The sequence below is a fragment of the Notolepis coatsorum genome (genome assembly GCF_963971535.1).
Source record: "Notolepis coatsorum genome assembly, chromosome: 17".
Classification (NCBI taxonomy): domain Eukaryota; kingdom Metazoa; phylum Chordata; class Actinopteri; order Aulopiformes; family Paralepididae; genus Notolepis; species Notolepis coatsorum.
In genome coordinates, this window is record NC_140181.1 from 66,640,181 (window position 1) to 66,712,269 (window position 72,089).

The window sequence follows — 72,089 nt, forward strand, 5'->3', positions numbered from 1 at the left end:
TTCTTCCTCCTTTATATAAATGACATGCATAAATTGACATGACATGCATAAATTCAACCTGCTCATGTGATCTCCTGCTCTACGCAGATGATTCGGCTCTCATGGTGTCAAATAAAAGCAAAACGGATATTGAAAGCAGACTTAGCATGGAGTTAGGGAATGTCAGTCAGTGGCTGTCAGAAAACCGGCTGGCTCTCCATTTAGGTAAAACAGAATCCATTTTATTTACTACCACTAGGAAACAGAAAACACAGGAAGGTTTCAAAATACAGTTAGGTAGCTCAATGGTCACCAGTACCAAATCAGTGGTGTATCTAGGGTGTACTTTAGAAAACACACTCTCAGGGGAAAGCATGGCAAAACAAGTGGTAATAGCCAAGATCAACACCAGAATAAAATTCCTAGCTAGAAACTCAATATACCTAGTCAGGAAAGCTCTTAGAGCACTTGCAGGGGCACTGGTTCAGTGTAATTTTGACTATGCTTGCTTGTCCTGGTATGACAGTGCCCCCAGCAACTTGAGAACTAGACTTCAAACTGCCCAGAACAAGCTAGTTAGGATAGTACTGCAGCTCCCCACTCGTACTCACCTAGACCAGCCCCACTTCAACAGCCTGGGGTGGCTGAGGGTGAAAAAAATAGTATCAATGATAAAGCTATGCCTAGTATATAGAGTTTGTAAAGGGGAGCTACCTTCAAGATTACTTTCAGTATGTAAGGAACAACCATAGCCATGAAACCAGAGGTAGAGACACAAACATAGTTCCATTTAGATTTAGACTCATTTCCTACGGCCAGCAGACCTTCCTTTACTCAGCAGCAGTACTGTGGAACAGCCTGCCCAGCAGCATTAAACAGGCCCCCGGGTTGCATCATTGCTTTACCCAAACGGTGCATGCTTCCGCGTTCCCGTTTTGCGCTCTGATTGGCCACTGATGTTTCTGGTCGCACCAATCGTGTGACGGCAAGTTCTTTCCCCGGTTAAGCTTAGGCACTCTTTCGAAGTTGGTTAAGGTTAGAGTTTGTCTTAGAGCATGGCGATAGAACGGTTAGGGTTTGCTGCTGGTCGAGGCGGAAATGGGCGCGTCACGCGATTGGGCGCATATGTCACATGACCAGAAATGTCAGATTAGCAAAACGCATGAACCGTTTGTGTAAAGCATAGACGCCCCCGGGTTAACTGGCTTCAAAAAGCATGTACGATCATGGCTATCGGCATAGGAAAGAGAGGGTAGCATTTTTATTTATTATTCTTTTATCTTCAACTGTATATGCATATTGTATCTTAATGTTTTATGTTGATGTTTTTATGATGTTGTTTTATGTTGATGTATGTCCTGTTTTTTAATACCAGGGACCATGATGGAAATAAGTGCTTGCATTTTTCATGTTTTTATCCCTTGGATGATGTCTCTAAACCACAATAAAATCAATCAATCAATCAACAAACTTAGTTTTTTTTAGGGTCATGACTCCGTAATATGACTACAGACATTCAAAGCTTCATTCCAATTTCAATTCAAGTGTATTGTTTTTCACCCTTAGGAAATAAGCCTGGATTCTGAAAGCGACACAGACATAATCAGTGCTGACGGATCACATTCTGGTGAAGCTGATGACCCAGATGTAGGACTGAGAAGGACTGACAGCATATTTGTAAGTTTGCATATTGAAAGTGGGACGAATAATGGGGAGCATAGCATATTTTGTTTTGTTTATACAATTACCAGGGATGCAAACTTTGTCACCTTTCTGCGAAATATGAGTCACTGTGGCACAGACTGGACCGCTGGTGAACAGCTGTTAGAACGGGCCGTTCAGGTGTTCAGAGCAGAGCGTGATGTGCACTAACCCTAACCCCATTAAATTACTGGGAGGATTTAATAAGAATTTCAAATTCCCCTGGTGCACTTTGAGAGCAAAATAAAGAGGCTAGATCTATGATGAACTTTGTGCTCAAAACACAAAATCGACTAGACTGCAGTGCTTTCTCCCTGCAGCCTTTTCCTCAGGTCAGTCTTTTACATTAAGCACCCCCCACAGCCCAAATGAAATGATAAAAAAAATTATAATAATAATAATATATATATATATTTTTTTTTTATAATTTCTTTTTATAGTCTAGTAGTTCATAACAGTGGCGGTCCTGCGACGCTGCTGAATGCATATAGGGGAAACACTGGGATTGATTGTCGGGTTAAATTGTCCAGGTTGACTCAAGGGGACAATGTAAGATTTCATACCTGGTTAATGCTTCTTGCAGATTATTTAGCTTAAATTGTCTTGTTTATTTAATTTCCAGCTCACCAGAGAATACGTCTCAGAAACCTCGATGAGCAGTGGTGAAGAATATATTCCGCCAAAAAGGTCCCGACATGGAAGCAGTTCCGAGGAATCTCTGGAGGGGGAAGAGGAAACACTTCCCCCACATCTTAAAAGCCAGGTTACATTAACGAAAAGTAAAAACCAGAAGAAGAAGTCACAGAGGACTTACGGAAGAAAGACAAGTTCTTCGGATAGTAGAGAAGAAAGTGAAAACGCTGACACAAACCTGGGAAAGGTGTCAGTAATGAAGCTGCAAAAAAAGGATGGTGCCAGAGTTTACAGTAAAAAACATTATTGCCTGTACTGTGCCATGCAATGCCATAAAATGGCAAGGCACTTAATCCGCAAGCACACGAATGAAATATCTGTAGTAAAAGCTATCTCTTTTCCTTTGAACTCAAAGGAACGAAAATTACATTTGGACCTGATAAGAAACAAAGGAAACCGAGCCCATAATAATGAAGTCCTAAAAACGGGTAGTGGAACACTAATCCCAAGTCAGCAAGCTGAGAAACCAGGCAAAGCAAGTGATTACATGCACTGTATCAATTGTGAGGCTTTGCTTAAAAGAAAATCATTATGGAGGCACATGTCAAGGTGCAAACTTTCACAAAAATCCAGCTCAACCCAACCAGGAAGAAGTCGAATACAATCTATCTGTGCCTTTGCACAGCCCGTCCCTGATGGTGTAAGCAGAAAGCTTTGGGCGCTGGTAAATGCTATGCATCAAGATGAAATCACAGACATCATCAGACAGGAGAAAAGTATTTTGAGACTAGGGGAACATTTGTACGCAAAGCATGGACATGACAAGACCAAACATGATTATATTAGACAAAAAATGCGAGAAATCGGAAGATTGATTCGGCAAGCACGCAAAAATGGCCGACTGAGACGAGTTGAGGACTTATTTGTACCTTCCAACTTTAACTTAGTGGTTGAAGCAGTAAATGATGTTGCTGGCTTTGATCAAGACAAAAACACCTACAAAACTCCATCCTTAGCTCTAAAGCTTGGTCATAGTCTCAAGAAGATGGCAGACATTCTGGAGTGTGAAGCCAAGATGGCAGTATCGGACAATGAGGACAATGAGGCGTTTCTCCGGAACCTGGAAAGGAGTCGTAGTCTTTATGAGAAGAAGTGGAATGTGTGTGTTTCGTCACGTGCCCTACAGACACTTAAAGAGGCACAATGGAATGCTCCTCAGCTCCTTCCTTTTACGGAAGACGTTAAGAATATGCACATGTACCTTGACAAATGCAGTGAAGAGTACAAACTGCACCTTGACAAAGATCCAAATAAAAATAACTGGAGAAAGTTGGCCAATTTGACCCTTTGTCAAATAATTCTGTTCAATCGCAGAAGAGAGGGTGAGGTGTCCAAAATGCATCTGAGTGCATTCACCCTTAGAGACACGTCTAGTGTACATTCAGATCTGGCAGGAGGACTTTCAGAGTTAGAGCAAAAGCTCTGTAAGCATTTCCAACGCATCGAAATAAGGGGAAAAAGAAACAATAAAGTACCCATCCTCTTAACACCGGACATGATGTCATCGATGGAAGCCCTGGTTATACATCGCCGTGCCGCTGGTGTTCCTGATGAAAATCCCTATTTCTTCTCCAGACCTGAGACAGAGAATCATTTAAGGGGATCTGATGCAATCAGACGGATTGCAAAGGAATGTGGGGCGAAGCATCCTGAAACCCTGTCGTCAACAAAGCTGAGAAAGCACATATCCACACTGTCAACTGTTCTCAACCTGAAAGATAATGAAATGGACATACTGGCAAATTTTCTTGGCCATGACATCCGCGTCCATAGACAGTACTACAGACTACCAGAGGGAACCCTGCAGTTAGCTAAAGTTAGCAAAGTTCTGCTAGCACTTGAGCAAGGACGACTTTCAGACTTCAAGGGAATGAGCCTGGACGAAATCCAAATCGATCCAAATGGTAAATATATATATTTATGTGCTTTAATAATAATAATAATAATAATAATAATGATGCAAAAGTAAAACCATGACATAGCTGTACCAAGGTTGTCAGAGAGGCATTTGAGGAGGACTGAGTGAGATACTGTGTCAAACGCCGCGGAGAGGTCGAGAACGATGAGGAGGCTGATGTGTCCGGAGTCTGCAGCAAGGAGGAGGTCATTAGTGATCTTTTCAGTATTAATGCATTTCCTATTATCATATTTGGTTTTGTTATCTATCCCTGCTTTTCAGAGGAACTGCCAGAGCTGCCAGAAGCTGTTGAAAGTGATTTTTCAGACACAGGGGCAAAGGAAGATTCTTCTTTCTGTACTTCATCATCATCAGGTGCGTTACATGCATAGGTGTGTAAGGTATAACTACAGTAAGTACATTTACTAAAGTACTGTACTTAATTAACATGTTGAGATCATTGTACTTAACTTGAGTATTTCCATGTTATGCTACTTCATACTTCTACTCCACTGCAGTTCAGAGGTAAATGGTCGCTACTTTAACTATATTTTGATGAGAATACTTTTCTACTTTTACTTGAGTATAATTTTGAATGCAGGACTTTTACTGTAACAGAGTATTCCTCCTACACTCTGGTACTTCTACTTTTACTCAAGTACTAGATCTGAATACTTACCCTCCAATAGACATTGGGTCTCATTCCCGAACGGATTTACGACCAAAGATTACCTCTTAGGCAGATGTCTGCCCATTTAAGACATATTAGGGCTGGTAGCGCAATTCCCCAAATTTTCCTGAGATCAGATTTGAGCGTGGCTGAGAGCAGATTTAAGAGTGCTGAGGAGCACACTTATGATTGATTGACTAATTGAAAATGTTATTAACTTGACAGACTGTGTTCTCATAGTGATTCCTTCATGTCAACGCTACAGGCCTCCTTGGAATTAATTACTTAATCATAATTAAAATAAATATGACAATATTTGTACGATAAGAAATTACGCATTTGATGTCGGAAAAATAAATAATATGGATTAATATGATCACAGGGCAGCTGGATTAATCATATCTGAACCAGCTATTTTGGACAAATGTATAATTACTTTAATTACTCAGATATTCAAACACAATTATGCAATTATTGTGAAATGATTGAAAATAATAATTATTTAATGCCTTCTGTGGAATTTGTATTTCTTATTTGTTACATTATCTGTTTTAATGGTATACAATGGGACAGACCTTTGTTTGATATAAACCTGCATTCCTTCGAATATATCATTAATAAATTAAACTTCTATTGAAATACACTATATAGCCTATACACCAACACTGAAATGACAGTGGATGAATAAATAAATAAGAACTAAAGCTAATCGCATGGAAATAGACTGCATTAATATTCCATAACAAGTCTTGTGTGCGCCAGTATGGCCTACGACGTGTCTAATGAATGAACAGTATAGGCTTAATATATTCTAGTTACTTGTTTCATTAGGATTTAGTAGATACTATATATATGCTCTGCCCTGCAAGGCGCTCGCCATGAATGCGGAGACGCTGGGCTTGCCTGTTCGAGCCCAGCGCTCCACATTGCTTTCAGTTTAGCTGGTCGTTCATACTAATACACATTGGCCGTATTAGGGGGTGGGAAACTGATGGGTGGGGATCGGGCGTTGTGGACAGCGACTCCTACAGGTCGGTTGGTGCGCCTGCGCAGTAGAATCAGGAAGTGTCGGGGGCAGCGTGAGCCTCCCACGCGTTACTCCTCGCCACTGAGAGATCGAGCTGCGCAGGTGAAAAGATGCGACTGCTGTTACCTCAAGTACCGGAGGGGACTTGTGCTATGTATGACTTAGTCCACATTGCAGCCGGCTTGTGTATACAGACTGTACCTATACTGTACGTAGGGCAGAGCATATTGTATCTACTAAATCCTAATGCAACAAGTCATTAATGGAATAATAAGCCTATACTGCATTCATTCATTACGCCGTAGGCATTAATGGAATAATAAGCCTATACTGCGTTCATTCATTACACCGTAGGCTACAGTATACTGCGCGCGCGCTGCGGCAGGTGTACCACGAGCTGTACTATATATGATGACAATACATTAATATAATCTCATTTCGATGGGTCGCAACTTGCATTTCTTCCGGATGGCACTGCCGCAGACTCGCAAGGCACTTTCGCATCCATTTTCTAACCGGCTGCCTTATAAGGAGCTCTGGAGGCGTTGTTTTGTATGCAAATGACCTAGACGGGAACGTGCGTTCGAGTTTAAGACATGGTGTCATTCTCAAAGCAGATATCAGATCATATCACAGGTGCGACCGTTTGAGCCACTTAAGACATATTACCAGCACGTTCGGGACTCAGAGTGAACTTGTCATTGATTCTGTCTCAGTCGGTTCCAAGATAAGTCTTCCAAGAGAACTCTTTGGACAATTTTGGGGAATGAGACCCAATTGCTTACTGTGCGGCTGAATGAGCGCTGAGATCAACCAATCATTGGCCAATCTTTTTATTCTTATTTATTTATTTTGTCAAAGGATCTTCAAAGTCTCCTGAGGAGTTTGATGGAGACATTGCAGGTACAACTTCAACCCAAAAGAAGAGGAGGAGAAGAAGGAGAAGAAGAAGCGAAACAGAGTCTGACAGCAATGACCCCTCATCAGCTGCTGGACTACTAGAGGCTCCCAGAAACAGTCAAAAGAGGATCGGTAATGCAGCCTTTATCAACTATGCCCCAAAACTATGGAACAAACTACCCCAAAACATCAGGGAAGCCAACTCGCTAGACATCTTCAAAAGACAGCTTAAAACCTATCTCTTTGCTCAGGCATTTCAAAGAAACATCAGGGATATCCTGACACAAATTGCACTTTACCTGCACTATTCTTACCCTACCTACTTGTATACACTTCCTATCAAATTCATGTGTCGGTTCTATGCACATTTTATCACACTACCTCCTATGCACTGTAATTTTAAGAGCACTGCTCTGTTGTAATTCAAAACTAAACGTTGTAAAGAAACTCAAAGTTAAGAGCGATACACTGCTCTGTTGTTTTTATTGAACAATTGTATCACACTTTTTACTGTCCGTTCTATTTTATAATTTTTTGCCTATTTTAAACTGAATCAAACCGCACTTTTTTACTCTATCTAATCTATTCTATTTTATTATCTGTATTACTGAAAAACTGTGATTTACCTTATATATACCTTGCTACCTCTAGCTTTTTGTATTTAATTTTTTATGCTCGCTTATGCCTGTATTTTTTACTGTTGTGAAGCACTTTGAACTGCAATTTCTGTATGAAAAGTTATTATTATTATTATTATTATTATTATTATTATTATTATTATTATTATTATTATTATTATTATTATTATTATTATTATTATTACTTTAGCTTTTAATTCTTTAAATCTCCAGTTAATGTTGAATACATATCAGGTTGGCTACCAAATCAGTCATACAATTGAAAAATGTATGTTTGACCTGGTGTCAGAATATCGGCATTCAAGATATTTCTTTAAGAAATTACACCTTTGATCAAAATAATAAGCTCATTGGTCCCTCAATAATGTTTTATGTCACTTGTCTGTATGCCTGATCGTCTTTTCTTTCTTTCACTAGAAACCACAAAGAAGAGGAGAAGAAGCGAAACAGAGTCTGACAGCAATGACCCCTCATCAGCTGCTGGACTACTAGAGGCTCCCAGAAACAGTCAAAAGAGGATCGGTAATGCAGCCTTTATCAACTATGCCCCAAAACTATGGAACAAACTACCCCAAAACATCAGGGAAGCCAACTCGCTAGACTTCTTCAAAAGACAGCTTAAAACCTATCTCTTTGCTCAGGCATTTCAAAGAAACATCAGGGATATCCTGACACAAATTGCACTTTACCTGCACTATTCTTACCCTACCTACTTGTATACACTTCCTATCAAATTCATGTGTCGGTTCTATGCACATTTTATCTCACTACCTCCTATGCACTGTAATTTTAAGAGCACTGCTCTGTTGTAATTCAAAACTAAACATTGTAAAGAAACTCAAAGTTAAGAGCGATACACTGCTCTGTTGTTTTTATTGAACAATTGTATCACACTTTTTACTGTCCGTTCTATTTTATAATTTTTTGCCTATTTTAAACTGAATCAAACCGCACTTTTTTACTCTATCTAATCTATTCTATTTTATTATCTGTATTACTGAAAAACTGTGATTTACCTTATATATACCTTGCTACCTCTAGCTTTTTGTATTTAATTTTTTATGCTCGCTTATGCCTGTATTTTTTACTGTTGTGAAGCACTTTGAACTGCAATTTCTGTATGAAAAGTTATTATTATTATTATTATTATTATTATTATTATTATTATTATTATTATTATTATTATTATTATTATTATTATTATTATTATTATTATTATTATTATTATTATTATTACTTTAGCTTTTAATTCTTTAAATCTCCAGTTAATGTTGAATACATATCAGGTTGGCTACCAAATCAGTCATACAATTGATGCTGTTTTAAAAATGTATGTTTGACCTGGTGAAGCTCATTGGTCCCTCAATAATGTTTTATGTCACTTGTCTGTATGCCTGATCGTCTTTTCTTTCTTTCACTAGAAACCACAAAGAAGAGGTATTGGACTCATGCGGAGGTCAAAGCTGTTGAAAATACACTAATGACATTTATCAAATCTGGTAAAGTACCAGGAAAGTTGGACTGCATTGCTTGCATTACAGCTTCTCCAGAAGCACTGATAGAAAGAAGCTGGACAGCGGTGAAGTTTTACATAAAAAATAGGATCACTGCCCTTCAACGTGAAGGTGCAAGGAGAATTTACTGAACAAATACAGATATTTGCTCCTTGCATTTGTTTGAACGGTTTCCTGTTTTACTTTGAAAGGTGTTCACCTTGTCTGTAAGTAAAACAGAAAAACTGTAAATAATTGTAACTGTTACACTGCATGTAAAAAAAAAAAGAAAAAAAAAAATTGTTTCTCCTGCTCTTCTGAGCCTCAGAGTTTCTATGCACCGTCCTACACCAGTTGGTGAGTAGGCTTGTTTAATACAATGTTACATTAATGCATTTGGCGAGGACAAATGTAAAGTTTGTGCTGTTTGGCCAAATTTAAAATAATGTTACATAGAGGGTAACAGGTAGTGTACCCGTTACAATCGGTTGTCTCTTTGGATTCCCCCACCACTTGGGTCCATCCTCTGCTTCCATCCTGTGCTGCTCAAGAAAATAAACCAGAACTGCTGGAGAACCACACCAGTAGTCCGTAGGTGAGCACATTCTCTACTGTGGGAGTTTTGCCCATTTAACACATCTTAGATTTTGGGATTCCCCAACTGTGTTAAATATCTGTTTTATTGATTTATTATACATTTGAAAGAATGCAGGTATAGCTATATAAAATTACAAATGTCTGTCCCAATGGGATATATTGCATGTTTAACACGGTTGGGGAATCCCAAAATCTAAGATGTCTTAAATGGCCCTAAGAGCAAATGTTTTGTCTTAAGTCCGTTGGAGAATGAGACCATATAGTCTGCAGATATTTGCTCCTTGCATTTGTTTGAACGGTTTCCTGTTTTACTTTGAAAGGTGTTCACCTTGTCTGTAAGTAAAACAGAAAAACTGTAAATAATTGTAACTGTTACACTGCATGTTTAAAAAAAAAAAAATTGTTTCTCCTGCTCTTCTGAGCCTCAGAGTTCCTATGCACCGTCCTACACCAGTTGGTGAGTAGGCTTGTTTAATACAATGTTACATTAATGCATTTGGCGAGGACAAATGTAAAGTTTGTACTGTTTGGCCAAATTTAAAATAATGTTACATAGAGGGTAACAGGTAGTGTACCCGTTACAATCGGTTGTCTTTGTGGATTCCCCCACCACTTGGGTCCATCCTCTGCTTCCATCCTGTGCTGCTCAAGAAAATAAACCAGAACTGCTGGAGAACCACACCAGTAGTCCGTAGGTGAGCACATTCTCTACTGTGGGAGTTTTGCCCATTTAACACATCTTAGATTTTGGGATTCCCCAACTGTGTTAAATATCTGTTTTATTGATTTATTATACATTTGAAAGAATGCAGGTTATAGCTATATAAAATTACAAATGTCTGTCCCAATGGGATATATTGCATGTTTAACACGGTTGGGGAATCCCAAAATCGAATGTCTTAAATGGCCCTAAGAGCACATTTTCTGTCTTAAGTCCGTTGGAGAATGAGACCCATTGTCTGTTTTGCACATCTAGTCGCCTTGAATAAAGTTGATTCTTGGTTTAACACCACACTTGGGTCCATCCTGTGCTGCTCAATAAAAGTAAAGAAACCATTAAATACATACAACAGTACCCTGTTTTTGTGTCCCAAAGTTAAAAAAGCATTTGTCACAGGACATATATTTAAAATAAAATGCAACAGCTGTTTGAAAAAAGCTTTGACAATATGAACTCAATTTGTGCCTCCTTTTTTGTACAAGAGGTATAGGTGTACCATTTTTTTTAATTGATTGTATGGTATAAAGGTCACCATTGTGCTGAGAGAACATCTTTAATGTTTAATGTTGAAAAGGCAAGCAAGTATTGCTTTTTTGTTCTGTGAAGTGCCTAACAGTGATGTTGATAGTATGCCAATGAAGCCAATGAACATACTGTCTATCTGTATGTCATGTATGTCATGATTTGATTTGATTTTTATTTAGTACGTACAATTTATACAATAGTATAAAAACAAGGGGTACAAGGATAACATGTGAAAGTCTGTCGACTTGTTTCCAACATGGTCCCAAGAAGAATACAATAAATCACAAAGAAAGAGTTAAGAAGATAAAATAGACAACACAATTTTCTGAAAGAGCCTCATTACAGCATGTCATGTTCCTGTTCTTCAAGAGTGGTGGCCAAGCACCATCTGCAACCTACTGTATTGTTGCAGATGTCGCTTCACACCCCTCTTGAAGACAGCAATAGTGGGGGAGTTTTGGATGGCCCTGGGCAGAGAGTTCCACAGCCGGCAGGCTGTAGACAGAAAGCCATTCTGTGAATAGGAACCCTTTCTAGGCTCATAAACTGAGAGCTGTCCAGACCGTCGTGGACCTGGCCACGCAGGACAATGCGAGAGCATAAATATCTGGGGGCAGATCCATTTAACATTTTATACATATGTCCCAGTTTCAGAAAGGAGACCCTCTGCTCCACAGGGAGCCATCCCACCTCATTGAAGTGACATGGCTCATATATGTTATGATGAATTGAAAATGGGGGACCCTGATGTAAACAAGACGAAAGTCTTTCTCTGGTCTGCATCCCCTTAACAATTGTATGTATTGAGCTGTACTGTACTGTACCCATTCTGCAATCTGTTAATAAAGTTTTCAATCAATCAATCAATACACTGAAATCCTCCCCTCATGGGGACCGGTCCCCATGGGGGGAGTGATTTCAGTTATTATTATTTTTTGAGAGTTGGGAAAATGTCAAGTGGTTTTTGTGTTAACAAAAAATTCAAATGATTTTAGCAGTTAAAATCATGTCTCTAGACCCTTTAGAAAGGCTGGATCCCATCAGGCTGTATACAGTCATGTGGTCCCCATGATGTAGTATAAACCCGTAGATATCAGATTTTTTTTTTTTTTGGAGAGTTTTGAAAATGTCAAGTGGTTTTTGTGTTAACAAAAAAATATAATGATTTTAGCAGTTAAAATCATGTCTCTAGACCCTTTAGAAAGGCTGGATCCCATCAGGCTGTATACAGTCATTGGTCCCCCCGATGTAGCATAAACCCGTATGTGTGTGTGTGTGTGTGTGTGTGTGTGTGTGTGTGTGTGTGTGTGTGTGTGCGTGCGTGCGTGCGTGCGTGCGTGCGTGCGTGCGTGCGTGCGTGCGTGCGTGCGTGCGTGCGTGCGCTGCTAGGGTCTATTGGTGCCCTAGACAATTCTTAGGAGGGGCCTCCAACTTGTTCATCTCCATTATGTTACAATCTGACGTGAACAGAAAATATACTAAATAAATGTTTTTTTATTACAAATGTGCAACTTTCAGTACAATCAGTGCCGTCTGGGAGAAATGCGAGGCCCTGTGCAAGAATTAAACACGAGGCCCCCCCCTAAACTCCAACTTGTAAAGCTGGAGTGATCATGTTGAGCAGTAATGTCCAGGCAGCAGAACAGTGCATAGCATTACTGCACATTCAATATTGATACTGGAGCAGACCCTGTTGCATGATGCAACACACCGAGTGAGAGAGAGAGAGAGACAGAGAGAGACCGAGAGAGTGCGCGAGAGAGAGCGCAAGAGAGCGCGCGAGAGAGCGAGAGAGAGAGAGCAAGAGAGAGAGAGAGAGAGAGAGCAAGAGAGAGAGAGAGAGAGAGAGCAAGAGAGAGAGCAAGAGAGAGAGCGCGTGAGAGAGAGAGAGAGAGAGAGAGAGAGAGAGAGAGAGAGAGAGAGAGAGAGAGAGAGAGAGAGAGAGAGATCCACGGCGGGAACAGAATAGATTGCATTAAAAACTCACCCTAACGCAGAATCAGGTCCAAGAGGAAGGAGACGACCGTGGAGATGACAAAGTTCACCAGTCCCATGATATTGTCCCCCCCGTTAGGATGAACTTGGGAGTCTGTTCCTAGTTTATCTGCCACACGTTAGCACTCAATAACATAGCTAACGCTAGCTAGCTAGGTTAGCTAACGCTAGCTAGCTAAGCTAGCTAAGCTAGTTAGCTAAGCTACTAGCCGACATGGCTAGCCAGACTGAACCACACGTTAGCACTCGATAACGTAGCTAAAGCTAACTAGCTAGCTAGGGTAGCTAACGCTAGTTAGCTGTCCCTGCCGCGTCTATGTGAGGTTTTGTCCGCTGCTCACCAACTTTCTCTGTCTTCTTTAAGCCTACTGTTAGGAATTCCCTACTCACTCTCTCTAGCCCCCACCCTCTCGTTCTTTACTCTCGTTTACTCTCAGTGGCCACACCTGGACTATTATCAATTACCTCTCGCACCTGTGGTGGCAGGCTAATTAGTTCCCCTGTGGGCTTTAAATACCAGGGCTCTTCCCCTCGTTTCGGCGTGGGGTCGTGTTGTAAACATGCCGTATCTATTCTCAAACATCTAGACTCTTTCGGGAGGTCCTCTGTTCTGCCTATGCTGTATTGATTCTCCGGCGTAGAGATGTATGCTCCAGCCTTCGTCTGCTGTCGCCGTTGCCTGAGAGTGGAGACTGAGCTGCGCTCCCTAGACTTCCACGGGAGGCATCCCAGTGATCCACTTCGGACCCCCGCGCAGCTGTTCGTCCTGACGCACATCCAGACCAGCGCAGACGCGCATCTCCTAGACCTTCGAGCTTGGCACGCTCTCCCGACCAGCGCGCAGACGCGCATCTCCTAGACCTTCGAGCTTGGCACGCTCTCCCGACCAGCGCGCAGACGCGCATCTCCTAGACCTTCGAGCTTGGCACGCTCTCCCGACCAGCGCGCAGACGCGCATCTCCTAGACCTTCGAGCTTGGCACGCTCTCCCGACCAGCGCGCAGACGCGCATCTCCTAGACCTTCGGGCTTGGCACGCTCTCCAGTCACCAGCGCGCAACGCGCATCTGCAAGGGCTTGGCACGCTCTCCAGTCACCAGCGCGCAACGCGCATCTTCAAGGGCTTGGCACGCTCTCCAGTCTCCAACGCGCATTTTCCAAAGATCCTCGTGCTTGGCACACTCCTCCTCGCAGACGCACCCCGATGCGTCTCTCGGTTCCGACGCGCACACCAAGGTGTGGCGCGCCACTCTGTTCCTCGGCTCCGACAGCGGCTACCCGGTGGACGACACCCTCGCCACCGCCGCTGTTCCAGCACTCTGTTCCTCGGCTCCGACAGCGGCTACCCGGTGGACGACACCCTCGCCACCGCCACTGTTCCAGCACTCTGTTCCTCGGCTCCGACAGTCGGCTACCCGGTGGACGACACCCTCGCCACCGCCACTGTTCCAGCACTCTGTTCCTCGGCTCCGACAGTCGGCTACCCGGTGGACGACACCCTCGCCACCGCCACTGTTCCAGCACTCTGTTCCTCGGCTCCGACAGCGGCTACCCGGTGGACGACACCCTCGCCACCGCCACTGTTCCAGCACTCTGTTCCTCGGCTCCGACAGTCGGCTACCCGGTGGACGACACCCTCGCCACCGCCACTGTTCCAGCACTCTGTTCCTCGGCTCGGACAGCCAGCCACCCGGTGGCGATGCCCTCGCCCCGCTGCTGTCCCTGTACCATTACGCATACGCCTGGGTGAGTTTTGATTGTGATGTCACTCACCCAGCGTAATGCCTCTTGCCCCCGTTCCCGCTGCTGTTTCCTGTACCATTACGCATACGCCTGGGTGAGTTTTGATTGTGATGTCACTCACCCAGCGTAATGCCTCTTGCCCCCGTTCCCGCTGCTGTTTCCTGTACCATTACGCATACGCCTGGGTGAGTTTTGATTGTGATGTCACTCACCCAGCGTAATGCCTCTTGCCCCCGTCTCGCTGCTGTTCCTGTACCATTACGCATACGCCTGGGTGAGTTTTGATTGTGATGTCACTCACCCAGCGTATTGCCTCCTTTAGTTCTCACTTAGTTAGTAGTTTGGACATTTCATCTCCCACTCTGTTTTTGTTCTCACTTAGATAGTATTTTTGGACATTACATCTCCCCCTGTGTGTTTGTCACACGTAGATATTATTACTTTGTTACTTTATTTATTTGGACTGTTCTGCATCTGCTCTGTTTGTTTCCCTTTTGAATATTAACCCTCTCCTCTGTTCTGCAGAGCGGCCCAGATGTTTTCCCACCAGTCCCCAGTTCCTCCCTGTCCCCAGCCCGCCTCCGCGGGTCTCTGTCCCCAGTTTCCTCCCTGTTCCCCAGCCCGCCTCCGCGGGCCTCAGTCCCCTCTGTCCCTAGTTCTCCCCTTTCTAGTTCCACCTAGTTCCTGGTCCCAAGTTCTCCCCTTCTAGTTCCACCTAGTTCCTTGTCCCTAGTTCTCCTAGTCCCCAGTTCTCCTGTTCCCTAGCTCTCCTTTTCCCGACTTCTCCTAGTCTCTAGTTCCTCTGTTTCTTTAACCTTCCCCTAGTGTTCCTTTAACCTTCCCCTAGCGTTCCTTTAATGTTTCCCCTAGCGTTCATTAACCTTCCCTTAGTGTTCCCTTTTCCTGCCCGCCTCTTAAAGGCACCTAGTTTTTCCCCTCTTGTTAGATTCCTGTATTTGTGTTCTCCCTTAAAGGGACAGTGCCCTTTTTCCCTGTCTCTCAATAAATATCTGTTTCTTGGCAAACCATCATACCTGTCTTGTGTTGTGCGATTGGGGTCGGTTACAAACCATAACAGTACGACCCCACCAAATCGACGACCCCAGCCAGCACAGACGGTGTATGTTGAGTTTGCCTTTTTTTTTCTCTTGTTCCCTCTAGTTCCCCTCTAGCTCCCCTGTTAGCTCCCCTGTTAGCCCTGTTGGCTTCCCTGTTAGCCCAGTTTAGCTCCCCTGTTAGCCTGTTAGCTCCCCTGTTAGCCCTGTTGGCTTCCCTGTTAGCCCTGTTTGACCCCCCTGCAGCTTGTTAGGCCTCTACTACCAGCATGGCCCCTGTAGCTAGCCAGGCCCAAGCAGCTAACCCGGTCCCTCTGCATGGCCTCCACTTTTTTGTGTAGTTTCCCCACTGCTAGGACTGCCCTTTCAGCTAGCAAGGTCAGTTTATCTCCCACTGCTAGGACTGCCCTCTCAGCTAGCAAGGTCAGTTTATCTCCCACTGCTAGGACTGCCCTCTCAGCTAGCAAGGTCAGTATTCCCACTGCTAGGACTGCCCTTTCAGCTAGCAAGGTCAGTATTCCCACTGCTAGGACTGCCCTTTCAGCTAGCAAGGTCAGTTTCCCCACTGCTAGGACTGCCCTTTCAGCTAGCAAGGTCAGTTTATCTCCGACTGCTAGGACTGCCCTTTCAGCTAGCAAGGTCAGTTTTATCCCCACTGCTAGGACTGCCCTTTCAGCTAGCATGGTCAGTTTATCCCCACTGCTAGGACTGCCCTTTCAGCTAGCAAGGTCAGTTTATCTCCCACTGCTAGGACTGCCTTATCAGCTGGCAAGGTCAGTATTCCCACTGCTAGGACTGCCCTTTCAGCTAGCAAGGTCAGTTTATCTCACACAGCTAGGACTGTCCTTCCAGCTAGCTTGTTCTCTCATGCGGGTCCAGCCCTGTCTGCCAGCCTAGCTCCGGCAGCTAGCGCAGCCTCTATGTTAATGTAGCAGTACAGCTGGCATAGGCCCTGTAGCTATCAGTGCCTTGGCAGCTACCCTTTCCCCCTGCTAGCCTAGCTCGGCAGCTAGCGCAGCCTCTATGTTGATGTAGCAGTACAGCTAGCATAGGCCCTGTAGCTATCAGTGCCCTGGCAGCTACCCTTTCCCTCTGCTAGCCTAGCTCGGCAGCTTGCACAGCCTCTATGTTGATGTAGCATTACAGCTAGCATAGGCCCTGTAGCTATCAGTGCCCTGGCAGCTAACTTTCCCTCTGCTAGCCCTTTCCCGGTGCTACCATGGTTACCCCTTAGCTACCCTGCTTGCCCCTCAGTTCCTCTAGACCAGTTCTCTAGACCAGTTCTCTAGACCAGTTCTCTAGGCCAGTTCTCTAAACCAGTTCTCTAGACCGGTTCTCTAGGCCAGTTCTCTTGGCCAGTTCTCTAGGCCAGTTCTCTAGACCAGTTCCTCTAGACTAGTTCTCTGGACCCAGTTCCTCTAGGCCCGGTTTCCTCTAGGCCAGTTCCTCCAGTTACCCCTCGGCGACCCTGTTTCTTTTGCTAGCCCCACTCTTGTGGTGGCTTCCCCTGCTGGCTTGGCCAGTACCTTTTGTTTTTGTCTTGTTTTGCCCCCTGCCACTCTGTCTGTATTTGTTTTGGGTCGCCAGGTGGCTCCCGTTGAGGGGGGGGTACTGTGAGGTTTTGTCCGCTGCTCACCAACTTTCTCTGTCTTCTTTAAGCCTACTGTTAGGAATTCCCTACTCACTCTCTCTAGCCCCCACCCTCTCGTTCTTTACTCTCGTTTACTCTCAGTGGCCACACCTGGACTATTATCAATTACCTCTCGCACCTGTGGTGGCAGGCTAATTAGTTCCCCTGTGGGCTTTAAATACCAGGGCTCTTCCCCTCGTTTCGGCGTGGGGTCGTGTTGTAAACATGCCGTATCTATTCTCAAACATCTAGACTCTTTCGGGAGGTCCTCTGTTCTGCCTATGCTGTATTGATTCTCCGGCGTAGAGATGTATGCTCCAGCCTTCGTCTGCTGTCGCCGTTGCCTGAGAGTGGAGACTGAGCTGCGCTCCCTAGACTTCCACGGGAGGCATCCCAGTGATCCACTTCGGACCCCCGCGCAGCTGTTCGTCCTGACGCACATCCAGACCAGCGCAGACGCGCATCTCCTAGACCTTCGAGCTTGGCACGCTCTCCAGTCACCAGCGCGCAACGCGCATCTGCAAGGGCTTGGCACGCTCTCCAGTCACCAGCGCGCAACGCGCATCTTCAAGGGCTTGGCACGCTCTCCAGTCTCCAACGCGCATTTTCCAAAGATCCTCGTGCTTGGCACACTCCTCCTCGCAGACGCACCCCGATGCGTCTCTCGGTTCCGACGCGCACACCAAGGTGTGGCGCGCCACTCTGTTCCTCGGCTCCGACAGCGGCTACCCGGTGGACGACACCCTCGCCACCGCCGCTGTTCCAGCACTCTGTTCCTCGGCTCCGACAGCGGCTACCCGGTGGACGACACCCTCGCCACCGCCACTGTTCCAGCACTCTGTTCCTCGGCTCCGACAGTCGGCTACCCGGTGGACGACACCCTCGCCACCGCCACTGTTCCAGCACTCTGTTCCTCGGCTCCGACAGTCGGCTACCCGGTGGACGACACCCTCGCCACCGCCACTGTTCCAGCACTCTGTTCCTCGGCTCCGACAGCGGCTACCCGGTGGACGACACCCTCGCCACCGCCACTGTTCCAGCACTCTGTTCCTCGGCTCCGACAGTCGGCTACCCGGTGGACGACACCCTCGCCACCGCCACTGTTCCAGCACTCTGTTCCTCGGCTCGGACAGCCAGCCACCCGGTGGCGATGCCCTCGCCCCGCTGCTGTCCCTGTACCATTACGCATACGCCTGGGTGAGTTTTGATTGTGATGTCACTCACCCAGCGTAATGCCTCTTGCCCCCGTTCCCGCTGCTGTTTCCTGTACCATTACGCATACGCCTGGGTGAGTTTTGATTGTGATGTCACTCACCCAGCGTAATGCCTCTTGCCCCCGTTCCCGCTGCTGTTTCCTGTACCATTACGCATACGCCTGGGTGAGTTTTGATTGTGATGTCACTCACCCAGCGTAATGCCTCTTGCCCCCGTCTCGCTGCTGTTCCTGTACCATTACGCATACGCCTGGGTGAGTTTTGATTGTGATGTCACTCACCCAGCGTATTGCCTCCTTTAGTTCTCACTTAGTTAGTAGTTTGGACATTTCATCTCCCACTCTGTTTTTGTTCTCACTTAGATAGTATTTTTGGACATTACATCTCCCCCTGTGTGTTTGTCACACGTAGATATTATTACTTTGTTACTTTATTTATTTGGACTGTTCTGCATCTGCTCTGTTTGTTTCCCTTTTGAATATTAACCCTCTCCTCTGTTCTGCAGAGCGGCCCAGATGTTTTCCCACCAGTCCCCAGTTCCTCCCTGTCCCCAGCCCGCCTCCGCGGGTCTCTGTCCCCAGTTTCCTCCCTGTTCCCCAGCCCGCCTCCGCGGGCCTCAGTCCCCTCTGTCCCTAGTTCTCCCCTTTCTAGTTCCACCTAGTTCCTGGTCCCAAGTTCTCCCCTTCTAGTTCCACCTAGTTCCTTGTCCCTAGTTCTCCTAGTCCCCAGTTCTCCTGTTCCCTAGCTCTCCTTTTCCCGACTTCTCCTAGTCTCTAGTTCCTCTGTTTCTTTAACCTTCCCCTAGTGTTCCTTTAACCTTCCCCTAGCGTTCCTTTAATGTTTCCCCTAGCGTTCATTAACCTTCCCTTAGTGTTCCCTTTTCCTGCCCGCCTCTTAAAGGCACCTAGTTTTTCCCCTCTTGTTAGATTCCTGTATTTGTGTTCTCCCTTAAAGGGACAGTGCCCTTTTTCCCTGTCTCTCAATAAATATCTGTTTCTTGGCAAACCATCATACCTGTCTTGTGTTGTGCGATTGGGGTCGGTTACAAACCATAACAGTCTATGCCTTCTACAACGCTGTTTGGTTTCCGGGTTCCTCTGATTGGCCGCTGAAGCACGCCCCCCGAGTGATGCGCGAACAGCCAGCCTTCGCCGAGCTGAGCTCTAGTTCTAACCAACTCGATGGAGATCAACCCCGAGGTTGGAAAATCACTTAGATTTCGTAAATATTTACCCGTTTCTCATACGGTTAACGATTCAGAAACAATCATTGCTCATCTCCGTGTGTTTATGTCGTTGCAGATGCTCAACAAGGTGGGTTTGATACGCAGTCATGGCGGCGAAAGTGTCTTTATTATTTAGTTAATGTTATCATTAGCAGGTAAGTTATGAAGTCATTGTTTATCATAAAACCAACAGCATGACTGGCTCGTCTATTCTGTGCTAGATCAAGACACTATTTCAATAATGGATGACGGTGCGGAATTATCTTTTTAAAGCAGAGTAGGAGTAGAAAACAATTCATGAAAGTAGAAGATATAGGTGTGCAACCTCGCTAGCTGACGTTATATCTACAGAGTACTAACTCTTCTCGGTGGCGTGTATGCTTTCACCGTCATCCATTATTGAAATAGTGTCTTGATCTAGCACAGAATAGACGAGCCAGTCATGCTGTTGGTTTTATGATAAACAATGACTTCATAACTTACCTGCTAATGATAACGTTAACTAATCAAAATAATAAAGACACTTTCGCCACCATGACTGCGTATCAAACCCACCTTGTTGAGCATCTGCAACGACATAAACACACGGAGATGAGCAATGATTGTTTCTGAATCATTAACCGTATGAGAAACGGCAAACGGGTAAATATTTACGAAATCTAAGTGATTTTCCAACCTCGGGGTTGATCTCCATCGAGTTGGTTAGAACTAGAGCTCAGCTCGGTGAAGGCTGGCTGTTCGCGCGTCACTCGGGGGCGTGCTTCAGCGGCCAATCAGAGGAACCCGGAAACCGAACAGCGTTGTAGAAGGCATAGACGCGTCCCTGCCTTTAGCTAAGCTACTAGCCAACATGGCTAGCCTGACTGAACGTTCTAACACGCAACAACTTTCATCTTCAGTCCATCTGCCGAACGTCCTCTTCGTCTTGGCATAACCTAATCACTATACTTGGTATTCATAAGCTTACGGCACGCTGCGTTATTTCTTCTGCTCCGATGCTGCACATTTGGTTTTCAAAACTTGGCCAAGACATCCACTCGCTCCCGTGGATAGCGCCGAATAGACCCTGTACCTGTACCCCCTCCCCTCGTGGATAATACCGGTCTTCTTCACATCTCTCTACCGACTACCAGACCGACGCCAACCAGCTCCCCCTAGTGTTAGTCCTCCCACGATGCTTTGCACAAAAGTAAACGGGTCATTGAATGAAACCAATAGTATATCTGCAGAGCCGCAGAGCCCGGAACACTATTCTACAAACGTGTCTAATATGAAATATATAAGCATGTAAGCAAAACTAGATTTTAGGTCTGTGATGGAAAGTGATTGTTAACATTCTATTTATTTTTATTTAAAAAAAATAAAATAAAAAAAATCCCCTTCTCGCGAGGCCCCCCTTCTCACGAGGCCCTGTGCGACCGCACTGCTCGCACGCCCCTAGCGGAGGCCCTGAGTACAGTCCATTATGATGGAAAAGTATTTAGCTTGTTTCACCTGTTTGACTATCTCATCACTTATTTTGTCTCCAATCAGTGCTATGATTTCATAGATGGTTGGGTTAGTGTTGCATAGTCATTGAGCATCCTGATGACCAAAAATATTTTTGAAGATCCCCCTAAAGGGCCCAGAATCAGTGGGGGGGTCACAATCACAAGATAGCTCAGACATCAAAGGGTTAAATAATGTGCCTAAACCATAACTGATATCTCACCATATCTCAGATTTCTTATCTCAAGTCATGATATTGGGAAGGAAAGGGCATCTAGTAGACCTTGTGGTGCTGTATATAAGGGCTGGAGTATTCCATCACACCTCACTCTCTGAGTCCTACAACAGAAGCAACTGACCATCATGAAGTGGCTTGTCGTCTTGTGTGCCCTGGGCCTGGTGGCTCTCTCTGAATGTCTCCACAGGTAAGTTCTACTCTGTTGACTAAGGTAAGGACCTCTGCAGAAAGCTTGGTTGACATTATAAACAATCTGAAGAGATTTGCGACTGATCTCAAAATGACACACACACACACATCTCACGACTCGCGACTCAGTGCATGTGTGTGTGTGTGTTCCTGTGGGTCGCTCATTGCATGTGTGTGTGTTAATCTGATGACAAATAAAGACTTATACTTGTATTTATACGTATACCTCGTACTGTACAGTGCGAAATAAATTGTTCCAGCAAAGTAGACTTTGTCAATACTGAACGACTTGACGACGCTTGTCAAGAACCAATTGCGCAGTAGGTTGGGAAATACTGGATCTGTCGCGTCTCTACTTTTCGTAGCTCCATTTCTGCAGACCCCTCTCTGATTGGTTGAGCTCCATTTCTGCAGACCCCTCTCTGATTGGTTGAGCGAAGCCCCTCTCTGATTGGTTTAGCTCGTCACGCGGTAAAAGGCGGATGTAATGTTATCATAAGAAGATAAAAATAAATGTACTACCAGATTCGCGTATAACGTTATTTCGCGTGACTTCGCGGTTTATTCATAACGTTATGCAAATTTCACAACACAGCCAGCTGTCAGAAACTGTACATTGTAACGTTATGTTATTTCGCGGCCTGCCCATTTGATGTTCCCAAATCATATTCAGAAAGTATCACAGAGACTTCTATTGACCAAGGAATTAGTTATTATTAGTAAGACACAACATTTCCGTAGCAATTGACCACCAGACTCTTTCTCTTAAGGCATTAACTGGGTTAATTAATATAAATGTTATATTGTAACTGTCTAGTTACACATTGGTTCCGAAACATGTATGTTCCAGGCTGCAATTAAAACTTTGAATCTGAGAGAGCTCTGGTCAGCGAAGCCGGCGATGCGAGCGATTATTATTGGTTTTTAATGACAAACCAATTACATAATCCAACATATGTGTAAAGGCACACACAACATATTCCAGTTAACGGTATATTTTTTTAATGATTCGTTATGGCGTAATCAATACTTCCATGCGTATAAATTGCGTTCGCGACCTCCATGTTTTGGGGCTATTCATCAGAAAACTTGGATCCGGGATTCGGCTCCCATCCGTCGGGCAAGAACTGTGTGTTTTCAGCCTCTCTCTCTGGAGCTTTACGGGTGGCGCGCGCCATCCGTCTTCCCCAGCCAGCCCTCGTACAGCGAGACAAGTCGGCCCGTCTGACCTGGTAGTCCGATAACCTCGGTTGCGGCGGTCTACCCGGGTTGCTTGGTAGGTAACGGAGTTTCGACTCCTGGCTAGAGGAGCTTGTCGCGGCTCATGCGCATGCGCGCACTCGGCCAATCAGAGAGGGGTCTGCAGAAATGGGCTCAACCAATCAGAGAGGGGTCTGCAGAAATGGAGCTACGAAAAGTGGAGACGCGGATCTGTCACCTGTCATCTCTCTCTGAAAGGTCCCTGTGGCTAAAACCCAGAATGCGCTCAGAACTTGTACGAGCAGAGAAGAGAGGAGAGGAGAGGAGAGGAGATGTTGTAAATATGCGTTCTATGCGTACGCCTGGGCAGCCAGCATCTAACTGTTCTAACAGCAATATATAATCCATTTCAGAAGAAGAACGCACGCAATAAGTTATAATAATAATTATTGAAACGTTCTCGGTTTATAAAGTCATATTTGGGGGCAATTGGCCAATGGTTTGCTTTCAACCCATGAACTCCTTCCTCTCTCACCTTTTTATATATATTTTTTTATTGTATCTACTAAAACTGTATTGTATTGTATTGTTTGTTTTGTAAAGTGTCTTTGAGCATTAGGAAAAGCGCTATATAAATCTGATGTATTATTAATATTAGGAATGATAGGCTTTTTTAATGTTTCTCATCTGGGTAAGAGTTTCTTATCTGGGTAAGAGTGCTCTCGACCACTCTTAGAATTTGGTCTTGCCTGAGAGAAAAGCAACAATAAGAAAACATTGCTGAATCCCAGGTAAGAACAAAATAAGAGGAAATGCTAGTTAAGAACGAAATCTGTTCTTATATCACTTCATGAATAAGGCCCATTGTCAGCTAGATGAAAAGCTCATCCTAAGAAAGAATAGGTAACACGTATGGGGCACATCTCATCTAATGGGACACAGGTCATGATTTATACTATAGGGATCCATATATTTATAGGTCAGTGATCAGGACTAATGAGGAAAAATTATTAATTTCTGTATAGTCCTTGGAAACAAATCAAGAACAACAAGTAACGTAGATGACTATGTTGCCACCCCTTTTACCGTTAACTCCCCATTGTCTACCTCCTTACTTGTAATTGTAAATGAACAATTAAATGATGACAACAGAACTTTTAATGTTTCTCATCTGGGTAAGAGTTTCTTATCTGGGTAAGAGTGCTCTCGACCACTCTTAGAATTTGGTCTTGCCTGAGAGAAAAGCAACAATAAGAAAAAAAATTGCTGAATCCCAGGTAAGAACAAAATAAGAGGAAATGCTAGTTAAGAACGAAATCTGTTCTTATATCGCTTCATGAATAAGGCCCATTGTCAGCTAGATGAAAAGCTCATCCTAAGAAAGAATAGGTAACACGTATGGGGCACATCTCATCTAATGCGACACAGGTCATGATTTATACTATAGGGATCCATATATTTATAGGTCAGTGATCAGGACTAATGAGGAAAAATTATTCATTTCTGTATAGTCCTTGGAAACAAATCAAGAACAACAAGTAACGTAGATGACTATGTTGCCACCCCTTTTACCGTTAACTCCCCATTGTCTACCTCCTTACTTGTAATTGTAAATGAACAATTAAATGATGACAACAGAACTGGAAGGGGAGGTGGTGTGGGCATGTGGCTATTTACTGTACGTCAAGTCATGTTTCTCTGTTTCAACTTTACATGCTCTCCCTTACTATACCAAAAGGTTTTGAGCTTATTGTCTTGAAAAAAGATACAGCGTCTAAGAATTATATTGTTGTAATTGGAGTTTATAGGCCCCCTTCAGCTGATGCTATAGGTCTATTGGCTGTTATATTTCGTATTGGCATCGCATCCCGCTCTTAAGCCATACCGAGATATACTTCATCTCATGTACCTAGTGTACTCCATCAACGAATAAAACAAAAATACACCCATCACCTGCCAGGCCCCGCCCCTAGTGGCGTACTATATAGTACTAGGCGTGGTCACCACTCACTCTTCCTCTATTTTCGTTTCCATCATAGCGGATGCAAGACGCCCTATGCAACTAGTTGTTATGAAAAGTTTAGAGAAATTGCGTAATATTGAATGCTTACCGGAGGTTTGCTTACCCCTGGAATCTTCAGGGCGTGTTCCAACCTATTCTGATGTTTCCTCATCTTGTGGCAGCAGATCGAGGGGCAGCGTGCGAGGTTTGGCTATCGAGCCGGCTCGCACACAGGTAGGCCCTGTGTCATCAGGCATTGATGCTAGTGTTAGTAATGCTGTGAAGTGTGTGTCGGCGCCAGGGGCGGGATGGCTTGGTGAACGTTCCCTTGAAGTGGACGGGTTCCAGGCGATCCTGGAGCGTGCTGCTAACACTAATGCTAATGCTAATGCTAACGCTAATGCTGAAATGGGTCACTGTTCTAATGTTCCCCGCTGTGGGATGTTGCCGCTTTTCCCTCCTCTTAACCGGTTCATTAATGAAGGTCAGTCGGTAGCTATAATATGGGGGGTTTTGCTGAGTCCTATTTACCCTTTTTACGGGTAAATGGGTTGACAACAGGGTGCAGGGCGGGTGTACCGTGGCTAAGTAGCCAGTAGTGTTGTCAAAAATATCGAAGTATCGATACATATCGATACTGAATATTTAAAACGGCTTCGATACTCATTTCCCGAAATACCGATACTTTCTGCAGTATCGGTACCAGCTGGCGAGTGTTCTACAGCAAGTTGTTGACATGCTGTTCAGAGCCCGCTTGCCCCTCCGCCTGCTCCAGCCCTCCCCCTCACAGAGTCACAGAGCCGTCTTCAGTTTGTAAATAAACATTTTAGCAGTGCCAGCGCGGATCTCCATAAAGAAATGAAAGAGGTTCGTGACAGCTGCTCTTTCAACGTCACTGTGACTGAAGCATTAAACCATTAACTCTAGTTTAATACATGATACGTTGTCTACTGATGGCGCATAATATCAAGAGCTGATTCGTTGTAACGTTACAGCTACCAGCTAACGTTAGCTACTGCTAGCAGTTAGCTCCGTTAGCTTAGCTGGCCACCGTTATAATTACTGCATGGAAACGGAGTAACGTTAACGTTTAAACGGTATGTCGAGGTCATACAATACTACAGTCGACTACCCCGTTTCCATCAAGTGTTTAAATAGCAGCAATCTTGTTGAAAATGTAACGTTACTAAAATGCTCCGAGCATAGCCTCTCTCTCTCTCTCTCTCTCTCTCTCTCTCTCTCTCTCTCTCTCTCTCTCTCTCTCTCTCTCTCTCTCTCTCTCTCTTTCTCTCGCTCGCTCTCGTTATCTTTAAATAAAAATCGAAACTGTTACTAACTGTAATACAAACAGTTCAGTTTGTCAGGTACATGCAACACAGATTACAGTGTTTACATCTGTCTGCTTGAGAAAATACCATGTTCTGCATTTGCAATAAAAATGATTGAAGTGAGATGAACAGTTATTTTTAAATGTGTGATGTAAAGATAAACAAAGGGTTTTAAAAGTGTTATATTTATCTTCTCTTATAGTACCAGAGAGAAGCTGAGGAGAATCGGCGGGTGGCAGTATGGACGGATGAGAGCTATACTGCTGCAGGATGGTATTTAGCGGCGGCCAGTGTTGTGGCTCAGCTGACTATTTTCCCTGTCCACATTAGCGTCGGGTAGTGGGGCTACGGGACCAGCCGACGCTGAAAACATTTTGCATGTTTGTGGTGTTATAGAAATCTTGACTCAGTCGCAAGCTATAACTGCGGGGAGGATTAGGATGCTATCAACGTTTGTTAATAGGCATGTCTGGTTGGAGCAATCTCCTCTTGGGGAAGAAGAAAGGTTTTCTCTCCTCACGGCTCCTTTTTCCACAGAGGGACTTTTTGGTCGTTCTGCGGAGGCGCAGGCGGTTGTTGATCTGGGTCCCACACCGCCTCACGCTATGCAGCCAGAGGTTAGAGCACGGCCTCGTAAGCGACTGTGGCGAGGCCCTCGACAGGCGGCCATGTTTCCCCCGCCAGTGTTACCCTGGGCGGAGAGTCAACAGGGGTCCACAAGGCCGACAGCCTTGGCGGCCGAGGGATCGGCCATTTTGGGTGTACTCGGCTTGGGAAATACAAGCCGTCGTCATTCTGCCGTGAACAGCCCGTTCCCCGTTCACTCCTCTCTCCGTTACCCACGGAAGCGGGGCTCTGATCGTTTTCCTTTGGCTGCGGCCCCACTTTTCGCTTCTCGTGGGGACAGGGGCTGACACCCAGTTGATGGCTGAGCCTGGGTCTGTCCGTGAGAATGTTGTGCTGTCGCGTGGCTCCTGCACCACACGTTGTGTGATGGGTGAGCCTGGTGTTACGGCTGCCACTATTTACAGTGGTCAGCAGGGGGACTCGAGGCCTCTTCGTTTGAATGCTCAGCGCGGGTTACCCCGGCCTCGCCTTCGCCAGGCCGGGTATCACGCTGATGCCTCCCACTCCCGTGAGAGCGGCAGTGGTCTGCAAAGAAGAGGCGAGCGTGATTTGGGTGATAGCAATATCACTGCAGGGCTACGGCGTGTAGGAGCCCATGGGGTCCTCACGCCTTGCATGTCTAGTTGTAGAACAACTCCTCAGCATGCGCTAGAGGGGTGTTCAGGGGGGGAGCGTGTGTCAACCAGTTTGATGGCAGCTTCTCCCGTATCAAACCGGCCCTTTCTGTCGGGGTCCCCCCTTGGGTGCGACCTCCCTGTCCGCGTTGGCGGGTTCAGGGGCTATGCACAGCGGGAGGGACCGGGCCGCCTGTTACTGTTCCGCAACTGTAAGTTACTTTCGGGGTAGGCCTGATTGGCCCCGACAGGCACGTGACAGGCGCGGCCACGCCCCGCGGCAGCCTCAGGACGCGCAACGAGGCTGCTGAGAGCTGTCGCACGGAAATAGGCTGTCTATTGCCTCGCGCTGCAACGCGGAAATAGGCTGTCTATTGCCATTCTCTAAGACAAACTCTAACCTTAACCAGCTCCTTAACAGCGCCTAAACTTAACCCTTTAACCTTAAGCAACTCCGAAACTATGCCTAACCTTAACCTTAACCTTAACCATGCCTAACCTTAACCATAAGGCATAACCAACTCCGAAAGAATATTGCCATTCTCTAAGACAAACTCTAACCTTAACCAGCTCCTTAACAGTGCCTAAACTTAACCCTTTAACCTTAAGCAACTCCGAAACTATGCCTAACCTTAACCTTAACCTTAACCATGCCTAACCTTAACCATAACATAAGGCATAACCAACTCCGAAAGAATATTGCCATTCTCTAAGACAAACTCTAACCTTAACCAGCTCCTTAACAGCGCCTAAACTTAACCTTTCTAACCATAACCAACTCCGAAACAATGCCTAACCTTAACCAACTCCGAAACAATGCTTAAAGTTAACATGCCTAAACTTAACGGCGAACGAATGCACGTTAAAAAAAAAAAAAAAAAAAAATTGAAGGGAATCGAACTTGCCAGCAACGGACGGTAGGATCCACACCAATGCAGCGCTGCCAATTGAGCTATTTCTGGATAGTGAAAAAGGGCGTATTACTGCTACATAATGCTGCCGCGGAGCGTGCCGCGCGGCAGAGAAAGTTGCGCGTCCTGAGGCTGCCGCGGGGCGTGGCCACGCCTGTCACGTGCCTGTCGGGGCCAATCAGGCCTACCCCGGAAGTAACTTACAGTTGCGGAACAGTAACAGGCGACCGGGCCACCTATCTACTGTTCCTTGCGGCCCAGCGTCAGTTGACGGCGGGTGCGCTTTGGGATTATTATCACATATGGCGACAAGAATGCCGTTTGGAGGGGTGGATGGAGAGAACGTTGAGGGAGGGGCTTGTTTTGCAGTTCGCACAACCCCACCCTCCGTTTTCAGGTTTGGTGCAGACCCTATTGTCAGGGTCAGAAGCAGTGACAGCCCTGGCCGACGAGATCCAATCTCTGTTGGCGAAGCAGGCTATAGTCGTGGTCCCGAGAGAGGACGCGATGTCAGGCGTCTACTCCCATTATTTTCTGGTGCCCAAAAAAATGGGAGGGGTCAGACCTATACTGTATCTGTCCGCGTTCAATCGTCTGATTTTGGCGAGACCATTCAGGATGTTGACCGTCAAACTCCTGCTGCTTGCTGTCAGAGGGGGAGACTGGTTCACCTCCATAGACCTGAAGGATGCGTATTTTCACATCCCGATTTTCCCTCCTCACAGGAAGTTCCTATGGTTCCTGTTTTAGGGCGTAGCGTACGAGTACCAGAGGTTGCCGTTTGGCTATTCTCTGGCTCCCCGCACATTCACCAAGTGCGTAGCGACGGCGCTGGAGCCTCTACGTCGTCGGGGAATACGGCGATCCATGCTCCCCGGTCTACCCTGCACATCAATGTGTTGGAATTGAGGGCGGTCCTCCTGGTCCTCAGACGGTTCGTCCACCTGGTGGTAGGCGAGCACGTTCTGGTCAGAACGGACAGTATGACGGCAGCGGCGTATATCAACAGGCAGGGTGGGACTCGATCCATCCGCCTGCACCGGGCGGCGGTCGAACTCTGGCTATGGGCATCTCGCAGGCTGCGCAGTCTGAGGGCGCTCCACATCCTTGGCATGGAGAATGTGGGCGCGGATATGATGTCTCGGGGCGGTCCTCGTGTCGACGGAGGGAGCGCAGGACGGTGATCCTGGTCGCGCCGGACCGGGGCACGGCGGTGTGGTTCCCGGTTCTGATCCAGCTACTGGTAGCTCCGCCATGGCTTATTCCTTGGTCGGCGACGGCCCTCTCTCAAGCACACGGTCGCTGTTTCAGTACCCGGTGTTGTGCCAACGTCTGATGGTGTGGCTGGTGAGAGGGTAAGTCTGGAGAGGATGGACCCTTCTGTGGTTGATACCATCCGGAATGCGCATGCTCCCTCCACTGTCGCGCTTTACGCGGGCAGATGGCGTATGTTCCAAGAGTGGTGTAAGGCGGGGGGCAGGGACCCGTTGTCCTGCCCCCTGGATGCTGTCCTTGTTTACCTCCAGTCTCTCCTTGATAGACTGTCGGCTTCGACGGTGAGGGTATATGCAGCAGCTATATCCTCTTATCATGAGGGATTTGAGGGTGATGTTTTGTTCAGCCACCCTCTTGTGAAGCGTTTCCTGCTTGGCGCCAGACGCGTTAAGCCGGTTAAACGCTCTTTGGCTCCGAGTTGGGATCTTCAATTGGTCCTCGGTCGGTTGTCCTTGGCCCCGTTTGAGCCTCTTGAGCAAGCGCCGTTGGAACAGCTGTCGTTCAAGACCGCGTTCTTGCTGGCCGTCACCTCCGCTAAACGTGTGGGTGAGCTTTGTGCTCTCTCGGTACGACCAGAGTGCCTGTCTTTTCGTTCTGATTGCGGTGCCACTCTGCGGCCTAATCCTGCCTTTGTGCCTAAAAATATCCGGAGTTCCTTCCGCTCCAGGGATATTGTGGTTCAGGCGTTTCATCCACCTCCTCAGGCTAGTGAGTTGGAGGCGGGCCTTCACCTGTCATGTCCGGTCCGGGCTTTGGGGATTTACCTCAGCCGTACTCAGGGCCTCAGGGCTACCGATCAGCTCTTTGTCTGTTACGGTGGTTCTCGTGCTGGTAAGGCACTATCGAAACAGCGCCTGTCCCATTGGTTGTGCGAGGGCATTGCCCTTTGCTACACGTTGGCCGGGCTGGCTCCCCCTGGGGGCGTCAGGGCGCACTCCACTCGTGGGGTGGCAGCCTCTGCCGCTCTGCTGGGTGGGGCCTCGGTGGAGGACATCTGTGCTGCAGCTTCATGGTCCTCCCCGGGTCCCTTCGTAAGGTTTTACCTCATGGACATGACCGGGGGTTCTGTCTCCCAGGCGGTTCTGAGGTCTGTGGCCTCTCCTGCTTCCCGTCCTTTGGTGGGGTAGCAGGGGTGTGTGGGTATGGGCCACAGTGTGTTGTGTCACACGTGGTTCCGCCTGTGCTGTGTGTTCAAGGGGTTCTAGTTCCCTCTTGTTCGCACTCGGGTGGAGTTGACTGCGCCCCCTCTTCATTAGGAAGGATGGAGTGACGGGACTCCCCTCCCCCTTGATGTGGGCTTACGGGTCCTCAGGGGGTGCATCTGTCGGGCCTCGCGTATGGCTCGGTATGGCTTAAGAGCGGGACGCGATGCCAATACGAAATATAACGACAGGTTATGTATATAACCTAGTTATATATGAGTACTGGCTAAGCGTCCCGCTCTTAGCGTGCCCTGAGTTCCCTTGGGGAAACTTTTCTTTGGAAACGATTTTTTCCGAGGAAGAGTGAGTGGTGACCACGCCTAGTACTATATAGTACGCCACTAGGGGCGGGGCCTGGCAGGTGATGGGTGTATTTTTGTTTTATTCGTTGATGGAGTACACTAGGTACATGAGATGAGGTATATCTCGGTATGGCTTAAGAGCGGGACGCTTAGCCAGTACTCATATAACTAGGTTATATACATAACCTGTCGTTCTATCTTCTCAGTATTCATTAAGAATTGATCATTCTAGATTATTTCAACATTGATTGTATAGTGCCTCAGATTATTTTAAAGTGGACAGATACTTTCAACAAATGTATGACTTCATTGGATCTGTGGAACCAGTTAGTCTGAATCTAAATGTAATTATTTATATTACCAGCACGTCTTTCTTCCCTTGTATTAAACACATCATTGTTGGTTAGCGTAACTACACACCAGATTAAAATTTCACCAGAATTGTTTCCCTGCCTGGCTACCCCACACCCAAGAATAAAAAATAAATGTTTACAAATTGTAAAACTTTCACAAAAGAACATCCAATTGATGTAGCTAATGTATTGATTGTGTCTCCCTTGTGACATGTTATTAAACCTGTTTAATTTGAAAACCTCAAATCCTGGCCGAACAACATGGAGTAGGCTACTTATGTAATTTCCCCCCAGTGCCTAAATAGCATTTCATTCTGCAAAATCCATACAAAGACTGGGCAAAACCCATTTTCCATAATATGTGTGTTATGTACCATGAGCTTGATCACTCCTGTGTCATTGTGCATGCAGGTGAGGGCTGCTAACTAGCTGATTGCTGCTGATTGGATACCTACCTGGCAGCTTAAAGCCACTCCCTCAAACACACATGCAGCCTGACGGTTGCTAGAAGAGATTGTGTAAACAGAGTCTTTTCACGTCCCACCATTTCTTTGATCTTTAGTTTGTACTAGTATTCATTGTTAGAGTAGTCTTTTGGTTTAAACACAGGCATTGGTGTCTGTTTGCACTTATGTTGCGTCCCTTTGAGCCAGGGTCGTAACAGTTGGGCGCTCGTCCGGGAGTGAATTTGGAAACAAATACCCCTAGAATTTGTTTGGTGTTTTTTTTTTTTTGCATGGTGTGTCGTGGTGCTATAGTGTGGGTGGTGATCGTTACATGTTGTGTAACGTGGGGGCTTGAGCCGATCGTCAAACAGGTGAGTATGCCCTTATTTTTTTTGTAATTTGATTTGACTACTTATATGCTGTTAAAATATATAGTTTAGTGGACACCACAGGTAGGTAGGGTCATTATTTTCTGGTTGTTTGTCAGCTTCTTGTGTACCACTTACTCCTGGGGCAGTCAGAGAAGGGATTAGTACCATCTACTTGTCTTGTACCATACTATATGCTTGACGGGTGGATGGTCAATATGATCTTTGGCTGGTAGCAGGTGTGGTTGAAGAGGGTTAGGTCTACAGGGCGCTAGCTTAAGGGTAGGTAGGTTAGGGTGCCAGAAAATACAGGTAGTGTGGTAAGGCCTGATGTAGTTTTTTTTAGGGTAGACATGTGGTGGGCCGTTTGACTGCAATTTAGATGTAGAAGCTGTAAGTAGTCATGTCAGGTTATAAGGGGCACCTGTTTGAATTTGTTTGTTGTATTTAATTTTTTGTTTTGAGTGTAACTCAGTGTTTGGATAGCCTACCTATTCGCACCTGACCTCCTGCACGTATGACACATCTACTTATTTCAGGGTGTTTTTTTTTTTTTTTTTACTTGCAAACTAGAAAGGTGCACTCAGTAGAACACACATCTCCACCACGTCGCACGCCGATCACACAGGCGGACAGGCACAAAGGCTGACTGCTCTCCTTATAGTTAGTAGTATTAGCATTAGCGTGTTAACGCTAACAAGGGGTGCTTCGGTGGTTCTTCAGTGGTTCTTCAGTGGTTCTTTAGTAGCTCTTCAATGGTTCTTTATGGTTCTTCAGTGGTTCTTCAGTGGTTCTTTAGTAGCTCTTCAGTGGTTCTTTATGGTTCTTCAGTGGTTCTTCAGTGGTTCTTTAGTGTTTCTTCAGTGGTTCTTTAGTGGTTCTTCAGTGGTTCTTTAGTGGCTCTTTAGTGGTTCTTCAGTGGTTCTTCAGTGGTTCTTTAGTGGTTCTTCAGGTAAATTGTGTGTATGCTAGTGTGCTTTTGGCAGTTTTTGGTAACTCTAAAGTTAGCAGTTTGTGTGAGCAGTTTGTGGTGCTGGTGCAGTAAGGATGGCTTCCATTAAGGATTTTGTTGATCACCCTTCTCATGAGATGTTGGAGAGGTTTTCCAAAGAACAGCTTCTGGAGCTTGCTGTGCACTACAAGGTAGAGCTTACTCCAGTGAGAAACGTTTGAAACCAACTGCCTTGAGTGCTTTGAGGGTTTTACTCATTAAGGAGCAGGTGCTTGTGGCGAGGGTGGAGGAGCCGCTTGTTTCTGACGTGTCTCCGCTACTATCTGGGGTGGCGGAGGGTGAGTGGAGGCTTCGAGAGTTAGAGTTTAAGGAAAAACAGCTACAGCAAGAGAGAGAGGAGAGAGGTAAGGAGCGTGAGCTTAAGGAGAGACAAATGTTGCTGGAGCATGAGCGTGCGCAGAAGGAGAGTGAGCTTAAGGAGAGAGAGAGGAGAGAGGAGCGTGAGCATGAGCGTGAGCGTGAGCTTAAGGAGCGTGAGCTTAAGGAGAGACAGCTACAACAAGAGCGTTACTTGAAGGACTTAGAGTGAATGAATGAATGAATGAAAACTTTATTTAACAGATTGCAGAATGGGTACAATACAGTACGGCTCAATACATACAATTGTTAAGGGGATGCAGACCTGAGAAAGACGTTTGTCTTGTTTCCATCAGGGTCCCCCATTTTCAATTCATATAGACATATATGACATACATGACATACAGATAGTCAGTACTGCTACATCTATACATTTATGACATACCAGATTTGCAAATACAGTACTGTTTGTGATACAGAAGGAGTCAAGAAAAGGGAGTATATACATTTGACGTAGAAACTGTACATTGGAGGAGGTTGGGTGGGGGGGGTTGGGTACATTGGGATATTGACAACCATACTGGGTAATTTACATTGGAGGTGGTTGGGGGGGGGGGGGGGGGGGGCGGGGGGCACGAACGTGCGCAGAAGGAGCTTGATTATAAGCATGCTACCTTGCAGGCGAGTGCTCTGCCTTCAGAGTCGCGTTTCGGTTTTGATGTAGGCAAAAATATTAGGATGGTGCCTCCTTTTTTTGAGAAGGATGTGGATAAGTATTTTCCCCTTTTTGAACGGGTGGCAACCACGTTAAAGTGGCCTGATACGGCCTGGACACTGCTGCTGCAGTGTGTTCTTGTTTGTAAGGCGCAAGAAGCGTATACTGCTCTGTCCCTTGACCAAAGTGCTGACTATGAGCTTGTTAAGGCTTCCATATTGAGGGCTTATGAGTTGGTCCCCGAGGCCTATCGTCAGCGTTTTAGAGGCTATCGCAGGTCGGAGGGACAGTCGTATGTTGAATTTGGAAAAGAGAAGGAGAACCTGTTTGACAGATGGTGCACCTCTCAGAAAGCAGTCAAGAGAGCAGCTTAGACAGTTGATTCTCCTAGAGGAATTTAAAAGATGTGTTCCTGATACCGTTCCACTCATCTAAACGAGCGTAGGGTATTGAAGATAGGCGACGCCGCTGTCTTCGCTGATGAGTTTGTGTTGACACAGAAGTCTGTTTTTGTAGAGGAGGGCCGTGTTGAGTCCAGGGGTAGGCGTCCTTTTCAGGGGGGCCGTTTCCCAAAACCTATGTCTGCTGGTCAGTTTACTTCACCTCCTAGGCGGGGTGGTTCTGCTAGTGCATTCCCAGAAGGGATTATATGTTTCTACTGTAAAGAGCCTGGTCATATCGTTGCTGGGTGCCCGGTGCTTGAACAGAAAAATTTCAGAACGGTGGCTCTGGTAGAAACCGTATGCAGAACACCTCAAACGTGTGGACAAAGAGCTCGAGGGTTCCTCAAGATTTATGATGGATGGATTTGTTTCCCTGACTGATGCACTAGAGTCCAAACAGGCTATAACAATTTGGAGAGATACCGGAGCTTTTCAGTCCCTCATTCTGGAGGGGATTTTGCCGTTTTCAGAAAAGTCTTCTTTGCATTCCGGTGTCGTTGTTCGTGGCTTTGGAGGTGGATTGGTGGATGCACCTTTGCATGAGGTCACACTCAACTCTCCCTTAGTATCAGGCAATGTTGTTGTGGGGGTATGTTCTCACATCCCCATAAGAGGGGTGTCCTTCATTCTAGGGAATGCTTTGGCTGGTGACAAAGTGCTGGCTACTCCAGTTGTAACTCCCATTCCTGTGGTTTCTGAGGTCCCTGATGAGCTGACACAGAAACATCCAGGAGTGTTCCCTGTGTGTGCTGTGACACGGGCAATATCAAAGGGCAAAGGTGATGTTGTTGATACTTCGACTTGTGACATTACACTTAGTGACACATTCTTTGTTGAATTGAAAAGTGAACCTGTTGAGAATTTTGGAAAGCACACTGTGGATGTACCTCTGCATAATGATTCTCTTGATTGTGCCTTTGTGTCAGGCCCGGTGGTGAAACCAAAGTTGACATGCGTGCCGGATATGCATGTGGCAGGAGATGATCTGGCAGCGCAGTGTCTCAAGGTCTTCCCAGCCTGTACGGTGGCTGAGGCCACGAACGAATTGGAGGATGAATGTGGGAAGGATGCTATGAGAGATGCTGTTGATTCATGTGACACTGTTCTAGTTGAAGAGGCTACAAGGCCTGGCTTAGGCTGCCAGCCTTCCCACAGTAGCTCTATTGTTCCTGATGTTTCACTTGTGGGCAGGGATGGTCCCAGTATGTCAGTTGATGATTCTGACCTTGATTCACGTGTCCACACTGACTCTCTGCCATGCACTAGGTGTGCTAGTCAACCTAGTTACCTGTGTCCTGTGGAGCAGGAGCCGCCTTCGCGGCCTGGTCTGATGAGTGGCAACCATTTTGATCAGGACAATGTTATTTTGTGTGACGCCATTTTGGATGGTATTCCAGACGCTTTTGTGACTGATGTATTGCCCTGTTCCAGGGACGGTGGGGCTGTACCTGAGGCGGTGCATCCTACTCTAGATGTTCACGGTTTGCAGTATCCTGAACTGCCAGTGCCAGGTGGGATGGATATGGGCGCTGTGGTGGTATCAGAGATCTATGGTTTTTGTTTTTCTGTGTTCTTTCCTGTTGAGCGCAGTGAGCTTAGCTCTCATATTGATTTTGGTTTGCAGTCTATTTTTGACAGGTCGGTATCGGTGGAGGAGCCTGTTGAAATGGAGCTCATATGTGATAAGGTCTTGGTTTGTCGATGGGGTCCTAAGTCTTACGCCTCAGCAGTGGAGGAACCTTTTGTGAGGTCTAGCTTGCCCGAGAGTCGGGACAGGGTTGTTTTTTGTTTTACACAGCATTGGCGAATGTTCCACAGTGGGGAGCATGCGACACGGTTGATGGTCGTGGTCGACAGGGGCCGGCCCGTTATCGCTGTTGTGGTAGTGGCCCTGACAACTAATGGGTCACAATATATTTTGTTTACGGGTTTGATGTGTAGTGGTTGCCTCTTGGGCAACCATTTTGGTGGGGGAGGTGTTATGTACCATGAGCTTGATCACTCCTGTGTCACTGTGCATGCAGGTGAGGGCTGCTAATTAGCTGATTGCTGCTGATTGGATACCTACCTGGCAGCTTAGAGCCACTCCCTCAAACACACATGCAGCCTGATGGTTGCTAGAAGAGATTGTGTAAACAGTCTTTTCACGTTCCACCATTTCTTTGATCTTTAGTTTGTACTAGTATTCATTGTTAGAGTAGTCTTTTGGTTTAAACACAGGCATTGGTGTCTGTTTGCACTTATGTTGCCTCCCTTTGAGCCAGGGTCGTAACAATGTGCCCTTTAAAGTTGTCTGTGGCTATCTTAATTTATCTATTAACAGTGAGTGAGTTACAGAATATGTATTTTGGCATCAGGCGTGATGAGAAATGTAGATTTAAATACATGTACATAATGCCTGGGTAAAGTTGGTTTGATATTGGATATTCACATATTCAATTTCTATTGAAAGGGATAACCTGTCCCTCGTGAGTTCTTGAATTGATATGGTCATGGACCAGTCGACCAAAGATTCGCGGAACGACAGAGTATTTCAAACGGAGCTTTTATTTCACAGAGAAGAGAACAGTCACCCTCCTCCTACAGCCCATGGGCTCTTCCCCTCGCACACCAATAGAAGAAAAAGTACATCACATTACATGTAATTTATACCCTCTTGGACAGAGAGAGAAGGGGAGGGGTGTGTGTGTGTATGTATTTGTGTGTGTATGTATGTGTGTGTGTGTGGTGTGTGTGTGCTAGTCTGTGTGGTGTGTGTGTCTAAGTGCAAAAGTTAATGGATGTTTTCTAAGGGGGCCATCTGGTTAACATCCATCTAATGGTTCGTGATATTCATGACAGTTCTCATAACAGTTGGTGTGTAACTGTGTGTATGTGTTTGTAAGTGTGGGTGAGCGATGTGTGTGTGTGTGTACGTGAGTGTGTGTGCGTGTGCGCGTCGGAAGAGGAGGATGTGTGTGTGTGAGGCGCGTGATCAGGATGTACAGGGGGCCCTGTGTGTGCGTTAATGGGTGTGTGTGGAAGGAGCCTACAGCCACGAGGTCAGCAGGTCACGCCACATGCAGGGAGGGAGAAGGCAGACACACAGACGCCAGGCCCCATTAGGCATATTATACATTATGGCCTTTAGATAAGATATTGACATCAAATATTACTAGATCAATGAACTAAAACTATCACTATCTTCAATACTTTTGCATGTGGGTAAGTCAAAACATTTATTTTGACAGTCAGGGTAGGGTGGACAACAATCAGCAACTAAAATAAATATACATTAATTGCCATTACCGTTTAAATTATGTTTCAATTCATATGGTTCCAATTTTAAATAAAGATATGTAATTGTAATGAATTACCATTGAAATGCAATAGTGTTAAATGGAAATGACTAGATATGCTACCTCAAACCAGAGGCAATTACTAAAAATGTTATATGAAATGGTTATGGTTACATTTTTGTTGCTGATTTGAGATAGTATCTAGAATTTAGCCAGCATTGGTTTTGGAACAACTTTTTTTATTTTAACGCTATTGAATTGAAGACCCTTGGTCATCAGTTACACCCCCTCGAGTAAAGTGTTACAGAGAAATCATTTAATCACTAAAGTACATACTTATTCCATGAATAATTTGTGTAGGTGAGTCTACACAGTCCTCATTTCAAATAATCACAATTTTAGTTTATTCATTGTTCTGATGTATTCTGCATTGTGTGCAGGGTCCCTCTGATTAAGGGGAAGACTGCTAGGGAGAGTCTGGAGGAGAAGGGTCTGTGGGAGGAGTACAGGAAGCAATATCCATACAGGGCCACGGCCAAGTTCTACGAGCAAGGAACCGAGTCCATGACCAATGATGCTGACGTAAGTCCTCACCAGAACTGGATTTGGTTATTTTGATTGTGTAGAACATTTAACTTTAATTGATGGATGTGTTCTGGGTTGTTGACTTGTATTATGTTGGTGACACTGACTGAACCAGGTTATACTGCCAGTGTACAATATACAGACATGCGTCTTCTTGATGTCAACCTGTGTTGTGGCTACAAGGATGATGGATGTCATGATGTCAGGATGTCATGATGTCATGATACTACTCCTAGCTCTCCAATGTGCAATATAAAATACGGTAAAAACTCCTAGGCACAAATAACTCCATATGGCACAAACAACTATTCTTTTATTTTTATCTACTTTTTCTCCCATTTTCTATTTTTCTCCCATCCCAATTTCGTATTGTCCAATTCTACCCTCCCCTGTCTCGGACGTTGTTAGGCCATGCCTCCCACAGGCCGGCTGCAATGTGGACGAAGCCTTTAGTTGCATCACGTGTCCCCTCCGGTACACGACGAGGCAGCCGTTGCATCTTTTCACCTGCACAGCGCGATCTCTCAGCGTCGGGGGTCTGCGTGGGAGGGACACGCCGCCCCCGTTGCTTCCTGATTCTGCTGCGCAGGCGCACCAACCGACCTGTAGGAGTCGCTGTTCACAACGTCCGATCCCCACCCACCAGCTTCCCACCCCTAACACTGCCAATTGCGTTAGTATGAACAACCAGCCAAGCTGGTAGCAATGCCGAGAGCTGGGCTTGGACCCAGCATCTCCTGCATTAGTGGCGAGCGCCTTGCCCACTGCGCCACTTAGCCGCCTACAAACAACTATTCTAACAGAACAATCTCCAACTGAGAAGGTTTAACGTGACATTGTTTCCGCAGTCAGGATAGTTCTATGCACTGACCACAGCCATGTAGGCAAGTGTTTAATTACAGCAATATACTGTATGTTCATCAACACTCACTTTATCAATTCTGATTGGGAGGTGGAATCAAAATGTTAGAATTTCCCCCAAGATTGTAATGTTACCTTTTTAGCAAAGGCATGTGTCAAGCTAGCGACAAAAACGAAGACTTTCAGTCAGAATCTTTCAAAATAAAAAATAAAAGACATGTGTCTTTTCAGCTTTTTTTGGATGATAATATAATTTGTTGTTTTTCTTAAAGCAATATCGTTAGTAGATGCATTTCTAGATCACACAAGCCTATGTAAAAATGGGCAAAAGTCATTATTATGATTATGATTGACTACACAGTAAATTTTGCAGAGTAAATTTTACTCAAACTGTACTCAGTTTGAGTAAAAAGTACTCATGCAGTTTGAGTCAAATTTACTCTGCGAAATTTACTGTGTATACATGTGAATTATCTTTATAGTTATTGCCATTTATGTCTAGAATATGATATGAATAGGCTGTAATACATCATGATGCTGATGAAACAACGTCAGCTGAAATATGATGTTGGTCAAATTAACAACATAGCAAAGGGCTGTGTCTCTGTAACATCTTCTTGTTCCACCACAGATGGCCTACTATGGCGTGATCTCCATTGGCAACCCTCCCCAGTCCTTCAGCGTCGTCTTTGACACCGGCTCCTCCAACCTATGGATCCCTTCTGTCTACTGCAGCAGCCAGGCCTGCCGTGAGTTTGAACCCAGAATGCTATTTCTTCCCTGTATGTCCAGTGGTTCCAAATACATTTTGGCTCATTATATTCTACCAACTGTAGGAGAGTTGTTTTCCCCCCAGTGGATTTCAATCTATAAGATGAGCAAATATTGTTGTTGTATATGGTTGTTTATTCTAGTTAGTTCATTCTTAAATTGTCTCTCTATTTTGCAGAGAACCACATGAAATTCAACCCACAAAAGTCCTCCAGCTTCAAGTGGGGCAGTGAGTCACTCTCCATCTGGTATGGCACTGGCAGCATGACTGGATATCTGGGCGTTGACACCGTTGAGGTAATGTCACAGGTTGAGGAAATCAAACCTGGATGACCATAGTGGGTTCCCAACAGAGTACATAGCTACAACAGATGGAAAAATACACTATATTAGTACAAACAGTCAAATACAGAAATGTGGAAATGTCCCTTTTGGCCAAGGGAGAGACGGCCAATGGCTTTCCCGCTGAGAAGGAGGTGTTGGGGGTCCGGCGGTGGTAGTGTGTAGGTGTAGGGGCTGTACTCCCTATCCTGCAAAACCTGGCACTAGGTTAGGTAGGCTACGTGATTTAGTAATGATATGAAGTTTAGCTTCTGCAACCAAACTGAGAAAATGGTTGAACACACTGCAGCTCAAGGAAGGCTGTGCTAATGCTACAACATCGAACCGGGTTCGCAAACATGTTATCTTATTCTGCGCTCAACAGACAATGGCATGCAATACAAATACAACAACGTTGCCTGGGGTTCAGGAGGCTTCCGCTAATGGCCAGAAGGGCTCCTGTTAACTGTCCTTAAACTAAAATAGTTAAAATAGCCACAGCTAGTGTCACCAGACCCCAATGAAAAGTACCCCAGTCTACAGCTAGGAAGTGCAAGCGCACAGGTGTACTTTCCAAAGAGCTCAGCTGAACTACCACAACAGATTCCCCAGGACCACAGACAGACAAGGAGAGAATGTTTAGCAAAAACAAGCAATACTTTATTACATAATGGTATTTAAGAAAAACAGGCAATACTTTAATACATAAGATACAAATTCATAAACCTACCTAAACACTATTAGACTAGATTAAAATACCCACGCCTCTTAAGCCTAGGGTAGTTTAAAAGGAGGAAGTGCTCCATGCCCCGTAAACCCACCCCCAGACTGTTACTCCCACCCACGTCACCTATCCCCGCCCCTGAGACACTACACACGTGAAGGAAAAAGAGTCTACCCTGCACACGGGTCTATGACTTATCAAACGTCAACTTAGAATCACACTATACCACACGGTTCACTGCAAACATCCTGAAATAAGCATCGATATCACACTATCCCTCGGGAGCCACGGCAAATGATTTGGGGAGAATATAGGTAGATAAATACACACTAAGTGTTCACACGGTAAATTAAGGGGGGTTTGGATAGGATAGTGGGTGTTGTTCACCGCTAGGGGTTGTGACCAGGCCTAAAATACTCCTCCCATATCCTAACCTAGGTCTGGGGCAGTGGAAGCGCTGAGTTACAAACAATACGAAAAAAGGTTAATGATAACCGGGGCCCGAAGCGGAGGGCCGGAAGGACGCCACCTCCTTCCGCTCCCGTAGCCCCTCTCGGCTTCGGGCTAAAAACTGTTCGGTCTGTACTGGGGTGTTTTAGGCCCTCCTAGCACCAGGCGTGCAATAATGTCCTTCCGCCTGTAATGAAAGGCACAGTCAGTAAGAGCAAGGTTCCCCCCGTTCACGGGTTCGTCACAATGCACAATGGATTAGATATCCTCCATATGATTTAGAAAAGAGAGAAAAGGTAGTTCACAGAGGATGGAGAATCCACAATACTAGGTTCCAGTCTTCGACAGTATTACTGGCTTTACTGTATGCCGTTCCGATAATCTTCAGCTTCACGCCACTAATAATATTCCCAATTCAAATGCAGTCACCGTTCGTCTATGTCTTCATTTACCACTCAGGAAAATTGTTTGTTTGTTTAGGCACGTATTCTACTGTCTTGCGTTCTTTACTCACGGCGCCCGGTGTGGCGATAATGTCCCTCCGGTCTGGAGCTCCACTCGTTTCCACTCTGGAGGAAACACCGCAGTCGCCGCTATGAACTGGTTCCACTGGAGGAAAGGTAAAAACACCAAAAGAGCTGTGTGTCCTCGCAGCCCTGCGTCCTCTGCTAGCGTCCTCTCGACTCCCGTTTTCGTTCAAGGAAGCAGCAATAGCACCGTGTGTACCAGCAATATCACCAGTCGGCGTCCTCGGGTTTCTCTTTCCTCCTCTGCTCCGGGTCTCGTCCTTCTGTGTCTCGCCCCCAGCTGACAATACTCGCCTCCCTTTTGAGCGAGTTCGCGGGGTTCCAGGTGTAGCCGGTGTGATCTTGTCTGCGTTGTGTTTTAGTCGATTCGACCCCTGTTAAGGGATCGCCCTGAGTGGGAGTTGAACCCCGGACGCCGGCGTCGCGGGCGGCATCACAGACCACTAAGCAAGAAGTGAATTCACTGCTTGCTTCCGGGTCTGGATGCCTCTGGGGAGTGAGTTTACTTGCAGTACCGCTTACCATCCACAGCCACGTCACTACTTGTACCCGTGACTGCGGATATACTGCGGTACCTCCGTTACACTCACCCCACTAAACTCACACCACCCAGGGCATCCGGGTCTAACGGCACCACATGTAGCCGGTGTGATCTTGTCTGCGTTGTGTTTTAGTCGATTCGACCCCTGTTAAGGGATCGCCCTGAGTGGGAGTTGAACCCCGGACGCCGGCGTCGCGGGCGGCATCACAGACCACTAAGCAAGAAGTGAATTCACTGCTTGCTTCCGGGTCTGGATGCCTCTGGGGAGTGAGTTTACTTGCAGTACCGCTTACCATCCACAGCCACGTCACTACTTGTACCCGTGACTGCGGATATACTGCGGTACCTCCGTTACACAGGGCACCGCCCCTATGCGCCAGCCAGCCAATCAGCTTCCTCCAACGGCACAGCCTGTAACGCAAGAGAGAGAACGCCCATGGGTAGATCCCACCGCTCCATGAATACACACAGAGACACACATACCCCCACCCGCGACACTAGCCCACAAAATAACTTGGCTACCGTAACAAGGGAGGACTGAGTATATGCAGGCAAAAGAACCACAGAGTAAATCTCCAGTCGGGCAGAGAAAAGAGCCAACTTGTCTAGGTGTGGCGCATTCATTCACAGTTAAATATCCAACACCAACATGTGAGCAGAAAATAATGTTACTGAGCTTGGGGAGGTGTAGCAGAGGTGATTCCCAAGCCAAGGGATCAAGCTGGTTGTGCGTTGTAGTGGTTGGATTGGGGAAGGATGCGTTGGCATTGCAAAGGCGTGAACAACCGTCGCACCTCATGGTACCAAAGCACCTCAAAGGCACTAAAAACCAAATTACAAACATCTCAAAACAAACTAGTCAGACTACTGCTTGACCTGACTCCTAGAACCCACCTCACCCCTCCACACTTTGACAACCTAGGATGGCTTAGAGTAGACGACAGAGTACAGCAACTTGCAATGGGCCTGGTCTACAAGATACACTACACGACCAAGGTACCCATGTACATGTCAAAATACTTCCCAAAGGTCAGTGAATAACACGATCACAACACCAGAGGGAGCTCCACAAATCATGTTAAACCAAGATTCGGCTCAAACAAGGGACTAAACACGTTTCGCAATTATGCCACATCAATGTGGAACGCCCTACCCAAACCTGTAAAGGAATGTGAATCACTACCCACTTTCAAAAACACTCTCAAAGAACACCTACAGGAGACTGCAATTCGAAACTGGCCCCTACAAATGTCCTAAACCAGTTGTACAGTAAATGACCAAGTATGGCTTTGTCAGTATTCCAATGTACAGTGTCCCCCACCCACCCCCTGCCCAACCCCCCCCCCCCCCCCCCCCCACCTGCAATGTACAGTCCCCCGCTACCCCCCCCCCCCCCCCCCCCCCCCCACCCACCCACCCAACCCCACCCCATCTACCCAACCTCCTCCAATGTACAGTTTCTACATCAAATGTATATACACTCTTTTCTGGACACTTTTTGTATCACAAACAGTTTGCAAATCTGGTATGTCATAAATGTATAGATGTAGCAGTACTGTCTATCTGTATGTCGTGTGTGTCATATATGTTATGATGAATTGAAAATGGGGGACCCTGATGTAAACAAGACGAAAGTCTTTCTCTGGTCTGCATCCCCTTAACAATGTATTGAGCTGTACTGTACCCATTCTGCAATCTGTTAATAAACTTTTCAATCAATCAATCAATCAATCAAACAGCTGCTGGGAAGATTGTGTGAGACTTTTTGTAGGAACCAGTCTGACCAGTCTATATTTCCTACCTGGTTTAAGGTTGGAAGACTGAAGCCCATAATACCATTGTCTTCCTATCGGAATGCTTTGAGAGACAATAGGAGGGGAGAGGGGCACAAAACACAGTAACCAATCACGCACACACAAAAAAAACAATCACAAAAGCCTGCAACTCCTCCTCAATTTTTACAAAAGTTACTAGTGGGGCATTCACACTGCCTCTGGAAAACAGCAGCATAAAAACACAGGAGAATCCTTGTCAACCTGCGGCAGTAACCAAAACATGCAAGAGGAGAATTCATACTTTGCCATACTTTAATTTTCACAATCCGCTTTATGCTTGTTTTTCTTTTAAAAGAAACTGTGAACTTTAAGTGAATTGTGAGTGACAGGTGCTTCATGTGTCCAGGTGGGTGGAATCTCTGTGGCCAACCAGGTGTTTGGACTTAGCCGGACCGAGGCTCCCTTCATGGTTGGCATGAAGGCTGATGGTATCCTGGGATTGGCCTACCAGTCCCTCGCCTCTGACAATGTTGTGCCTGTCTTTGACAACATGGTCAGTCAGAAGCTGGTGACTCAGAATCTCTTCTCTGTCTACCTGAGCAGGTAATACAATTGTATGAGAGGGCAGATTGGTCATTCCGTCATATTAAATCCACGTATGACCGGTGACCACTGTCTTTATTCTTCTTCAGAGACGCAGCGCAGGGCAGCGAGGTGATCTTTGGTGGCTATGATAGCAACCACTACACTGGTCCACTCACCTGGATCCCTCTGTCCTCAGAGACCTACTATCAGATCACCATGGACAGGTAATTAACACTTTCAAAACAAATCCAATTCAACAGTCACAAAACTTGAATTTGTTAACATAATTGAAACCATTCCAACATGCAACTTTTGCATCTCATGTCAGTGGCAGTTTTGAAACTTGACCATGTTCTGCATTCTGCTGTTCTTCATTACAGTGTTACTATCAACGGTCAGACTGTGGCCTGCTCTGGTGGTTGCCAAGCCATCATTGATACTGGTACCTCCCTTATTGCTGGCCCAAAAAGTGACATCAGCAACATAAACTCCCATGTTGGTGCCACTACTGACCAGTATGGAGAGGTAAGTCAGACCACGTCATTTATGTTATTATATGTTGTGTCTAACTTCATATTTGGGTGTCTTGGTGATTGCTGTTGTTAGTATTGTTATGTTTGTAGTTGTCTGTTGTTTAGATTATCTGATTATTGTCTGATTATTGTCACATATGCACAGGATACATTTCCGAAAGGACAGTAAACCAATCATCCAATCAGTGCAGTTTTCATAAATTGCCGTTAAAGAAATCGGTAGGCCTACAGGTAACAACAGTTAGACACCTCCTCAGAGATCTCTAAACTAAGTTATGTTGAAAGAACTGCTTAGCAAAACAAAATATATATAATATAACTATTATATAAATATACATAAGTAGGCCTATATACATTTTTCTTTTAATATATTCTACTACAGAGAAATCAAATATACTCTTATAAAAGAAGCTAATGCAGTAAAAGCTGCACCAATTAGATACAAATGGAACAGCTTCTGTCTCCTAAGTGGGCAGGACTTTTACAAAGTGCTATCGTTTACACTGTGAGATTGCAGGACAAGTCTGTAGCAAACTTGTTCTGCACTGGACCTACAGGTAAGAAAAATATCAGTTAAGTGTAAAAATATTTAGAACACCTTGAACTTGTAACTTATGGTCCAATATTTACCTCAGTTTCTAGGGTAAATAAAAGAATAGCCACATTAGGCCAAAACCTGTACCTCTCGTAGCCTCTGACTGTGAGGATGGGGTTCTTGTGGAGCCCAATAGCAAAACACAGGAGGAGAGAATGGAGCGGTTTTAGGGTTCTTGAATTATTCTTCCCAACCAAGCAGAGTATAACAGGAATGTGAAACAGGAATGTGAACAACACGGAGGTTATGATGTTCTTGGGGGGGAGAAGAATGAGAGCAGGTGCACTTCAGCGAGAGAGAGAGGACACCGGTCTTGCGCTTGAGAGCGAGCAGGAGTCCTTTTTGCTTGGCTCGAGACGTCAGGGTGGAAGGACGCTGGGGCTCGAGACGTCAGGGTGGAAGGGCGCTGGAGCAAAGTCCTGGGGCACAAGAAACAGAAGGTTAGGGAAAGCATAAACAGGGGTAGTTACAGCTGGTCTTCAGGTAGCGTCGTCGTACCTCGGTAGGCAGTTTAACACTGCGACGTCGGATGACGGGATCTGCCAGTTGAAGTAGGGAACGCTTGATGAGGTGATCTCTTGCAGCCGCGCTGATTGCTCCTCATCTGGCAGACTCGAGCTCCGATCGTGACACTGACGGCTCTAGTGTCCTAGATGGAGGCAGTAAGCCTGTCAATCCCACACTTTATGTAGCTCACGTAACACATTACAGGAAGTGAGAACGACTTGGTTAGTCTCCCTTTGAAAGTCTCTGGGTGAATTATCACTGAAGTCACATCTGTGATCCAGCTAGTAAACCTGGTTGAAAAAGTTGCGTTTGTGGTGTCATGTGCACCTTCGTTTTACTAGACACACTCGTTCTCCTTATCTATTCCACAAGTCTGGCTTTGAAAAAAAGTGCCCCTGGTGGTATAGATAAGAGGAACAAGCGTGTCTCAGAAAATGTCTGTGTGTGATAATGCATTTATAGAGCGCTTTTCCAGACATTCCAGACAAGCGATTTACAATGTAAAGCGGACATTTCCATACACTGGCACCAGGCCCACAAAACACATAACACAATGGATTGGTTTTATCGGGTATCACAGTAGCTAAAAAGCTGATCGCATCACGCTGGTTTCAACCGGAAAAAATGTGCCGGAAAGTTTGGTTTCTTACATATCTCGATGTGATTTATCAAAAAATATCTACAGCAAGAATTCTGGGTCTCAATGAATCCAAAATGTCAATGTGGTTAGAAGTGGTGGAGAGAATAAAAGCTAGCTTATAATGGTAGTGTCTGGTTAGGTGCGTGGGATAATGGAGGTACTTCCCAAGGTGGGGTCCGGGAGGGGGGGGTTCGAGCTGGAGCATATGTGTGTAGGTTTTTAGATAACAGGTATTAGGGGTATATCTTATATAAGACAATTAACTAAAATGTGATTTCATTGGATGTGCTCTGACAATTAATGCTTGTATATCTTATCGTGTGTTGTCATGTTTGTTTATGTGTTTGTTTAAAAAATAATAAAAAAATAAAATACAAAAAAAAAATAACACAATGGCTGAAAGTCTTAGGGAGACAAGGTTTAATATCAGGCAATTAAGGGGAGGTATGATTAGGTGGCCTTGGTGTTTTTATGGTGTATTGGGTAGTAGTAAATTGTGAAATATTGAGACATTTAGGTAGTACTGAATTGCGAAGGTATTGAGACGTTTAGGTAGTATTGAATTGTGAAAGCGTGCTTAATTCAGTCACATGATTGTGAAATATCATTACTACTATAACCACACAAATGCCTACTATGTGACATTCATTTAAACAGGCCACAGTCAACTGCGGGGGCATTGGGAGCATGCCTGAGATCACTTTCACTATCAGTGGACACGCCTTCACAATCCCTGCTTCTGCTTACGTCTTGAAGGTCAGTTGCACACACACATGGACACAAATGCGAACACACACACATACATGCCTGTACAGTCTCACACAACCAACACATTTCACAGGATCAGGTATCATAATAGTATTCTTGTTTGTTACCATGACTAATCAGAACACATATAGTAAGCTCTTTGCGAGTGGAGTAAACGTAATACATTTTCTCTCTGTAGAGCGCATATGGCTGCAGGACTGGCTTTGGTCAGGAATACTCTAACCTCTGGATCCTTGGTGATGTCTTCATCAGGGAGTACTACACCATCTTTAACGTTGGTGGCAAATACATTGGTCTGGTCAAGGCTGTGTAATCACACACAAAGTATAACCTTTATCCTTGTGTTTTTAAGTAGGGGCCTGTGTTTTAGTGTGTGGTTGTAAATTGGTGCAAAACTGTCTCAGTGGAGAAGAGAACATGTTGGCTGCCTTTGAATTAAATAGATTGTAGCAACAAAAAGTACTGTGTCCTGTGTCTTTGTGATGTTGTGAGACTGACTGTCCACATCAGTTACTGTTGTCACGTTCAGGCAAACATGACTGGGGAAATGTAATAAAAGTGATGAAATAGATTTTTAAGAATCTGCACTCTGCATAGGTCAATTCATAAATTAATTGAACTGGGGAACACCTTTGAGGCGACAGTGTCTCGGGAGGTAGAGCAGTTATCTAGTTATCCAGAGGTTCCCGGTTCGAGTCCAGCTCCTCCTTGAGCAAAACACTTAACCCCTAATTGCTCCTGACGAGCAGTTTGGCACCTTGCATGGTTGCCTCCGCCGTGAATGTGTGAGTGAATGGGTAAAATGTGAGGAACAAATTGTAAGGCGCTTTGGATAAATGCAGCCCACTCCTGGTGTTATCTTTTATTTCCTGTCGCTGAACCTCAGGATATTCTCAGACTGAATGCATCTATAACCACAAAACTGTTTAGCTAGCTCATTATCCTTATAACGTATTGTAAAGAAATAGAACAAGGGGCTTGGTGTTTTTCATTAAAGATAGACCGAATTCAAAGTCTAATCCCTTTCTAGATATAATAATAATATAATATTATTGTAACAAGCAGATAAGAAGTTGAAAGACTTCAGCAAGCTGACAGCATCCTTGTTGCCTAGAAACATAACAGGAACAGTGGTGGAGGGTCGGGCAGTTATGGATATGAGCTTCCATTGAGATATGACATCCAGGGACTGTATGCCGTTTAACAGTGCAAGTGGAACCAAAATAGCCACACACTACTAAGTGTGGTACTGCAACATTAGTTGCATTTAATGTGTGGGATATTGTGGATATCATGAAGAAGGTGCTCAGTCAACTGAGATCCAGTTAATAAGGTTTATCAGACAGATATACAAGGAGGTAGAGAAAATGGCTGAGGCTTCTGCCTAGTTAATCAGCTGAAATTGCCCATGTAGAGAAGACCGATTGTTGTCGGGAGGAGCCCTATATAGTGAAACGGGGGGGGGGGGGGGGGGGGGACACACACACAGGATAGGGGACAATGGTGATGGGAGGGGGGATATTTGATATCCACGACAAATGTATACAGTATGTGAAATAGACAAAGGTTCACCGTTTAGCCAGCTGATTTTGGAACCAGTACCGGGCCAAGATTTATTTCATGTGACAAATAGATCAATACAGTCCGTATTAAGTGATGTTTTGTTTCTTTTTCAAATGTAGCCAAGAGTAAAGACCCTAACCCTATCAACACAGCAGTCAAAGTGTATATTGATTCAGCACTACGTTTGTTTAGCAATGATTAAGTGTTATTAGCTAAATATGAGCTTGTAAAAAATATCGGAAACAAGATTTAGACGTGAGAACAGGAAGCACTCATGAAATCGTTGTAGTCCAAGGAGAGATGGATCGATGGATGTCTACATTTCATAAAACTACACTACCCAGCTCAATCCCAGCCGCAGACAAAGGAAGGAGCAAAAATATTTTCCTTCCAAGCATTGACTGGAATGTCATGTTTATATCTCACGGGTCGAACCAACCTCAATGTTATTGCCATAAAATACAACATATATTGTTTCTTTATCTTTCTGTGAACGTCTAGGAAAAAAACACGACTCAATCCGTTAAACATTGACGGAACGGTCGCCATTATCAGAAAGTAACTGTACTTAGATTTCCTTCAGTCTTTGCTGCCCTCTACCTGGCGCCTGGCGCTACTACATCCATAGTTGACTAATTTGATATAAGAGGTCTGTGGCTTTTCGGAAAGGTATCACATGACCATATAAAGGCATGTATAGGCCTGAAATTCGATATTCATATTTCACATTGCATGTGTCAGAATGGCAAAATTCAGTACTGTATCTACACAAATCCCTGTCAATGTTCTGCCCTTTGTGTATTTGCTTAGATTTTTACTATACTTGTTCTCAAGAAGTAGCTGAATGAACTCAGTGGCATCTTTTTGCTTTTGATCATTGTTAGCATGGGGTTATTCACCGTCAAGAAAAATACAATAAAAAATAGGCGAGAATAATAATTTATATTATCCTTTGGTTCATTACAAAAGTAACAGACACAATATATCTGAGACTGGGAATACATTCCCTGAGGTCCATAGATGTCCCTAGATACCAAGAACATGCAAATGGACCTTGTAGTTGTGGAGCTATTCGTAATTTACTTGGGTTGGGTATGTAGGTTTTAGGCAAATTTTCTGAAAATATTTCATTTAATTTCAAACCTTTATTTATTCTCGAAAAGGACAATTGAGGTCACCCTCATTTTCAATGCCATCGAGACTTACAGACATTTAAATGCATACATTTTTTATAATATAATATAATAAATAATAACAACTCTATCTGTAGCACCCTTCACACATGATGGATTGCAAGTGCCCCACAGCAAGTAGCACAAAATGAACATAGGCATAAAATCAGCATACAATCGACAGAATAAAAACAATGTATAAAATGCAGACATAAGAATAGGTATAGAAGGGGGACTTCCGGTTTGCGATGAACAGGTAGGAAGCCACAGGAAAGAGCTCCTGGTCAATAAATACCAAAAAAGGAACGAAAACGATTCAAAACGAAATAAAAAGTGAAGATTCAAGGACTAAACAAGGAAGAAACAATTAACACGAGGATGAGTGAGAGAAAAACAGGCGAATCAAGCTAGCGAGACGCTAGCCGACAGCGCAGGGATACCCAGCTGGGCAGAGCAGCTACAGGCTGAATGAATGAATGAATGAGAATGAATGAATGAATGAATGAATGAATGAATGAATGAATGAATGAATGAATGAATGAATGAATGAATGAATGAATGAAAACTTTATTTAACAGATTGCAGAATGGGTACAATACAGTATGGCTCAATACACACAATTGTTAAGGGGATGCAGACCAGAGAAAGACGTTTGTCTTGTTTACATCAGGGTCCCCCATTTTCAATTCATAGTGACATTTATGACATACACCTGAACATGCATGACATTTATGGCATAGGGATTTAGTACTGTTACATTTGTGACATATACGATATTCAAATATACAGTACTGTTACCCATAGATCCTGACAGAGTATATACATATGATGGGGAGGGGACTGTACATTAGGAGGGGGTGGGTGGGTGTGAGAGAAATATACATACGGTGGGGAGAGAATATATACCTACGGTGGGGAGGAGACTGTACATTAGGAGGGGGTGGGTGGGTGGGAGAAAAATATACATACGGTGGGGAGAGAATATATACATGCGGTGGGGAGGAGACTGTCTATTAGGAGGGGGTGGGGGTGGGGGGGTTTGGACATCCAAGCTAGCATTGGCTAGTATCCAAGCTAGCATGCAAGCCAATATAGAGGCGAACCAGGCTAACACACAGGTTGGGCTAGAAGCGATGCGTGACATACAACAGAATATCGAGAAGCTCAGGGAAGAATTTAAGCAAGGACAGGATGAGCTCAGAGAAGAAGTGAATACGAGACTCGAGACAATTAACGAAAAGATACAGAAGCAAGGAAAAGACATAGAAGCGTAGAAGAAAGGACAGCCAATGTAGAAGAATGGAGCACAGAAGTACAGGAGATCCTAATAGCCACTATCGAACAACAAGAGAGAATGCAAGAAAAGATAACTGACATGGAGAGAAGATCAAGGAGAAACAATATACGCATATGGGGACTGAAAGAACGGATAGAGGGAGACTTGATGACCAGGTACGTGGAAAATCTAATCCGAAAAGAGTTGGAAAAGCCAGAACGCGACAAGATGGAGATTCAAAGGGCACACAGGCAGGCCCGGACTGGCGAATCCCGATGGGCCGGAAATAAAGTGGGCTGGTCCAAAAAAAAATTAATTTAGTCCACTCCAATCGGCCCACTTTGGTAGGGTAGGGCTGAAAAAGTTAGATGTAAAAATGAAAATTGCCACAGAAAGATGCTTAAAAATAGCCTACTATCTTGCAGTGATTTCAGTCTGTACGGCGGGCCAGTGTGGGCCAGTGTGAGTCGGTGTGTGGGCCACTAATGTGGGCCGGTATGTGGGCCGGTGTGTGGGGCGGTGTGTGGACCAGTGTGTGAGTCGGTGTGTGGGCCGGTATGTGGGCCGGTGTGTGGGCCAGTGTGTGGGCCAGTGTGTGAGTCGGTGTGTGGGCCGGTGTGTGGGCTGGTGTGTGGGCCAGTGTGTGAGTCGGTGTGTGGGCCACTAATGTGGGCCAGTATGTGGGCCGGTGTGTGGGCCGGTGTGTGGGCCAGTGTGTGAGTCAGTGTGTGGGCCACTAATGTGGGCCGGTGTGTGGGCCGGTGTGTGGGCCTGGGCCAGTGTGTGAGTCGGTGTGTGGGCCACTAATGTGGGCCGGTATGTGGGCCAGTATGTGGGCCGGTGTGTGGGCCGGTGTGTGGGCCAGTGTGTGGGCCAGTGTGTGGGCCGGTGTGTGGGCCGGTGTGTGGGCCGGCAGTGGCGCCGGCAGGATTAAATTCCATAGTACGCATGCTTGCTCACACAGAAACAGTCCCTCCAGATGATGTAGCCTACACAGCGCTCTACTACAAATACACTACCCAGAGCGCAACAACACACATAGGTGACAATAGTGTGTGTGCATGTGTGCGCGCGGGCCGGAGTGACTCTTAACGTCTCAGGCTGAATTTGTGTCCCCTAGCCTATCCGTGACATCGAACAAGATAAACTGAATGCCATTTGGAGCATACCATAGCGTAGCCTAATTCTTCTAATTCTCTGACACCGTAGCCTATTCTCTGACAATATAAGCCTTTAGAAACGTTTTTTGTTGTCCTTTTAATGAAGGAATACTCTCCAAATCAGATAACACGGACGATTGCTTCTACTGTGTGAGCTGCCTGCCATTGCTGTTTGAATGAAGATTTGCTTCTGTGTCGTCTAAGGCTGACCCCTATTAGTCGAATAGTCGACTAATCGATCGAAAGGAGCCGTAGTCGACTGCCAACTGGGATATAATATAATAGAATATATTCAATGTCTTCTGGTTCCTACCCAAATGCCACCCATTTATACTTTATAAAATCACGCATTTCTATGTGTTTCTGTGTGTTCAATGGTAACTCTGATTGTTAAATGTACTGATGATGTGAAGGGAAGTACACTTTTATGTAACTTGTGTTTTATAAATATATGGGTGTTATGATACATCTGGAATTATTCTTAACTTCTATATCACACTTTAATGCGTAAAATACGTAAATTACTCTTCTATCAACCTGATTTGTTAGCTATGCACAAGTCAAACGTACTGATTTATAGTATATCTAAAATGTTCTAATGCAGTGTATTATAATCACACTATTTCCCTTTTATCTTAATAAGCTATGTCCCAAGTAACCAAGGAAACCCAGTCAAACAACATAGTCTACAATATTGAACTTCATCACAGCGGCCTATACCTAGACATATATTGTAAAAACGTCCCCCCTCCTATCCACCTTTAAACAAATATAGCCTACTATGGCTAATTTTACCTAAAACGCCCTTTTCAGAACATTTAAAATACGAACGTCACCATGCAGATATTACAGCTCATATAACGTTAGTATTTAGCCAATATGCTCAATCTTTTTCATATTTCAGCTGTGATGTAATATGCATTTCTTCCGTCGAATACATAGTCTAAACGCACACCTTGTTACTTTCCTACTACCATGCTTAATCGTGATGTTTCCAAAGATTATGTTCCTAGTGTGGCGTTCACTTTGACCGGATTAGAGACAGATACTGCATGATATTCGAGAGAGGAGGATAACTCCAGGACAACTCCTCTTTGTCCCTCTTCGTCTCTCGACGCTTCGCTGACGCCAAGCCAGCAAGCCTTTAAATCTCTATCACTAATTAGTGCTGTCTAGCACCTGGCCCTTAATGTGTCACTTAACAAAACAAAATGGCCGTTTTAAACACGCCCCTTTAATCAAGTCAGCTTGTTTTTTTTTGTTTTTTTTTTCATTTTCCTCCGATTTTCTCCCATCCCAATGTTAGTTGTATGCCAATTCCCAGTCCCTTCCTGGTCGCTGCGCACTTACCCCCCACAGTCAGATCATCTGGGAGAGTGGAGGCTACCACGTGCTTCCTCCGACACACGTCCAGCCAATCACCGCTTCTTTTCACCTGGCAGCGCGGATTCTTATCGAGAGGGCGTAGCGTGTGGGAGGACCACACTATCCCCCTCGAGTCCTATCCGCGCTTAGCAGGCGCCCCGACCGAACTGTAGGAGTCACTGTTTACAACGACCCGGACCCACCCCGCCAGCTTCTCCCACCCTCTAATACAGCCAATTGTATTAGTGCAGACGGCCAGCCAAGCTGGTGACAACCCCGGAGCTGTGAGCTGGATTCGAACAGGCGAATCCAGCTCACAGCTCCGGGGTTGGTGACGAACGCAATCTCCGCTCGGCCACCTAACCGCCTTCAAGTCAGCTGGTTTTAAGATTTCACTAATAAACTTAAAATGGCTTACCCTAGGTTTCAGTATAAAGCAATGTTTCTCAGTGAATGTGTCCTGACCTTCCTCAAAAAGATCTCAGTACAGAGTGATTTCAACACAGACTGGACTGCTGCTTTTAAACAGGAGACAAGGCCTTAATGGCTCACTTAACAAAACAGTTGCTGCTGGTAAACAGGAAACAGTCCCTTAATGTGTCACTTAACTAAACAAAATGGCCGTTTTAAACACGCCCCTTTAATCAAGTCAGCTGGTTTTAAGATTTCACTAATAAACTTAAAATGGCTTACCCTAGGTTTCAATATAAAGCAATGTTTCTCAGTGAATGTGTCCTGACTGTTAGATATAACCATCAAACTGGGTGATAGAATTAATATTTTATATTTAAAGGCACGTATATCTGCCTTCTCCTCTCTCCTGCATTTTGGCTTGACCTGATGACTGTAGGCTCATTCCACACACACACCGATTAACACACATAGATGGACACACATACACACACAAACCCCTCTCACGCACACACACACACGCGCCTCACACACACACACACACACACACGCGCGCCTCACACACACACACATACCCATGTCTCCCTCACACGCACACAAACTCATGTACGCACACTCATACACACTTACAAACACATACACACAGGTAGTCTCCCACATGGCCCTAGGAAGTAATTTACTAGCCTCAGAGACACATGGCCCTTGGAAGTCATTATTAAGCCTCCTCTTCCGAAGCACACACGCACACACGCTCACGTGCACACACACACACATCGCTCACCTACACTTACTGGCGCATACACACGGATACACACCAACTGTCATGAAAATCACGAAAGGACCCTTGACTAAGTGCTGGGTCAACCAGGTAAACTAGTTACATACAGACATAATTACTTTGAACTCTCAATGATCTGCTCAAACACATAAACAAACATATACACACAATATACACAACAGCCCCAAATGAGGGGGACTTCAGGGACTCATTAGCCCAGGCCCCCACCGCTACGGAGAAACACGTGCTGGGACCCCCCCTCCCACCTAACCGTGCGGATTCTCTTTGTTCTCAACTAGGACTGTGATAGCTATCATCATTAAACCAGAAAGAGGTGTGTCTAACTACAAATGTATAAAAGGGTGGATCTGTCTATTATCGTGGCCATTCTGCGTTCGTCTGAATTCAAGCAGGTGGTCCAGATTGATTTGTTGTTCTTGTGTTCTCCTTGTCCTCTGAGATAAAAAAATCTTGCAGCCATCTGACTCCAGACTCAACTGTGTCTCGCCGCTTCTTTCAACTAAAATAACTCAGTGTTAGTTTACATTATAGGAGGAGGCCCGTGGTAGAATTTCCTTATATGACCTTCCTCCTACTATTTGGCAATTCGCCTGACAATGAGAGAACTTAACCTGTTCCACCCCTCTGGGTCGGTACCGACCCCTTTTGCCATTATGATCATATATCATGTGTGGCTCAGCGGAGTAGCAATACAATCATCAAATTTGCTGACGACACAGTGGTGGTGGGCCTGATCTCTGCCAACGACGAGAGGGCCTACCTGGAAGAGGTCAAGGTCCTGGCGGGATGGTGCCAGGAAAACAGCCTCTCCCTGAACGTCAGCAAAACAAAGGAGATGATTGTGGACTTCAGGAGGTCGGGGGTCAAGGACTACAGCCCCCTCAGCATCGACGGGGCACCGGTTGAGAGAGTCAACAGCTTTAAGTACCTCGGAGCCTACATATCCGAGGACTTGACATGGACCACACATATTGACAGTGTTGTGAAGAAGGCACGACAACGCCTCTACTTCCTCAGGCGCCTAAGGAAGTTCCAAGTCAGTCAGAAGATCCTTAAGAACTTCTACTCATGTACAATAGAGAGCATCTTGACCGGCAACATCACCTCCTGGTTTGGGAATAGCACTGCACAAGACCGAAGCAGACTACAAAGAGTGACACGTTCAGCCGAACGCACAATTGGAGGGGGGCTCCCCACCCTCTAGAACATTTACAACAAGCGTTGCAAGGGCAAGGCTAAGAGAATCATTAAAGACTCCAGTCACCCGAACAACTGCCTCTTTGAACTGCTGCGGTCAGGCAAGCGATACCGGAGTCTCAAGGCGAGCACAGAAAGACTCAGAAGAAGCTTCTATCCCCAGGCCATCAGGCTGCTAAACGAACAATGAATGAACACTACACAACAACAACCACCAAACGCACATAGCACACACATCCACACGCACACACTCACTTTAAACAAACACACTGTAGCACCCACTCCACACACTTTATAGCACACACCCACTTTAAACAAACACACTGTAGCACCCACTCCCCACACTTTATATTTATTGATGAAGGATTGCACTACAACTCGTACACCTTACTGTAAATTGTACCTAAATTGTACCTCATCCCATTTCTGCTTTGCACTAGATAGTACTGTACATTAGTACACTGCATAGTATTGTATATTATATGGTAACTCAGAACATTGTACATATGTCTATACCGAACACTGTGACCTCATTTTCTTCTTCTAAATTACATGCTATACTATGTTATTTGATACTATCTTGTCTAGCACAGTCTCTGGAGCGTAACAGTAAGAAGCATTTTGTATGAAAGTATTCTGTACTTCTGTATGACAACTATTAAAGAAACTTGAACTTGAAACTTGAAACTATCCATATTTTTATGATTGATGGAAATCATTTGCGATTTTAAAATCAACCGTTTTCAAGTATTACCATCACAAATATGTCACAAAAGCATGTAGAATGTAAAACGTTAGGTTGCAAATTGTAGTTTCTTTGCGGCCATTTTGTCGAGGGCACTCATAGGTGTAGAACAGCGTTGAAATTTTTCAAAACTACATTTCCCTTCAAGTTCTATGGGGGTTCAAAGTTCAGAGTTGAATTATGGAATGTGTCAATAACTGTTATTATTCTTGATAATAAGCCACAAAAGGTAACGATTTGACAAATATTGAAACGCAGTTAGTTTCTCCTCCCTATTGTGAGCATATAGGAACAACTAGATCTGAAATTCGTTTCAAAATGGTTGCACTGTGAGAAAAATAAAAAAGTACAGTCGAGTACAGTAGATATTATTATCTGTTATTATGCATGTCTGGTGAACCAAATTGAACTCGGGCATTTGAAAGATACTATATGTATATATATATATAAATGTGCGAATTGGCTATAATAAGGTAATGTATAAGCAATATATTCTATATTCTATAATAATATTTCAAATTGCATTGGTCCGGATGGGAGAATTCAGTACTGTATATACAGAACCTTCGGTTTTATCATCTTCCCTTTATTAATTTCCTTAGATCTTTTGTACACATGATCTCAAGAGGGTACTGAACGAGGTCAGTGGCAGTTTTTTAAGTCTGGTCATTATTATCATGGTGTTATTCACTGTCAAAGATGAAAAGAAAAATCATAATTCATATTTTCCTTTGTTTCATCACAATTTAAGCAAGCCTAGTAATAGACACAATATTTCTGACACTGAGAATACATTCATTGAGGTCCATAGATGTACCTAGATACCAAGAATATGCAAATAGCCCTTGTAGAAGTGGAGCAATATTCCATTTACCTAGGTATACATTTTATGCAGATTTTCACCTTACTGTGCTTTTCAACTCATTGGGTCTCATTCCCGAAAAAATTTCAAAGATATATTCTGGAAGACTTATCTTGGAACCACTGAGACATAATCTATGACAAGTACACTCTGAGTCCTGAACGTGCTGGTAATAATGTCTTAAGTGGCTGAAAAGGTCGCACAAATTATATTATCTGATATCTGCTTGGAGAATGGCATTCTGTCTTAAACTCTAAAGCGCGTTCCCGTTCAGCTCATTTGCATACAACACAATGCCTCCATAGCTCCTTATAAGGCAACTGGTGACGCAGCTGTGTGAAATGGAATGGCGGAAGTGCTTTGCGAGCCGCGTGATTACTAAACCTAGCGTCAGTCAGTGCCAATCAGAGAGCGTCTCAGAGAAATGCGGCTAGGTTTCGTAATCACGCTTGCGCCCATCAAAACTAGATTAGATTAATGTATTGGCATCATATACAGCTCGCGGTACACACATGCCGCAGCGCGCGCGCACACACAGACACACACGCGCGCGCGCAGTACTGTATATGAATGAATGAATGAATGACATATAATATATATAGCCTACGGCGGGCGTAATGAATGAACGCAGTATGGCTTATTATTCCATAATTAAGCCTATAGGCTACTGTTCATTCGTAGGCGCACACAAGACTTGTTATGGAATATTAATGCAGTCTATTTCCACCGATTAGCTTTAGTTCTTATTTATTTATCCACTGTCATTTCAGTGTTTGTGTATAGGCTATATAGTGTATTTCAATATAAGTTTAATTGATTAATGATATATTCGAAGGAATGCAGGTTTATAGCTATATCAACCCCCTCCAATGTACAGTAAATGACCAAGTATGGTTTTGTCAATATTCCAATGTACAGTTTTGCTTGTACAGTGTAAGTCTATCACCCACCCACCCCTCCTACCCAACCTCCTCCAACAGTTTCTACGTCAAATGTACTCTCTTTTCTGGACTCTTTTTGTATCACAAACAGTACTGTATTTGCAAATCTGGTATGTCATAAATGTATAGATGTAGCAGTATGTCTATCTGTGTCATGTGTGTCATATATGTTATGATGAATTGAAAATGGGGGACCCTGATGTAAACAAGACGAAATTCTTTCTCTGGTCTGCATCCCCCTATGTAATTGAGAGCTGTACTGTACTGTACCCATTCTGCAATCTGTTAATAAAGTTTTCAATCAATCAATCAAACAAAGGTCTGTCCCATTGTATACCAATCAATGGGATACATTGCATGTTGACCTGCATTCTTTCAAATGTATATAATTAATCATTAAAACAGAAATACAAATTCCACAGAAGGCATTAAATTATTATTATTTTCAATCATTTCACAATAATTGCATAATTGTGTTTGAATATCTGAGTAATTAAAGTAATTATACATTTGTCCAAAATAGCTGGTTCAGATATGGTTAAGCAGCTGCCCTGTGATCAGATGAATCCATATTATTTATTTTTCCGACATCAAATGCATAATTTCTTATCGTACAAATATTGTCATATTTATTTTAATTATGATTAAGTAATTAATTCCAAGGAGGCCTGTAGCGTTGACGTGAAGGAATCACTATGAGAACACAGTCTGTCAAGTTATAATAACATTTTAAATTAGTCAATCAATCATGAGATTTGATCGTGGGCTGAGAGCATTATTTAAGTGTGCTCCTCAGCACTCTTAAATCTGCTCTCAGCCACGATCAAATAAGATCTCAGGAAAGTTTGGGGACTCCCACTCCCAGCCCTAATATGTCTTAAATGGGCCGAAATCTGGCTAAGACTAAATATTTTGTCGTAACTTCGTTCGGGAATGAGACCCATTCTGTCTGCTTTTAAATACACCAACCTTTTCCTCCGGTTTTTTTCTTTCTTGAAATCAGCGCTTTTCCTCCATTTTCTGATTGTCCCTGACTCACGCCAACATCTCCTGTTTAACATAATTTCTTTACTTACCCTCTCAAGTTTGTGAAGAAAAAAGTTAACCAGGATTTGTTTTTTGCGTCCCTGGTTTATCTGCACCATTTTGAAGTCGATTCTTTGAGTGAGAGCGCTGGTTTCAAGAAGAATTCAGACTGGAGATGGTTTTCAGAGGCAATGGCTCAGTTGGTGAAAAAGGTGATTTATTCAGCATAGCATAGGTTTCCACAGCATAGTAACAAAACGGCCATCCTTGACCCAGCCTCGACTAGACTGAGTCCCTTCCAATGGTAACACCGGGTTCTTATCTAAATTGTTGACCCCTCTTCTCATCAAAAATGAGCTGCTCCAAATCACACGTATTACAAAGGTTTCTTTGATAAACAGGTTTTAACAACAATGATTCTTGTGATCAGGGGTGTGTGTGTGTGTGTGTGTGTGTGTGTGTGTGTGTGTGTGTGTGTGTGTGTGTGTGTGTGTGTGTGTGTGTGTGTGTGTGTGTGTGTGTGTGTGTGTGTGTGTGTGTGTGTGTGTGTGTGTGTGTGTGTGTGTGTGTGTGTGTGTGTGTGTGTGTGTCACATGAAACTAGTGTGTGACTGATTAGGTCAGTCTGGGGGATTGTGTCCTCCAGCCCATGGGGTGTGGCAAGTTAACAACATAGTATGTCTTTCTTAGGCTGGAGACATATGTGTCAAATGTGTTACTTCATTGGCCGACACAATCAAATAGGTTGTCTGGCACGGTCACATGCTTATGTTGACCAAATCAAGTCTTTCCTGGATTGCACCGAGAGCTGCTGATTATCACAGAGACACCTAGGTAAGGTTGTTAACACAAAAACACAGGCCCATTCCATTTCAAAGCCACTCTTTATTTGCATTTATTTTCAATAGCATAGACAGTCAATTCATAACAAATATAATACATAAGGAAGCGACTTAAGGCGAGAAACTGTTAAAGTTAGATGTTATGTATGATTGATTGCAAGTAACTAACTGTGTCTACTAACTAACTGATTCCACAAGAGGGCGCTATAGGCGGAGCTGTTAATGCTTCCGCCAGGTATACTCCCCCTCTGTCTCTTCCACCTTCGCTCTAATAGGAGAAGGACTCTCATGTACTGCTGTGTACCAATGTGAAATAAACCACGCCGTTTAATGGCTAAAGATAGAAACCATGCCTCATGAACATATTATTGTTGCCCCATAGCTGACTCTGTCAACAGGTTATGGGCCCAGATCACTTACTTACTTATCCTCTTCGTCCCGGTTGGGGCATACGGCCGCAATCATACACTGCCACTGAATCTTGTCTCGTGCTTTGGCCTGCGCTTCGTCCCAGGAAAGACCCATCTCCTTCAGCTCCATCATCACTGTTCTTTGCCAGGTGTTCTTTGGTCCATCTCACGCAGGGGCGAAATAATAAAGGGTAGCAAGTTTAGCTGAAGTATAGGCTAGGTTAGCACCGGGAGCACCGCGTGGCTAGACGCTAGGCCAACAAGAGCTAAAGCTACGCCTACCATCAACAAGAGGATGGCGACAAAAGGAAAGAGCAAATGGCCCTCGTTCAACGGAAGAGCCGAGGACTATGAGCTCTGGGAAGAGCGCATGTTGTGCTGCATGCACGGTGTGGGACTGAAGACGACGATCTTGACAGCCCCCACGGGACCACTAATGGCGGAGGCGCAAGCCCTGGACAACAAGCATAATGCAGATGCATACTGTGAGTTAGCATCACTGCTCGACGACACAAGCTTGGGGCTGATATTCCGCGACACTAAGCACTAGGCAGAGAAAGCCTGAAAGTGTTGAGAGGACATTATATTGGACAAGGAAGACCCCGAATCGTATCCCTCTACATCACACTAACAGCACTGAAGAAGGGGCACACCGAGACTGTGACCGAATACGTCATCAGAGCTGAGCAGATCATTATGGCGCTGAAGAGTGCAGGAGAAGCACCATGCGATGGACTAATGATGGCGATGGTGATGAGAGGACTACCGGAGCTGTACAAACCGTTCACACTACTGGTAACACACGGTTCAGCGGACATGACGATGGGAGAGTTCAAGGCCAAGACATTTCGAGGCCTCAGAAGATACCCACCCAGCCACCGCGGAGGCGGGAGAGAGGGTGCTGAAGACCAGAGCGACGCCGAGAGAGAAGACCAGGCCCACGACGGAGCTGGCGTGTTGGCGATGCGGAGAAAAAGGCCATCGGAAAGATAACTGCACAAAGACTGTTTGGTGTAGCTTCTGCAAATCCACGGGGCACACAGACAAAGTGTGCAGGAAGAAACGCGACCAGAGCGTGCGGCACGCGCATGGACAAGATGGCGGCAGTGGACAAGATGGCAGCGACGGTGGACGTGAGATGAATCGAGACAACGCCTGGAGAGTAGCGGGGCAAGAGGACTTCATCTTCGGGGCGCAGACAGCGTACGTCACCCGGCCAACGCAGCTGCAGCAGGCCCAAAGGAAGGGACTGATCATGGACACAGGTGCGTCGTCCCACGTCATCAACGACAGGAGTCGATTCAAGAACTTTGACAACACCTTCGACCCGGAGAGACATGAGCATGGAGCTGGCAGACGGGAAGCGCACCTACGGGTTGGCGCAAGAGAGAGGAGACGCACAGGTATGCCTCATAGACAGTGAGGGGCGCCGGTGTACAGTGACGTTAAAGAACGCTCTCTACGTACCCTCGTTCCCACAAGAACTATTCTCTGTAATATCTGCTACTGCGAACGGTGCCAAACTGTTCTTCAATGAAGGTAAAAATGTTCTTGTAGAGCAGGGGTCGGCAACCCTAGGCACGCGTGCCCGCATTGGCACGCGGGAGCATTTTCATTGGCACAGGGGGCAGAATTTAGTTTGCTTTGATTTTTTTTTTTTTTTTTTTATTATTGCAAAACAGAAATTATTAAAAGTCAGTACTCAACACATAATGCATAATGAAACTAACAGTCAAGGTGGTTAAAATTACATGCAAGTACAGAAACAAGACAAAAAAAAGTCTATAATAATATTTTACCGTATACAGTGTATATCCAGCGAAATTAACAATTATACAAATGCTTATATAGGACATACCCCTAATACCTATTTTCTAAAACCCTACACACATATGCTCCAGCTCGAACCCCCCCCTCCTGGACCCCTCCTTGGATAGTACCTCCATTATCCCTCACTCCTAACCAGACACTACCATTATAAGCTAGCTTTTATTCTCTCCACCACTTCTACCCACATTGACATTTTGGATTCGTTGAGACCCAGAATTCTTGCTGTAGATATTTCTTGATATATCACATCGAGATATGTAAGAGACCAAACTTTCCGGCACATTTTTTCCGGTTGAAACCAGCGTGATGCGATCAGTTTTTTAGCTACTGTGATACCCGATAAAACCAATCTCTTTAGCTGTGGATTTACTGCAAACTCAAAAACATCATTCAAAAGCAATACAGAGGGGTGTACTGGTATATTCCAAGATACGAGTTTTGATAATTGATGGGTCACATCTTTCCAGAATGCCTTAACTGGTGGGCAGTCCCAATACATGTGCATAAATGTCCCTTCGTCTCCATTTGTACATTAGGAGCATTTTGAGTCTTGTTTCAGGCCCATTCTGTTCAGTCTTATAGGAGTCAAGTATGTCCTGTGAATATAGTTAAGATTGATTTGTTGATGGTCCGGGTTCCTTGATGTAAGACGGACATTTGCCCATGCTTCTTGCCAATCAAAGTCACTTTCCAGGTCTGGAATATCCCTCCTCCAGACAGTGTCTAGTTGAAGGATTTCATACGAGGACGTTAGTAATTGATAATAAAAACCTGATACAAAACCTCCCAATGTTTCTCTTTCATAGAAGAATTTGTGGTATCTGTGGTGTTCAACTGGTATTTCTAATGGAACACCGTGAGACCTCAAACATAGGCGTAACTGTATGTAAAAAAGCCATGTGGACTCAGTGAGGTTAAACTTTGTGCATATTTCTCCATAACTACAGAAGCCCTGGTTATTAAAAATATCCCCTAATGAGTGTATGCCTTGCTCTTCCCATATAGGGAATCTTATAGGACGTTTTTCCATTAAGAGTGCATTGTTATTGAATATGGGAGTGTGATTATGCCATTTTTGAGGGTTAGGATATTTTTTGTGTGTTTCCCGCCATGTTCGGATTGCATGGGTAATTATGGGGCCAAATTTCCGCTCACAGTGCTTGATTGGAAGTTTAGTGTGTGCTATGTCCTTCAGTCTCTGTGGGGCTACTATGTTTTCTTCCAATTCTCTCCAAGATACCAAAGCCTGGGGATCAAACCATATTGTCAATGGTCTTAATGTGTAAGCCTTAAAATATTGCAAAAAATCTGGAACTGCCATGCCACCGTCTGCTTTATTTCTCTGTGCAGTGGATCTTTTTATGCGAGGTGGTTTGTTATTCCAAATAAATTTGTATGTGGAGGAGTGTAATCTTTTCCAGTAGCCCTCTGGAGGGGGTAACGGTAGCATTGAGCTGATGAAGTTGATTCTTGGTAATACATCCATCTTAACTATTGATACCCTTGCCTGTACTGAGTTTCTAAGTTTTGCCCACCTGTCCAGGTCGTCTTTGATTTTGTTCTGTATTTTTGTGTAATTGTGCTTCACCGTTTGTCTTATGGTGGGAAATATTTCCACACCCAAGCATCTAAAATGTTTTACCATGGGTATCGCACCTGGGAGGGTTGTGTCTTTTTTTGCATGGATGTTAAGTGGAAGGAAAGCCGACTTCGGCCAATTTATTTTAAATCCCGATAAATCACCAAAGTTCTCTATCAACTTGAGTAGATGAGGCAATGTGGTGTTGGGGCTTTGCATGAACAATATTACATCGTCCGCATATAAACTAATTTTATGTTGTGTGCCCTTGATTACGATTGGTTCTATGTATTGGGATTGTCTTATATATTGTGCTAAAGGCTCTAATGATAGATCGAATAGTCCGGGACTAAGAGGGCAACCCTGTCTGGCTGAGTGTGATACCGGAAAGATTTCGGAGATGAATGTGCCTGTTGTAATCATGGCCGATGGGTCCTTGTATAATACTTTAATCATATCAATGAATCCTTTTCCTAACCCCATCCTTTCTAATACTGCCCATAGAAACGACCATTCCAGCCTATCAAATGCTTTCATAGCATCCAGGGATAGCATCGCCTTAGGTGTGGTGTCCTCTTTGTCTGCATCTAGTACGTGCAGTATTCGTCTTATGTTATCATTGATCAGGCGACCTCTTATGAAGCCAGTTTGGTCCGGATGAACTAAAGACGTCATATGCTTTTGCAATCTGATGGCTAATACCTTAGAGTACAGTTTGACATCGGTTCCGAGGAGGCTTAAAGGTCTGTAACTACCGCACTCGGTGGGGTCTTTGTCTTTTTTGAGAAGGACTGAAATGAGTGCAATATTGTCGTGTTTATGGAAGCTCCCCTCCTTGACTGAGTATAAGATCATATTTAGTAATAAGGGTCCAAATATGTCCCAACAAGAAAGGTACATTTCTGATGGGATACCGTCTCTTCCAGGAGCCTTACCATTTTTCATTTCGGATATGGCCTTCTTGAGTTCCTCTAATGTGATCGGTGCTTCTAACTGTTTAGCGTCGTCCTCCGAAAGTTTAGGGAGAATAATTTGATTAAGATATGTGTCCAATTTGTCTTGATCAAAGGTCGTTTCTGAATTATATAAGTCGGAGTAGAATTCTTTGAATGTATCGTTTATTATTTTGGGGTCTGTTACAAGTACTTGTTGTTTTCTAATGGCAGTTATATCTGCAAATTTTGCATTAATTCTTAATCGCATGGCTAATAGGTGACTAGGTTTAGAACCTTGGAAATACTGCTGTTGTCTTGTGCTGCGTATTTGCATTTCCGATTTTTGTCTGTATATTGCATTGATCTCTGTTTTTAGTACGTTAACTTGATTTTCTAGTCTAGTTGAGTTGTTGTATTTTAAAGAATTAAATAACGTTGAGTAAAGCGTTTCCAGTTCAGACAGTTTTGTGCATTGATTTTTGCGCAATATGGAGGAAAATCTATCCGTGAAATCCTTGATCATACCCTTTACCGACATCCATATTATTCTGGGGTCTTGCACCGCGTTTGCATTCTCCCGTAGGAATACTGTGAGAGCTTCTTTGAGTTGTGTAATGAATTCCTTGTTGTTAAGCAGCATAGTATTAAAACGCCATCTTGGGGCCCGGGAAGATAGTATACCAAATGTTGCTTTTAGGAGTAAATAACAGTGATCTGAAAGCGCATTGGGTATCATTTCCACTTCATATTTATCAAATAGTCTCGGGATGCAAAGACATAATCAATTCTGGATAATGTGTTATGTCTCGCCGATCGACAGGAGTACTTTCGGGTCGTGGGATTAAGTGAACGCCATAAATCATTTACCCCTGTAGTCTTTGACCAATCTTTTAATGCTTTAGATGAATTTTTTTGTTCGCTGGAAAAGGTGAGGTAAGATTTGTCCATCCTTGGATTCCAAATGGCATTAAAATCCGCACCTATTACAAATGAGTACTCGGGATGGTTTAACATTTCATCGGTTAGTGAAGTGAAGAAACCCACTTCGTACAAATTTGGGGCATATACCGCTGCCAACGCTATTTTCCTGTTATTATGTACAATCCTAGCTATAGTTATACGCCCCTCAGCATCCGACCATACCCCTTTTAATTCGATATTTAATTTACGTCTGACGAAATATTATAGTGAAATATTTTGCACTGTTGTCGCATTTATCTTGTTGAAATCCTCCCACAGGTTATTTTTTGTAAGTCGACTGTTTTGCACACCCCTATGACAGCTATACAGCTGTTCCCATGGTGCTCAGCTGTCAGCTGGCCTCCCGCACCCGCGTGCAGTTCCCAGGTAATCACAGTGCCGCGGTTGCATTCTGTATGTGCCGTCTTTCATGATGGCAACCCCCGCTAAGAAAGTTAAAGCAAAGGAAATTTGGGCATTCCAGCCCTCATGGACAGACGACTAGGGGTTTGTGTGTCAGAAGGACCGTGCTGTGTGTACTTTATGCTTAGAAAATGTAGTTTGCCGAACGTCAGGTGTGAAACGCCATTTTGAGACGAAGCATCAAAAAAGTTTCAAAGATCAGGCGGATAAGGCAGAATCGATTAAACGTGCCGTGGCCAGGTATGGAAAGCAAGCCAGCACCCTCAAAGTGTTCACGACTGCTAAAAACCACACAAGTGAAGCAAGCTATCAAGGAGGCTTTTCTCTGTAGCTCAGATGTTTTGTTTGAAGGCTTGCCAAACAAAGAGACAATCAAATCAAGGATAAAAGATATCCCCATGTCAGTGTCGAGCGACGCATCAACAAAATGTCAGAAAATATCAGAGAACAGCAAACAGCTGGATTAAAAGATGCTCCGGTGTGCAGCTTAAAGTGACCAACTACAGCCCCCAGATAACAGAGCTCAGTAAAGCAAAACAGGGCCAGGGATCTCACTGACAGCGACAGGTAGGCAGCTGTTTATTTTCCTACACATGGGGCTGCATGTTAACTTGAACATCTCTCTCTCTCTCTCTCTCCTCTCTCTCTCTCTCTGGCCTTGCTCCGGTGGAGGGATTGGAGGAGGGTTTGCTTTGTGTGTGTGTGTGTGCCATCATGTTAACGTTAGCCTCAGTTAAACCTTGCGACGACTGAGCTGTGTTCTGTGTTCTGAGCTGTGTTCTGTGTTCTAAGCTGTGTTCTGTGTTCTGAGCTGTGTTCTGGTCATGTGACACTACACATATTTAATTGAGACCCTTTATTATTTCAATTTAGCTGGAAATACATTGATACACATTCAGTAACATTTTCAGAGCCTTATAACAAAAACATTATTACGGTCACCATTGTGACCAGTGGGATTAATCAACAAATTGTATTCTTTATTTTTCTATTTCATTTTAACATTGCACATGTTAAAAGGGAGAGGGCAATGCTATTTCTTTTTACTAAAAATGTCAGTATTACCAAGTCAATTGTGTTCTTAAAACAATGACAATAAACATAGTTTTATTAGGTTGAAATAATGTGGTTGTGTACTTATTTTTTCTGTTAACTTATTATGGATTGAAAACTGAAAACCAAACAAAATGTGCTATATATAGCCTACCGTCTGCGTCGAATATGAAATAAAGGCATCTAAATGAAAAAAGAATTTCTTTAAAAAAAACAAGCTCAATCAAAATATTCTACATGATTCCAAAATAGTGAAGAAAATGACTTTAGGAAGAACAAAGGCAGTGTCATGGTCAGGGCTCGGGCCTTCCTCTGCCCTCATCCTGCTGCGCCCATATATGGGCAGCTTCCTGCTGGAGCTTATTTTAACTTATTATGGTTTGAAAACTGAAAACCTTAATGCACAGTAACTGAATTCAATCTTTTTAAGTTCTGGTAACTTATTAGGTTTTTTTTTACAGTGTAGTCTTGCGATCAATCGAAACTTCTTTACACGTTATACCTCACATTCACCCATTCATTCACACATTGTGGTGTTCTCCATTAGGCCTGTAGGTGGAGCTACAACACAGCATTGATTGATTGATTGATTGATTGATTGATTGATTGATTGATTGATTGATTGATTGATTGATTGATTGAAAACTTTATTAACAGATTGCAGAATGGGTACTGTGCGGGAGCTTAGAGGACTGTATATAAATTTCACCTTAGGGGTTTGGTCGGATGCCTTAACTGCTAAACTAATTGTACCAAATTACACAACTGAGTAAATAACTTAAAATGGAGTCACCTAGACTAGAAAGAGCGAGGAAACTGTTTGAATCATAATGCCATTTTTATATAAACAAAGGGGGAAAAAACATACATACAAATATTATTATTACTTTATACAATTCCTAATTAAATACTATAGCTAAATTTAGATGGGCGCCCAAATGGTTCTATTAAAGTGTTCTGGCCAACGTTGCCGCGGTTACCAATGCAGCAGAGGAACAATTCCCTCTGCAGTACGAGAGAGGTGGAGAGAGTTAGTAATCCTGGTGGTGAGAAAGAACCCGGATGGGTTCTGTAACGAGGAGTAGTCGACCGCTGCGTGGTGATGAGGGCGGGAAGACGCTGCCCGGTCCGATTGGCGCTACCAGTCTGCTCCTGCAAACCAGATGCACCGCTGTGGGGTATCCGAGTGTCTCCTCCGCTCCGTAGTGAGCATGCAGACAGCCACTAAAGACACGCTGGTCCCCTCTGTTCGACAGGCTACTGCTAGTGGCTACTGTGCTAGCAAATGACTGGTTGTGTGCCTTTTACAGAGTCCCTTCGGCACAGACCCTATCTAAATGTCCTCCGGTCTGCGCTATATATCGTCTGATATGTCCAGTAGAGCAGCTAGCAACACCTGAGCATCAGGCTACGTTAGATATTAGCTCCGAGCTAGCTAGCTTATGCTAATGGCTAATGATAAATGGGAAATACTATAGTTGGCTGTAATCCGCTAATCCCAGACGTTTACTGCACATCTAATTAGATGATTACTAAAACTCACTCTCTCTTGGTGGAATAATGTCCGCTTCGTAAGCAACGTTACATCCTTGGTCAAACTATACTTGACTCTAACGCTGGATGCATTTCTCCGGGGTCTCGTTCTCTACAAGTCTGGGCAAGTTCCACCTCCCGAGTACAAAGTGTCCTACAGGAAGTGACGCACTTGCGCTAAAACACTTCGACCTCTGGCCCACTAGATGGCAGCACTGTCATATAACATGAGTTGCCAGCAGTAGGCAGACGGTGTAAACATTATGTGGTAAATAATAACTTAGCTCCCACATAGTAAACAGGTTGGTGAACTTAAAGGGGGGTAATCTTAGGTCTATTTTTACCTAAATGCAGACCCTTCAGCACAGCTGCACCCTGATTTGCGGCGCTAATCAGTACTGAGGTCTGCTGAATGTCTAGGAGTCACTCAGGCTGGTCAGAGTCAGAGTACGGGGGTAGTCGGATCAGTCGAGCCACTGGTCTGTGGTAAGTTCTTCCTCCGACATCCACGACAGCCGAGCGGACTCTTCCGTCTTGCCCTTTTACCACACTCTTCACCCCTCCGGTGAGCCAGCAGGCTCGGGGGAGCGCCTGATCCACGATCATGACTGGGGTTCCTGGTTCTAGGTTGCCTCTTTCAGTGATCCACTTGCGGCGGCCTTGCAGCGATGGGAGATACTCATCCAGGTGGTGAACCTCTTCCAGAATTGGTCGGATAAAGCCTGACTATACCTCCATTGTCTTCTGCCGATGATCTCGGTGGAGGCGTAGACCGCAAAGGGAAGGGCCGCGTCTCGCCGCGCCATCAGAAGGCTGTTGGGTGTTATGGGGTCGAGATTGGCCGCGTCGCTACTGACGTACCCCAGTGGCTTGGAATTCAGAATGGCTTCAATCTCCACCAGCACGGTGTTAAAGACCTCTGCCTTGGGAACCTGTCCTCTGAGCGCGGCGCCTAGAGCAGCCTTTACTGACTTGACCTCTCTCTCCCACGTTCCACCGAAGTGGGGTGCATTTGGAGGGTTGTAGGAGAAGGTGACCTGTTGGGAGGCCAGCTCGTCCCTCAACTCCTCACTCATCTGGTGGTAACTCTTGATGAGTTCAGCTTCTCCTCCCTTGAAGTTCGTTCCGCGATCAGAGGGTATGGGGTCGCCCTCTCCTTCCAGTAAATCGACGGAATGACTGGAGGAAGCGGTCTGTTGTCATTTCAGCCAGCACCTCGAGATGGACGGCTCTCGTGGTGAGGCACTTGAAGATGATTCCCCATCTCTTAGCCGTTGCTCTCCCGATCTCCGCCTTGATGGTGAAGGGCCCGAAGCAGTCCATGCCCGTGTTGTGGAAGGGCGCTTCTTGGAGACGGAGGCGGCAGGATGGGAGGTCAGCCATTCGTGGCATGATGGGTTGGGCTCTGAGCTTCTGGCAGGCTGTGCATGACCATTGGTAACGCCGCACAGCCTCCCGGCCGCGAAGTATCGAGAACCTTCTCCTGAGCTCCGCGAAGAGCCGCTCCGCTCCAGTGTGATACAATTTGGTGTCATAGTGACGAATCACCAAGTTAGTCACCGGATGCTTCGAAGGGAGTAGGATGGGGTGTTTGCTGTCCTCGGTGAGGCCCTGAGCCCGTCATAGGCGGCCTCCGACATGTATGAGGTCTTTCTCATCCAGTTCGGGGGCCAGTAGCCTCAGCTTGCTGTCTCTTGGTAGCTCCATCTTCCGTCCCAAGCACGCCATCTCGATCTGGAAGACCTCCTGCTGCACTCTCTGCAGCAACATGATCTCAGCTGCGGCGTAGTCGTCGGCGCTGAGGGGGGTCGGGTCTCCGGGACCGGGGTTCTGGTG

General features: G+C 44.9%; 1 protein-coding gene across 1 annotated transcript; it reads left to right on the forward strand.

Annotated features, from left to right (window-relative positions):
• Positions 1-21,552: 21,552 nt before the first annotated feature.
• On the forward strand, positions 21,553-48,485 carry LOC311244066 (pepsin A-like; the record flags this gene model as incomplete). Its single annotated transcript, XM_084333476.1, has 9 exons — positions 21,553-21,614; positions 38,430-38,571; positions 40,067-40,184; positions 40,385-40,503; positions 44,951-45,147; positions 45,237-45,353; positions 45,510-45,654; positions 48,062-48,160; positions 48,351-48,485. 9 exons carry the CDS (start codon positions 21,553-21,555, stop codon positions 48,483-48,485), a joined length of 1,134 nt encoding a protein of 377 aa, XP_084189602.1.
• Positions 48,486-72,089: the final 23,604 nt, after the last annotated feature.